This window comes from Pleurodeles waltl, chromosome 6 (genome assembly GCF_031143425.1).
Source record: "Pleurodeles waltl isolate 20211129_DDA chromosome 6, aPleWal1.hap1.20221129, whole genome shotgun sequence".
Lineage (NCBI taxonomy): Eukaryota > Metazoa > Chordata > Amphibia > Caudata > Salamandridae > Pleurodeles > Pleurodeles waltl.
Genome location: NC_090445.1, coordinates 391563247 through 391635335, shown reverse-complemented (window position 1 = coordinate 391635335; position 72089 = coordinate 391563247). Strand labels below are relative to the sequence as shown.

At 47.8% G+C, this 72089-nt stretch overlaps 1 protein-coding gene across 1 annotated transcript; it reads right to left on the bottom strand.

Moving 5' to 3' along the window:
• Nucleotides 1-50480: 50480 nt before the first annotated feature.
• On the bottom strand, nucleotides 50481-51404 carry LOC138301581 (taste receptor type 2 member 40-like). Its single transcript, XM_069242098.1, has one exon. It carries the CDS (start codon nucleotides 51402-51404, stop codon nucleotides 50481-50483), a length of 924 nt encoding a protein of 307 aa, XP_069098199.1.
• Between the last annotated feature and the right edge of the window lie 20685 nt (nucleotides 51405-72089).

Here is a 72089-nt window from a genome sequence, read left to right as displayed (position 1 = left end):
CTATCCGAAGACTAGGCAATCTGCCATGCATTTCTCGAAGTGGGATCCACCCTTTGTGAATGCCGAAAATGTCCGGAAATGGACACTATGGTTTTCGGGAGCTCCTGATGGGTGGCAAAAGAAATACAGCAGCCCATAGGGATCTCCTGGAACCCGAATACCCTGGGTACCTAGGTACCATATACTAGGGAATTATAAGGGTGTTCAAGTGTGCCAATAAGAATTTGAGAAAATAGTCACTAGCCTGCAGTGACAATTTTAAAAGCAGAGAGAGCATAAACACTGAGGTTCTGGTTAGCAGAGCCTCAGTGATACAGTTAGGTACCACACAGGAAACACATACAGGCCACAATTATGTGCACTGGGGTCCTGGCTAGCAGGATCCCAGTGACACAGGCAAAAACAAACTGACATATAAGTAAAAATGGGGGTAACATGCCAGGCAAGATGGTACTTTCCAACCCAACCCCCCCACCCCCAAACGAGGGACAATAAGGCCTACCTTGTCCAGATGAGTCTTCATTGTCTAAGTGGAATTATCTGAAGAGTCCATCTGCATTGGAGTGGGTACTCCCAGGTCAATGTTCCACTGTATAGTCCATTCCCTGTAGGAGACAGATAACCTCAATAATTTAGGGTTTTCACCTTTCATTTGTTTCAACCAAAGGAGAGGTTTGTGGTCTGTCTGAACAATAAAGTGACTACCAAACAGGTATGGTCTCAACTTTTTCAGTGCCCAGACCACAGCAAAGGCCTCCCTCTCTATGGCAGACCAACACTTTTCTCTAGTCAACCTCCTGCTGATGAAAGCAACAGGGTGATCCTGGCCCTCAGTATAAAGCTGTGTTAGCACTGCACCAACCCCCAATTCAGAAGCATCTGTCTGGACTGTGAACTTTTTGGAGCAGCAAGGGCTTTTTAGGACAGGTGCAGAGCACATGGCCTGTTTGAGCTCATCAAAAGCTTTTTGACAGCTAGCTCTCCACAGTACCTTTTTAGGCATCTTCTTACTAGTGAGGTAATTATGAGGAGCTGCAATGGAGCCATACTTCTTAATGAACCTCCTATAGTACCCTGTGAGGCCTAAGAAGGCTCTCACCTGGGTTTGAGTTGTAGGCGGAGCCCATTCCATAATGGTCTGGATCTTCCCCTGCAGTGGTGCAATCTGTTCCCCACCAACCAGGTGGCCCAGATAAACTACTTTCCCCTGCCCTATCTGGCACTTTGAGGCCTTGATAGTGAGGTCTGCCTTTTGCAGGGCCTCCAAAACATTCCACAGATGGACCAGGTGATTATCCCAGGTGGAGCTAAAGACAGCTATATCATTGAGATGTGCGGCACTAAATGCTTCCAACCCTTGCAGGATTGTGTTCACCAACCTTTGAAAAGTGGCAGGTGCATTCTTCAGACCAAAGGGCATCACAGTGAATTGATAGTGCCCTCCAATGGTTGAAAATGCAGTCTTGGGTTTAGCATCTTCTGATAATTTAATCTTCCAAAACCCTGCAGTTAAATCAAAAGTGCTTAGATACTTGGCAGAAGCCAGTGTATCTATGAGCTCATCTGCCCTGGGTATAGGGTGAGCATCTGTCTTGGTTACGGGGATGAGCCCTCTATAGTCAACACAAAACCTCATCTCTCTTTTATCATCCTTACTGTGAGGTTTTGGAACAAACACCACTGGGCTAGCCCATGGGCTTTCTGAAGGCTCAATCACTCCCAAATCTAACGTTTTCTGAACGTCTTGTTTAATGCATCCCCTGACCTGGTCAGGCTGCCTATAAATCGTACTTTTGACAGGTAAACTGTCTCCAGTATTGATTGTATGCGCACTGTAGTCGTACCTGGTATTAGTGAGAAGAGTTCAGAAAACTGACATAAGAGATTTCTACACTTGTGCTTATGCTCAGCAGTAAGGCAATTTGCAAGTACTACCCCCTCCACTAAGCCATCTGCTTCAGTGGTGGAGAAGAGATCAGGGAGTGGGTCACTCTCATCTTCCTGTCCCTCATCAGTTGCCATGAGCAGGGTGAGATCAGCCCTGTCATAGTAGGGTTTTAGGCGGTTGACATGGAGCATGATAAGGGGACTCCTGGCAGTGCCCAGGTCTACCAAGTAGGTAACCTCACCCTTTTTCTCAAAAATTAGATGGGGTCCACTCCATTTGTCCTGGAGTGCTCTTGGGGCCACAAGCTACAATACCCACACCTTCTGTCCTGGGTGGTACTGGGTCGGGACAGCCTTCTGGTCATGCCATTGCTTTTGCAGCTCCTGGCTGGCCTGAAAGTTTTTACTGGCCTTTTTCATGTACTCAGCCATTCATGATCTTAGGCCAAGTATATAGTCCACAATGTCCTGTTTAGGAGCTTTTAAAGGTTGTTCCCAACCCTCTTTAACAAGTGCAAGGTACCCAAAGAGGAGTTTAAAGGGGCTAAAGCCCACTCCTTTTTGGGGTACCTCCCTGTAAGCAAAAAGGAGGCAACGTAACAGGACATCCCATCTCCTTCTGAGTTTTTCAGGAAGTCCCATTATCATACCTTTGAGAGTTTTATTAAACCTTTCAACCAGACCATTTGTTTGTGGATGATAAGGAGTAGTGTACTTGTATGTTACACCACACTCCTTCCACATTGCTTTGAGGTAGGCCGACATGACGTTACTACCTCTGTCTGACACCACTTCCTTAGGGAATCCCACTGTGGAAAAGATTCCCAGGAGGGCCTTTGCCACTGCAGGAGCTGTAGTGGTCCTTAAGGGGATTGCTTCAGGGTACCTAGTGGCATGGTCCACTACCACCAGGATAAACCTATTGCCTGAAGCTGCTGGAGGGTCAAGGAGGCCAACTATATCAACTGCTACCCTTTCAAAGGGCACCCCAACCACAGGAAGTGGAATTAAGGGGGCCTTTGGAGTGCCACCAGCCTTGCCACTGGCTTGGCAGGTCACAGAAAAGCAACAAAACTCTTTGGTGTCCTCTGACACATGAGCCAATGAAAAAGGGGAACAAGTCTGTCACAAGTTTTACTTTGGCCTAGATGCCCAGCCAAAGGAATGTCATGTGCCAAGGTAAGAAGAAACTCCCTGTACTGCAAAGGGTTGACCAATCTTCTGGCAGCTCCAGGTTTAGGGTCCCTTGATTCAGTATACTTGAAGTTGTCTTCCCAATACACCTTATGGCTATCTCTGACATCCCAGCTCTGCTGTTTGACAGCTTGCTGTCTCAAACCCTCTAGTGTGGGACAAGTCTGCTGTGCCACACTCAGCTATTCCCTGGCAGGCCCCCCTGCACCCAAAAGCACAGCAGTGTCTGCTGCCAGCTCCTCTGGTGTAGGTTCTGCACAGGGAGAGGATTCCTCTTCCTCAAAAGGTGAGTCTTCTGGTGAAGGAGGGATTGTGGGTAAAGATTTACCCTTCTTACCCCTAGTGTTTGGGAGCACTTGGTCCATTGTTCCAGGATCCAAGTTTCCCTGTCCTTTTTGCTATTTTGGCCTGAGCCCTTGTTGAAGCAAAAATATGCCCAGGAATGCCCAGCATTGGTGCATGAGCCTCCAACTCCACTTCAGCCCAAGCTGATGTCTCCAAATCCTTGCCTAGTAAGCTGTGGGTAATTCAGTGGCTACCACAACTTTCTTTGTACCAGTAACCCCCACACCAGCTGGGATTCACAGCAGCCATTGGGTGGCTAAGTGTGTAATTGTGAGCATCAATCACTCAGTCCTGCTGACCAAGTAGGTGTTGACAGGGTGAACCAGTTTCTCTATAACCATAGTTACACTGGCTCCTGTGTCCCTGTAGGCCCCCACCTCAACACCATTAATTAGGGGTAGTTGCTTGTACTTACCCATTTTAAGGGGACAAGCAACCAAGGTGGCAAAGTCAATGCCACCATCAGAGACTAAAACAGCCTCTGTGGTCTCCCTAACAAGACCAACCCCAACTACACTGTCAATAGTGAGCCCAGGTACACCCTTGGATTGGCTATTTGTAGTAGACTTCCCACCACCACTGCTATTACTAGGGGCACTAGAGGTTGTAGTTGGGGTTGTGGTAGTGGGAGCCTTGGTGATTTTCTTTGGACAAGTGGCATCACTTGTCCAATGGCCTTTTACTTTACATAAATAACACCATGGCTTTTTCTGATTGCGTGAAGACGATTTGGACCCACCACCCCAGAGGATTTTTGAGGGCCTAATGAAGACTCAGAATGTTTTTTATTTTTGTTCCCACCCTTGTCAGAAGACTTACCATCCTTCTTCTTGCAATCCTAGTCACCCCCTCTGTGAACATTTCTGTTCTCGCTTGTTCTGACCCATTTGTCTGCCTTCTTTCCCATTTCTTGGGGAGAGGTCAGATCTGAGTCTACCAAGTACTGGTGCAACAAATCAGACACACAATTGTTCAAAATATACTCTCTCAGGATTAGATTATACAGGCTTTCATAGTCAGTCAGCGTACTGCCATATAACCAACCCACCAAGGCCTTCACTGAACAGTCTACAAAGTCTGTCCAATCTTGAGAGGACTCTTTTGTGGTGTCTCTGAACTTAATCCTGTATTGTTCAGTGGTTAAGCCAAATCCATCCAAGATTACATCTTTCAAAACTTTCTAATTATTAGCATCACTTTCTGTGACAGTAAGGAGCCTATCCCTACCCTTACCAGTGCAAAATAGCCACAAGATAGTAGCCCACTGCCTTTGAGGCACCAACTGTACCATTCAGGCCCTCTCAAGTACAGCAAACCACTTGTTAATGTTATCCCCCTCCTTGTAAGGGGGGACTATCTTATGCAGGATTCTGGAATCTTGCTCTCTAACAGGATTAATATAAAAAAAACTCTGCTGCTGCTACCATGGGGAACTAACCCCAACCTCTGCCTTTCCCTTTCCCAATCCAGGGATTCCCTTTCTAAGGCTAGCTGCTGCTGTTTAAGCTTCAGCCTGGCCTCTTCCAACACCAGCTTTCTGGGTTCCCTTTCCATTAAGTTATCCTCAGGGTGGGAGGTTTAGGAATTGTGAGATACAGAGGAAATGTGAGAATTGGTAGAGAGAGACCTTTCCCTAACTGGCTGGACTCTAGTAACCTTGCCTTTAGGAGTGAAAGGTGCCCTACTAGTGTGTGACCCCCTCCCACTACCGGTGTCACTAGATCGCCTGTTAGCTGACAGGTCCTTGGAAAACCCTCCCAGCATCCTCAGGGGACTCCTCCGAGCCTTGTGGGTACCCCCCTCCTCTACCTCCTGATCCTGGGATGGGCCAGACTGGTTTTGGTCACTTTTAGGACAAGGCTAAGGAGAAGCTCTTTAGTAGGATTCTTACCAATTGCTAAACCTCTTTCAATGCAAAGAACCCTCAAACATTTACAGTTTAGATTCCCATATGTTGCCTGGACAACTGTAGGAGTAAGCTCTACTGCAGACATGACAGAAACAGTTTAGGACAGAGTTAGAAAACGTTTTGAAACTTTTTAAAGAAGGGAAAAAACTCTTTTAAACTTTTGAAAACTTTTCAGAAACTTTTTAGAAAGTTTTAAGGAAGGAAAGTTAAACTGTTTAGGTTATTGTGTATATTCTGAAGTATCTGATATATGTTTTTCTTATGAAAAGCACCAATGACAAAGTGGTAAAGCAGTTACAAGTACTTATCCCACCGCTGCACCACCAATGTAGGTGAATTATCTGGCTTATAGTGGGTACCTGATGGTACTTACACCTTGTGCCAGATCCAGTTATCCCTAATTAGTAGATTAGCAGTGTTCTAGCAGCTTAGGCTGATAGAAGTAGCTATAGCAGAGCAGCTTAGGCTGAACTAGGAGACATGCAAAGCTCCTACTGTACCAATCATATCATATAGCACTATATCAGAAAAAACACAATACTCAGAGTAACTAAAAGAAAGGTACTTTATTTTAGTGACAATAAAGTATCTCAGAGGATATACTCCCTTAGGAGGTAAGTAAAATACACAAAATACACACACAAACCAAAATCAGGTAAGTAAAACACTTAGAAAAGTAGTGCAAAAACTGTAGAACACAATAAAATGCAATAGGAGACAATAGGCCTAGGGGCAACACAAACTATATACTCCAAAAGTAGAATGCGAACCACGAATGGACCACAGGCCTAGTGTAGTGTGTAGAAGGTCGCTGGGAGTGTAAGAAAATACTAAGGTTGTCCAAGATACCCCACCCAAGACCCTGAACAGTAGAAGTAACGTTACCCTACTACCCCAGAAAGACAGTAAAGTCGAGATAGGGGATTCTGCAAAGACAACAACTGACTGCAAAGCACTGAAATCAATCAATCAATCAAGAAATTTGTAAAGCGCGCTACTCACCCGGAGGGTCTCAAGGCGCTGGGGGAGGGGGAACCGCTACTGCTCGAACAGCCAGGTCTTGAGTTGCTTCCTGAAGGAGAGGTGGTCTTGGGTCAGACGGAGGTGGATGGGGAGGGAGTTCCAAGCCTTGGCTGGCAGGTAGGAGAAGGATCTTCCTCCCATGGTGGCTTTTCTAATGCGTGGCACGGCGGCGAGGGCGTGGCTGGTCGATCGTAGCTGGCGGGTGGGAGTGTAGAAGGTCAGGCGGTTGTTGAGGTACCTGAGGCCCAGGTCGTGGAGGGCCTTGTGTGCGTGGGTGAGGAGACGGAACGTGATTCTCTTGCTGACGGGGAGCCAGTGCAGGTCTCTCAGGTGTCCGGAGATGTGGCTGTGTCGGGGGATGTCAAGGATGAGGCGTGCGGAGGCGTTCTGGATGCGTTGGAGTCTTTTCTCTAGTTTGGCCGTATTTCCGGTGTAGAGGGTGTTACCGTAGTCCAGTCGGCTGGTGACGAGTGCCTGGGTGACCGTCTTCCTGGTTTCGGTGGGGATCCATCGGAAGATCTTTCGGAGCATGCGTAGGATGTTGAAGCATGATGATGAGACGGCGTTGACTTGTCTGGTCATCGAGAGGGAGGAGTCCAGGATGAAGCCCAGGTTGCGTGCGTGGTCCGTTGGTTTGGGTGCGCTGCCCAGGGCAGGGGGCCACCAGGAGTCGTCCCAGGCAGAGGGTGATGATCCAAGGATGAGGACTTCCGTCTTGTCTAAGTTCAGTTTCAGGCGGCTGTTCATCATCCACTCGGCTACGTCTTTTATCCCTTCGTGCAGGTTGGTTCTGGCGGTGGCTGTGTCGTTGGTGAGGGAGAGGATCAGCTGGGTGTCGTCGGCGTAGGAGATGATGTTGAGGTTGTGTTGGCGTGCGATGGCTGCGAGGGGGCACATGTAGACGTTGAAGAGGGTGGGGCTGAGTGATGATCCTTGTGGTACGCCACAGATGACTTCGGTGGCCTCGGATCTGAACGGGGGGAGGCGGACTCTCTGGGTTCTTCCGGCGAGGAACGAGATGATCCACTCTAGTGCCTTCTCTTGGATTCTGATGTTGCTGAGGCGCTGCACTAGGGTGCGGTGGCAGACAGTGTCGAACGCTGCGGAGAGGTCCAGGAGGATGAGGGCCGCTGTTTCCCCGTTGTCGAGCAGGGCTCGGATGTCGTCAGTGGCTGCGATGAGGGCGGTCTCGGTGCTGTGGTTGGCTCGGAAGCCGGACTGCGAGTGGTCGAGGGATCCATTAGTCTCGAGGAAGGCGGCTAGCTGTCTGTTGACGGTCTTCTCGATGACTTTGGCCGGAAACGGGAGGAGCGAGATGGGGCGGTAGTTCTTGAGGTCGGTGGGGTCTGCTGATGGTTTCTTCAGGAGGGCGCTGAGTTTGGCATGCTTCCAGCTCTCCGGGAAGGTGACAGTGTTGAAGGAGCAGTTGATGATGCGGGTCCGGATGCAGGAGAACTTGCAGGATTGGCAGGGGAAGGGTCCGTGGGTGCGTCTTGGGGCGGCTCGGCAGCACCCGGGGATCCGGCTGGTGTTGAGTGCGAGGAGGGTGGCGGCGTCGTAGGTCCGGCGGGTAGGCTGGCAGCGGCGGGGGCCAGGGGGTCTGGCGCTGGGCACGGTCCAGGCGCGGACGGGCGCAGACGGGCTTGCCTTTGGCGTGTCTTCGGCGTGCCAGCGGCGCGGCCGCTGCGCGGCCTCCATATGAGGGGAAGAGGGAGGGAAGAGCAACTGGGAGGTGGGAGCGGGCCAGCCAATGGGGTGCAAGGGGGCGGAGCTACCGGGACGCGGCGGCGGGAAAACGGGCGGCGAGGGGGTGACGAGGCGAGACGAGGGAACAGAAAGTAAAAGGGAGCACAGTCAGCGCAACAAAAGTAAGGGAGAACAAATCAGGGCAACAATACCAGGACACAGGCACTCGGGGTACAGAATAAAAAAAGCGGACACAGGCACTCGGGGCACAAAATCAGAGAGGACACTGGCGCTCGGTCACAGAAGGCAGGCACAGGCAGTCAGGGCACGGCAGCGAGGGCGGTCACACTGGGGGCTGCGTGGCGGTGAGGGGAGCAACCTGCCTGGGAACCAGGGTCAGAGGTCGCTCTCTCTACCGCTGCGCGGCCTCCATATGAGGGGAAGAGGGAGGGAGGAGCAGCTGGGAGGTGGGAGCGGGCGGCCAATGGGGTGCAAGGGGGCGGAGCTACCGGGACGCGGCGGCGGGAAAACGGGCGGCGAGGGGGTGACGAGGCGAGACGAGGGAACAGAAAGTAAAAGGGAGCACAGTCAGGGCAAGAAAAGTAAGGGAGAACAAATCAGGGCAACAATACCAGGGACACAGGCACTCAGGGTACAGAATAAAAAAAGAGGACACAGGCACTCGGGGCACAAAATCAGAGAGGACACTGGCGCTCGGTCACAGAAGGCAGGTACAGGCAGTCAGGGCACGGCAGCGAGAGCGGTCACACTGGGGGCTGCGTGGCGGTGAGGGGAGCGACCTGCTTGGGAAGATGGATTCCTGGACCTGAGGACCTGCAAAGGAAGGGGACCAAGTCCAAGAGTCACGCAAGTGTCCGGGGGGGGGGCAGGAGCCAACTAAATCCCAGATGAAGGTGCAAAAGGGCTGCCTCTGGGTGGAAGAAGACAAAGATTATGCAACAACAGAAGGTGCAGGAACTTCTCCTTTGGTCAGAAGATCTCCCACGGCGTGCTGGAGGATGCAGAGTTGTTTCCACGCAGAAAGACCACAAACAAGCCTTGCTAGCTGCAAGAGTTGTGGTTGAAGGTTTTGGGAGCTGTCAGGGCCCAGGAAGGACCAGGAGGTTGCCCCTAGGAGGAAGAGACAGATGGAGTGCTCAGCAATAGAGAGAGCCCATGCAGAAGCAGGCAGCACCCGCAGAAGCACTTGAACAGGCGTTCAAGAAATCTGAGCACAGCGGTCATCTCAACACAACAAAGAGGGTCCCACGAAGCCGGAGGTCAACTCAGCGAGTTGGGCAATGTAGGATGGAGTGCTGGGGACCTGGGCTGTGCTGTGCATGAAGGAAGTTTTGCAATAGTACACAGAAGACCTAGCAGCTGCAGATCATGCAGTACACAGGATTACTGTCTGCCGTGGGGAGGCAAGGACTTAACTCCACGAAATTTGGACAGAACTGTTGGGATCACTTGGATCCAGCTCCTGTATTCCAGGGACCATGCTTGTCAAGATGAGAGGGGACCCAGAGGACCAGTGATGCAGAAGTTTGGTGCCTGCGTTAGCAGGGGTAAGATTCCGTCGACCCACAGGAGATTTCTTCTTGGCTTCCAGTGCAGGGTGAAGGCAGACAGCCTTCAGAGTATGCACCACCAATAAACAGTTGAGAAAGCCAGCAGGATTAGGCGCTACAATGTTGCTGGTAGTCTTCTTGTTACTTTGTTGTGGTTTTGCAGGCGTCCTGGAGCAGTAAGTGGTCGATCCTTGGCAGAAGTTGAAGAGAGAAGTAAATAGGAACTCTGGTGAGCTCTTGCATTCGTTATCTGCAGATAATCCCACAGGAGAGACCCTAAATAGCCCTCAGAGGAGGAGTGGCTACCTAACCAGGTAAGAGTCTATCAGGAGGGGTTTCTGACATCACCTGCTGGTACTGGCTACTCAGAGGTTTCCATTGTGCCCTCACACCTCTGCATTCAAGATGGCAGAGGTCTGGGACACACTGGAGGAGCTCTGGGCACTACCCCTGGGGTGGTGATGGACAGGGAAGTGGTCACTCCCCTTTCCCTTGTCCAGTTTCGTGCCAGAGCAGGGGCTGGGGGCTCCCTGAACTGGTGTAGATTGGCTTATGCAAGGAGGGCACCATCTGTGCCCTTCAAAGCATCACCTGAGGCTGGGGAAGGCAATTCCTCCCCAGCTGTTAACACCCATTTCCAAAGGGAGAGGGTGTAACACCCTCTCTCAGAGGAAATCCTTTGTTATGCCTTAGTGGGACTGGGCTGCCCAGACCCCAGGCATGGCAGAACCCTGTCTGAGGGTTGGCAGCAGCGGTAGCTGCAGAGAAAACCCCAGAGAGCTAGTTTGGCAGTACCCGGGGTCCATGCTGGAGCCCTGGGGATGCATGGGATTGTCACCCCAATGCCAGATTTGGCTTGGGGGGACAATTCCATGATCTTAGACAGGTTCCATGGCCATGTTCGAAGTTACCATTGTGAAGCTACACAAAGGTATTAACCTATATATAGTTCACATGTGTAATGGTGTCCCCACACTCACAAAGTCTAGGGAAATTGCCCTGAACAATGTGGGGGCACCTTGGCTAGTGACAGGGTACCCTCACACTTAGTAACTTTGCACCTATCCTTCACCAAGTGAGGGCTAGACATATAGGTGACTTATAAGTTACTTAAGTGCAGTGGAAAATGGCTGTGAAATAACGTGGACGTTACTTCACTCAGGCTGCAGTGGCAGTCCTGTGTAAGAATTGTCTGAGCTGCCTATGGGTGGCAAAAGAAGTGCTGCAGCCCATAGGGATCTCCTGGAACCCCAATACACTGGGTACCTAGGTACCATATACTAGAGAATTATAAGGGTGTTCCAGTTTGCCAATAAGAATTGGAGAAAATAGTCACTAGCCTGCAGTGACAATTTTAAAAGCAGAGAGAGCATAAACACTGAGGTTCTGGTGAGCAGAGCCTCAGTGATACAGTTAGGCACCACACAGGAAACACATACAGGCCACAATTATGAGCACTGGCGTCCTGGCTAGCAGGATCCCAGTGACACAGGCAAAAACAAACTGACATATAAGTAAAAATTGTGGTAACATGCCAGGCAAGATGGTACTTTCCTACACCTGGAAAGTAGGAGTAAAGTACTACTATTTCCCCAGAAACACACTAAAGTCGTGATAGAGGAGTTTGCAAAGACCACAACAGACTGCAAATCGCTGAAGACGTATTCCTGGACCTGAGGACATGCAAAGGAAAGGGACCAAGTCCAAGAGTCACGAAGGTGTCCAGGGTGGGCAGGAGCCCACTAAACCCCTGATGAAGGTGCAAAATGGCTGCCTCCAGATGGAGGAAGCTGAAGATTCTGCAACAACAAAAGGAACTAGGAACATTCCCTTTTTGCAGAAGATATACAATGGAGTGCTGGAGGATGCAGAGTTGTTTCCTTGGCAAAATACCACAAACAACCTTTACTAGCTGCAAGAGTCGTGATTGAAGTAAAAGGGTGCTGCCTGGGCCCAGGAAGGACCAGGATGTTGCCACTTGGGAGAGGAGCCAGAGAGGGCCCTCAGCAAAGTAGAGAGCCCACGCACATGAAGGCAGCTCCTGCAGAAGTACTTGAACATGGGTTCAAGAAGTCTGAACACAGAGGTCATCTCAACACTGCAAAAGAGAATCCCACCACACTGGAGATCAACTCTGGGAGCTGAGCATCACAGGACAGAGTCCTGGGGACCTAGGCCTGTCTGTTCAAGCAGGATTTTGTGGAAATGTGCACAGAAGCCCTTGTATCTGCAGTTCACGAGGTGCACAGGACTACTGTCTGGAGAGGGGAGGCAAGGACTTACCTCCTCCAAATTTAGACAGTTGGACCACTGGACAGTCTGGGTCACTTGGGCCTACCACCTGTGTTCCAGGGGCCACGCTCGTTAGGATGAGATGTGTCCCAGCATACCAGTGACGCTGAAGTTTAGTGCCTGCTAAAGCAGGGGAAAGATTCCGTCGACCCACAGGAGATTTCTTCATGGCTTCCAGTGCAGGATGAAGGCAGGCAGTCCTCAAAGCATGCACCATCAGGAAACAGTTGAGAAAGCCGGCAGGATTAGGCGCTACAATGTTGTTGGTAGCCTTCTTGCTACTTTGTTGCAGTTTTGCAGGTGTCCTGGAGCAGTCAGCGGTCGATCCTTGGCAGAAGTCGAAGAGAGAGGTGCAGCAGAACTCTAGTGAATTCTTGCAAGTCGTTACCTGAGGAAAAGCCCACAGGAGAGACCCTAAATAGCCCTCAGAAGAGGATTGGCCATCTAGTCAGGTAAGCACCTATCAGGAGGGGTCTCTGACATCACCTGCTGGCACTGGCCACTCAGAAACCTCAAGCATGCTCTCACACCTCTGGATCCAAGATGGCAGAGGTCTGGGACACACTGGAGGAGCTCTGGGTACCCCTCCTGGGGTGGTGATGGACAGGGGAGTGGTCACTCCCCTTTCCTTTATCCAGTTTTGCACCAGAGGAGGAAGTGGGGGTTCCCTGAACTGGTGTAGACTGGCTTATGCAAGGAGGGCACCATCTGTGCCCTTCAAAGCATTTCCAGAGGCTGGGCGAGGCTTCCCCCTCCCCAGCGTTTAACACCTATTTCAAAAGGGAGAGGGTGTAACACCCTCTTTCAGAGGAAATTCTTTGTTCTGCCTTCCTGGGCCTGGGCTGCCCAGACCCCAGGAGGGCAGAACCCTGTCGGTGGTGTGGCTGAAGCAGTAGCTGCATAGAAAATCCCAGAGAGCTGCTTTGGCAGTACCCGGGGTCCATGGTGGAGCCCGGGGGATGCATGGAATTGGCACCCCAATACCAGATTTGGAATGGGTGGACAATTCCATGATCTTAGACATGTTACATGGCCATATTCGGAGTTACCATCGTGAAGCTACAGATAGGTATTGACCGTGTAATGGTCACTGACAAAGTCCAGGGAATTGGCCCTGAAGTATGTGGGGGCGCCTTTGCTAGTGCGTGGGTGCCTTCCCGCTTAGTACCTTTGCAGCTAGTCTTCAGAAAGTGAAGGTTAGACATATAGCTGACTTATAAGTTACGTAAATGCAGTGATAATGGCTGTGAAATTACATGTGAGTTATTTCACTCAGGCTGCAGTGGCAGTCCTGTGTGAAGGTTTGTCTGAGCTCCCCATGGGTGGCAAAAGAAATGCTGCGGCCCATAGGGATCTTCTGGAACCCCAATACCCTGGGTACCTAAGTACCATATAGTATGGATTTTTAAGGGTCTTCCAGAGTGCCAATTGAAATTGGTAAAAGTGGTCAGTAGCCTATAGTGACAAATTTAAAGGCAGAAAGAGCATAAGCACTGAGGTTCTGGATAGCAGAGCCTTAGTGACACAGTTAGGGCTAGATGTAGGATAGCTTTAGCGACTCGCAAACGGCGAAAAACGCCGTTTGTGAGTCGCTAAAGCCCATCTGGTATGTAGAAATGCATTTTGCGAGTCGGAACCGACTCCCAAAATGCATTTCCGAGTCGCAAATAGGAAGGGATGTTCCCTTCCTATTTGCGAGTCGTACTGGTATGCAATTCCATTTGCGACCGCAAAAGCAGTCGCAAATGGACTCGCAGTTACCATCCACTTGAAGTGGATGGTAACCCAGTCGCGAAGGGGTCCCCATGGGACCCCTTCCACTTTGGGTCTGGCCTAAAAAATAATTCTTCAGAGCAGGCAGTGGTCCAATGGACCACTACCTGCCCTGCAAAATACCGAAACAAAAGGTTTCGGTTTATTTTTCAAAGTGCAGCTCGTTTTTCTTTAAGGAAAACGGGTTGCACTTTGAAAAAAAAAACTGCTTTATTTAAAAGCAGTCACGGACATGGAGGTCTGCTGTTCCCAGCAGGCCTCCATCCCCGTGAGTGCCCTGAATCGCTATGGGGTCGCAAATTGCGACCCACCTCATTAATATTAATGAGGTGGGTCTTTGCGACCCCATAGCGACTCGCAGAAGGTGTCTGAGACACCTTTCTGCATCCCAAATTGCGACTTGCAATTTGCGAGTCGCAGGGACTCGCAATTTGCAAGTTGCAATTTGGGACTTTGCTACATCTGGCCTTTAGTCACTACACAGGTATACGCATTCAGGCCACAAACTATGAGCACTGGGGTCCTGGCAAGCAGCATCCCAGTGAGACAGGCAAAAACAAACTCACATACATGTAAAAATGGCGGTAACATGCCAGGCAATATGGTACTTTCCTACAGTATAAGGTGTAAGTACCCAAGGCACCCACTATAAACCAGGCCATCCTCCTACAAGGGACCCTATACTATACTAGAAAAAGTTACTCCTGTAACATACAAAATAGAAATACCCACAGGGTCAGGTCGAGAGCAGATATATCAATCTTTTGAAATTATGGCATGAACAAGAAGTACAGAGCAGTAATTTATTTATTTCCACCAGTTCCGAGACGGAAATACCCCTATATCCCACTGTTATGAGACACAGCAGTGACGCTCTCATGCCCCAGTTGCTACCTCTCTCTCACCCGGTCAGTATTCTCAGTTACAAAACATCATCCGTTCTAACCCCGATATTTTTTATAAGACCCCAGGGAGAACCCATTTCATAAAACATCACATTTGTACCATAGGTAACCGCGTGTCCAGACAAAGACCATATCGGATACCGGAAGCCAGAAAACAGATGGTGGAGAAGGAAGTGATGGAGATGCTACAGGCAGGGGTTACTGAACCCTCATCTAGTCCCTGGTGTTCATCCATAGTCTTAGGGCCAGATGTATGAAACTTTTTTGCACTCGCAAACGGTGCGAATCGCAAAATTTGGCCGTTTGCGAGTGCAAAAACGTGGTCTGCGATGAATGAAAAGCATTCTCAGACCAAAAATAAGAAATCGCAAAAATTGCTATTTTTTGTGTTGTGACCTGGTTTTGTGAGTCGCATTTTGCGATTCAGTATTTCCAGTAGGAAACTGCGAGGCGCAAATTGCGAGTCGCAAAATCCAAGTCGCAAAGAGATGCATCTAAAAATCACGAATTGCAATTTTTCGCAGAATGGCATTTTGCACATGCAAAATACCACTAAGTGAAAGCAGGTGGTAACCAGGTGCAACCTATTTAAAGAGGCCCAGAATGCCTCAGACTCTTTTCCACAATGGCCGCACTCTACGTCATGGCGAGGAGGATCTTGGCAGGTTTGAGTAGAGGGAGGAGGAGACAGGAGTGCATTTTCAGAGTGCGCATTACACTTTTTGACCTGACAGAGGAGGAAATATATGAGAGGTATGGGTTAAACTCAGCTATGATGCTTGATCTGATAGCTGAGCTACAACCCATACTGCTGCGCAGAACACTAAGGACCCACAGCATACCCACCCATGTGCAGGTATTATGCTCCCTCCACCTAATCGCCTCAGGGAGCTATCAAGGGGTCATAGCAGCAGCTGGAGGGGTCTCACAGAGTACCCTCTCCAGATTTTTCAATGCATTTATCAACGCCATGCTGAGCAAACTACACCAGTACATCAGATTCCCCCACAACCCACAGGAAATACAGCAGACAAAAATTGAATTTTACCAGATAGGACAGTTCCCCCACGTCCTAGGTGCCATAGATGGGACACATGTGGCACTCTGTCCACCATCAGCCACAGAGTATGTGTACCGCAACCGGAAATACCAACATTCAATGAATATACAGGTGATATGCAATGCTTCCTCCATCATAACGGATCTCATGGCCATGTACCCAGGGAGCACACATGATTCGTACATCTTTCGCCATAGCGGCATACACACAAGACTGCTAGCTGGGGAGTTTGGAGAAGGATATCTACTAGGTATAGTCCCTCTATACAATGGCGCATTGATGGCGTGCTGATGACAGATGGCTCACTTACTGATCATACCCTCTGTCCCTTCCAGGAGACAGTGCCTACGCAGTGCGTACCTACATGATGACACCCTACCTCAATCCTGCAACACCTGCTGAACGGAGATACAATGCAGCACACAGGGCGACCCCCAACGTGGTGGAGCGCACATTTGGACTGCTGAAGAATCACTTCCGGTGCCTCCACAAAAGTGGAGGGGCACTACAGTACAGTCCAGAGACCACATGTAGAATAGTGGCTACTTGTGCAATCTTGCACAATATAGCTACCACCAGGGGCATACCTGTAGAAATATTTGATATTGAATCTGATGAGGATGATGATCCCATACCATCCCCACAGCCAGCAGACAGGACCAGTGCAGCAGAGGGAAGGCAAAGGCGTGCTGACATCACACACAACCATTTCAGACGTAAGTATGAATGACACAAATCCACTGACAACTGTACCTGTAGTGAAATAAATGTATTACCTTAAGTCAGGTAATGTTCGTTCGACGAATTGCAAAAACATTTTACAAGAAAAACTAGAAACAATGAAGGACCTGAGTAATGCACTATTAAGGAGCAACTTTTGACCCTGTTTGCAGTTAGGCCGCTCCCTGCTCCGCCTTCCGCGCCACCTCCTCTCCCGTTACCTTTTTGCCTTTTTTCCCTGCCGTTGCATCCCCTGCGCCCCCTCCCACCTCCCCCCTCCTTCTCACCTCTTCGTTAGGCTTTTTCCCCGCCGCTGCGTCCTCTGCGGCCCCTCCCACATCCCCCTCCTTCTCACCTCTTCGTTAGGCTTTTTCCCCGCCGCTGCGTCACCTGCGGCCCCTCCCACCTCCCCCCTCCTTCTCACCTCTTCGTTAGGCTTTTTCCCAGCTGCTGCATCCCCTGTGGCCCCTCCCGCCTCCCCCCTCCTTCTCACCTCTTCGTTAGGCTTTTTCCCCGCCACTGCATCCCCTGCGGCCCCTGCCGCCTCCCCCTACCTTCTCACCTCTTCGTTAGGCTTTTTCCCCACCGCTGCGTCCCCTGTGGCCCCGCCCCCCATCCCTCTCATTGGACAGGCCCTCCCACCTCCCAGCTGCCACTCCCACACTCCCCTCCTCTTATGGCAGCCGCGGCCGTGCGGCTAGCGCGCCAAAGGCACGCCAAAGGCAAGCCCGTCTGCGCCCGTCCACGCCTGGACCGCACCCGGCGCCAGAACCCCTGGCCCTCTCAGACACACCTACTCCCCCCTCACCCTCTACTCTCTCAACCCAGGCCCCCGCCCCACATGGACCACATCTAGCCCCACACACACTCATGGCCCCTTCACCTGCCACACTTGCCACTTCTCCAGCTCGTCATCCCTCACACCACACACCAACCATAGCGATCTCACCTTCAACAAACACAACACCCCCAACACAAGACTCACCCACCCTGCCCCCACCAACCAACCCGCAGCACACCAGCCCACAACCAGAACACACCCCGCAACAACACCCTCACGCACCACACCAATGCCACCTACCACAACCACCTGAACTGCCTGCTCCTCAACATCTGCTCCCTTCACAAACATGCAGTAGAACTCTGGGACCTCATCACATCACACTCACCTTACATCGCCTTCATCACGGAAACCTGGACCAACCCCTCCTCAGAACCTGACATAGCCATAGCCACCCCCAAAGGATACAAACTCCAACACAAAGACCGCCTCAACAGGCCAGGCGGTGGCATCGCCATCCTACACAGAGACACCATCAAAGTCACCACCAGCTCTCAAGACTCTATCGGCAACACTGAACACATGCACTTCCTCATCCACATTAACAACAACTCCACCCTCAAAGGTACACTAATCTACAGACCACCCGGACCACGCCCCGCCTTCTACGACACCATTGGCGACAGCATCAGCCCATACGCCCTCACCTCCACACACTACATCATCCTCAGTGATTTCAACTTTCACTTAGAAAACCCACAAGACCACAACACTACCTCCCTCATAGACAACCTCAACAACCTCAGACTTAAACAACTGGTCACCTCACCCACCCACTCAGCAGGACACACGCTGGATGCAATCTTCACCTCAAGCCAACACATAGCCTACACTCACACTACCGAACTCCTCTTGACTGACCACCACTGCATCCACTTCTCCTTCACCAAACCCCCCACACACTACCATCTACACACCACACCCTACCGCATGTGGGACAAGATCCCCACAGAACGACTAAACTCCCAACTGGCCCATAATTCCCCGCACACCAACGACCCCAATGCAGAAGCACACAACCTCTCCAAATGGATCACTATCTGCGCAAAAACACTAGCCCCCCTCAGAAAACACATCACCACCCGCAACATCAAGAATGCCCCATGGTTCACCCCTGAACTCCAAGACTCCAAGAGCAAATGCCACCAAGCTGAGAAAATATGGAGTCTAGAACCTTCTTCAACCAACTTCTCCACCCTGAAAAACCACCATTCGCACCCATCACCAAATCATACGCACCGCCAAAAGAGATCAGTACAAGACACGCCTTGACAACAACTCTCAAAACAGCAAACAACTCTTCACCAGTATCAATGAACTTGCCAAACCCAAAGCCAGCAACATAGACCCCACACACACACACAGCCCCTATGTGACGCCCTTTCCAACCACTTCCACCACAAAATCCTGGACATCCACAACAGCTTCATACCACACACACCCACCATACATACCCCTCACTCACCCAACTCGACCCCCACTCAAGACCCCCCCCACCACACTATCCACATGGACCCCCACCACACATGAAGAAACCGAAAAAAACATGAACTCCATCCACTCCGGTTCCCCTCTGACCCCTGTCCACACCGCATCTACAACAAAGCTAGCCCTACCATCGCCCCCATACTCTACAACATAATCAACTCCTCTTTCGACTCAGCCACCTACCCAGACCCCTGGAAGCACGTGGAAATTACCGCTCTCCTAAAAAATAAAAAAAGCCGACCCAGAGATCCTCTCCAACTACCGCCCCATCTCCCTCCTCCCTTTCCCCGCCAAGGTTGCAGAGAAATTAGTCAACACCCGCCTATCCCACTTCCTCGAAGCAACCTACACGCTTGACCCCTCACAATCTGGGTTGCGCAAGAACCACAGCACAGAAACCGCCCTCATCGCATGCACTGATGAAATCAGGACCAAAGTCGACAAAGGCGAGACCGTCGCACTCATCCTCCTAGACCTGTCCGCAGCTTTTGACACCGTCTGCCACCACACACTCCGCACATGCCTCCACAACATAGGAATCCACCACAAAGCCTTAGACTGGCTCACCTCCTTCCTCACCGACCGGACGCAGAGAGTCCGACTTCCGCCGTTCCACTCCAACACTACCAAGATCACCTGCGGAGTCCCCCAAGGGTCCTCCCTCAGCTCCACACTCTTCAACATCTACATGATCCCCCTAGCCAACATCCTCCGAGCACACGGAATCACTATCCTCTCCTATGCAGATGACACCCAACTCATCCTCTCCCTCACCCGCAACCCCACCACCGCCAAAACCAACCTACACGCCACTCTCCTAGACACTGCCAACAGGATGACCACTAACCACCTCAAGCTCAACTCAAACAAAACCGAGATCATCATCTTCGTCCCCAACAAAAGCACATGGGACGACTCCTGGTGGCCTACCGCCCTAGGCCCTGCACCCACCCCTGCAACCCACGCACGCAACCTCGGCATCATCCTCGACCCCTCCCTCTCCATGACACAGAAAATCAATGCTCTAACCTCCTCCTGCTACCACACACTCTGCACTCTAAAAAAATCCTTCAAATGGATCCCCCCAGAAACCAGAAAGACAGTCACCCAAGCACTCATCAGCAGCAGACTGGACTACGGTAACCCCCTCTACGCCGGCACCACACTCAAACTCAAACGCAAACTCCAAAGAATCCAGAAAACTGCTGCGCCTCGTCCTTGGCCTCCCCCGCCACGAAAGAATCTCACCACACCTCAAATCCCTTCACTGGCTCCCCATAGACAAGAGAATCACATTCAAGATCCTCATCCACGCACGCAAATCCCTCCACAACACCAGCCCAACCTACCTCAATGAAAGAGTAAACTTCCACACTCCCACACGCAACCTCCGATCAGCTGACCTCGCCCTAGCCACAGTCCCCCGCATCCAGCGCACCACCATAGGAGGCAGGTCTTTCTCCTACCTCACCCCCAAAACCTGGAACTCCCTCCCCACCGACCTTCGCAAAACCAAAGAACTACTGGTCTTCAGAAAGAACCTCAAGACATGGCTGTTCGACCAGTGTCCCTCCCTGCCCCCCCGTTCTTCCCCTTCTCCCCAGCACCTTGAGACCCTCATGGCTGAGTAGCGCACTCTACATATTTCTGTGATTGATTGATTGATTGACGTCATAGTGAAAACATAACTCCACTGGCAGCTACAGTAATTTCTTGCGGCCACGCACACCACTTGGGTGCCCAGTTACCTCACTGGCACCTCTATTGTCCGCCTCAGCGCAGTGCTGTGCCTGGCACTGCGCAGGTCTGGTGTCCAATGCTGGTACAGCTACACTGCTGAGGCTGGAACTGTCCTCTGTGTCCCCCAGTGCAAGCTCACTAGGTGTGGCTGACCTCTGTCCCATTATGTTATCGATCACATTGGTGATCTGTACCAGACTGTTCGCAACATCCCTGCTGCTGTGTGCTGCCTCCACTTGTGCAGCCACTGCACGACGTGCAATCAGTGACGTTGCATTTGCCACCCTGTTCACAGAATGACAGAAGCCGCAAAACATGTTCATAAATCTGCGCTTCTGTCTGCGGTGGCTCACCCTCTCATGGCGCAGCTCCTGGCATAGTTCATGCACAGCACATGTGAGCTCTCTCGTGATGCCTGCACCTGTCCCTCATGCAGCATGTTAGAATTGAGGGACTCAAGCTGGCGATGCAGGCCCCCCATGTTGGTGTTATGTTGCCGCAAATTATTTTGTAATCCAAGGATCCTTTTATTTTGTAGGTGCTGCTGCTGCAACATAGCAGCTTCCAGCCCACCAAAGAAGGAGGGACCCTCACCTGCCTCATGGTGCTGTGCACCGGCATTTGTCACCATCCTGCGGGGTGCTGTTGTTTGCTGACAACTGGCTTCCTGCATCTGGCTGTGCCTGCCTGTTGCTGATGGGGAATTTGGCCCTTCCTGCTGCTCATCTGAGTCTTGGCTGAGTTCTGGCAGTGGCAGTGCCCTGGGCCTGTGTCGGACAGGCGTAATGGTGAGAGACCCACTTGTGTTGGAATCAGAGGCTGGATGGGTGTCAGTCTCGCCTACACTTGCTGATGCTGTGGCTGCTGGGCCTGGCCCACCTGCAACAACAATATGCAGCATGTCAGTTATGTTTGTTACAATTACGGTCACGCAATGGTAATAAAAGTACAGGTACTTCCCTTCACTGTGTTGTAGGGGTTGTGTTCCTCTGGGTGTCGCTCTACTTAAATACATTGTATGTACTACTTTCAGCTATGGGTTGTGGACTGCCACTCCCATAAAGCATTGTTGTGCTGCTTCTAAGATGTGGACTGGACTACTTCTCACAATGTTTAACATTACTTGCTAATTCCTAAGGGGCTTTTGTGCGTACACATATGGGGTTACAATTCAATATTGCACTTACCTTGGCTGGTACTTGGTGCGCCGGAGGTGTCTATCTCTGTGACCCCTGTCACAGCTTCAGGGAGGAGTATCGACTCCACTAGGTCCTCTACTGGGGTGGATGGTGCCTCTGTGGGTGGACCGCCTCCTGTGCCCCTGGCCTCCTGCAGTCTTCTTGCCACCCTCTCCTTCGCACGGGACCACAGGTCATACCACCTCTTTTTTATCTCGTCGACCGAGCGCTGTGCCACTCCAATTGCGCAGATTTTGGATTGGATCTCTGCCCAGAGTCTTCTTTTCTCACTCTCTGGCACCTGGAGTGAGCTTTTTTCAAAAAGGCAGTCATGGCTCCTTACCACCTCCTCTGTCAGCACCTCATGCTCTTGCTTGCTGAATTTGAGCTTCTTCTTTCTCTCTCCCTTCTCCTTTCCTTGGGCTGAGGTGTCCATCCTTGCTCAGGTGTGCTGCCTCCTTCAGAGTGCTGTTCTGTGTGGCTGGGCTGCTCTCTCTCTGGATGTTGGTTTGGGTGTGACACCTGAAACTGCCTGGGATGACTCACTTCCTGCTTGTGATGTCATCAGGCTCCTCCAGGTGTGCTTTCTCGAAATTTCTCGAAATTTGTGATTTTTTACTGAATCAGTAAAAAATTTCAATTTGCGAAAATACAAATTGCGATTCGGTAAATGGGCCTCGTAAACCACAGATAGCGATTCCTAAGAAATCGCTAATTCCGAATCGCAATTTTGTTACATGGCCAATTGCGACTCTGAAATAGCGATTACTTAAAAATCGCTATTTGTGATTCGCAAGGCCATTTTGTCATACATATGGCCCCTAGTCCCAAAACCAGATGGTTCTATCCGGTTTTGTATTGATTTCAGACAGTTAAATGCGGTCTCACACTTCGATACATTTCCCAATGCCGAGAATTGATGACCTTCTAGAACATTTGAGGAAGATAAAGTATATGACTACGTTACACTTAACAAAGGGTTATTGACAGATTCCCCTTGAGGAGGGTGATAAAGAAAAAACAGCTTTTGCAACACTGTCAGGTTTATATCAGTTTACAGTCCTTTAGTTTGACCCACATGGTGCACCCGCCACCTTCCAGCGATTGATTGATATGGTGTTTCGACCTTTTCAAGAGTATGCGGATGCATACTTAGACGACATCATTATTTACAGTGAGACATGGGAAGACCATACTTTCCATATCTCAACCATTTTAAAAGCACTCAGACAGGCAGGCCTTACAGCAAATCCAGAAAAATGCAAACTAGGGCAGGATAATATTAACTACCTAGGATATGTGATAGGGCATGGAATTCTTAAGCCACAAATGGAAAAAGTATATGCTAGCACACAAATTCCTATTCCACGATGCAAAAAGGAAGTTAGAGCTTTCCTAGGGATGGTAGGGTATTACAGACAGTTCATCCCTCATTTTCTGGATATTGCAGCTCCTCTTACTGCCTTACTTGAAAAGAACAGACCTAACCAGATCACCCACCTCACAGAAGTAGAGAAAGAACATTTTCCACGCCTAAAACTCCTCTTAACAAGGGAACGGGTGTTACGTTGCCTGATTTTCACAAAGCCTTCCAGGTTCAAACCAATCAAGGGATAGGAGCGGTTTTGTCTCAAAGAGTCGAGGAGGGACTCTATAATCCCATTGTATACCTTAGCAGAAAACTATTACCTCACGAAAGACATTATACCACCATTGAAAAGGAATGTCTTGCTATAAAATGGGCTATTGAATCCCTGAGCTATTACTTGTCGGGTCACCCCCTTACTTTGCTCATGGATCATGCTCCCCTGATCTGGCTGGCGCAACACAAAGACGCAAATGCATGGGTCTTCTGATGGTTGTTAACCCTACAATCCTTTTCCTTCCAGGTGCAACATTGCCCTGGCCACCTTCTTTCAAATGCTGATTATCTCTCTAGATATCCGTCCCACCAGTGGCTCCAACAGTGGATGTGAGCGTTCGGTGAACCCAGATGCTGATAGGAAGCACCCCGGGGGCACACTCGAGAGTGTCCACACTGACCCTGAAGTGAGGGGTGCAGCTACAACGGCTGTCCGGAGGAAGAACTCAGAAGCAGAGAGGGTTTTTAAACCTGTGCGGGACGAGCAAGAGGAGGAAGGGTTTTCTCCTGGAGGAGAAGATGTGGCCGTGACGCAGAACAGGACGACCAGACCGGAACCGAAGCCTGGAAGATGACAAAGTCCAGAAGAGGCATCGAGCAACCCCGGAGCACAGCAGGAGGAAGGTGACTGGGAGGAGAGAAGGAGCGAACAGACCGGCCATGCTCTGGGAAGAGCGTGGCCCAGTCAGGTATGGAGATAAAACGAAGCAGGAAAAGGGGAAGATGGGAATTTGTTTATTTCTTAAAACAGTAAAAGGGGGAAGTGGGGAATTGGGTTAGTTCAACCTGGGGCACATCCACAACTAAGGTTTTGTTTTTGTTTTCGTTGTGACAACCACTAATTCATGGGGCACTAGGAGTGGTTAAAATAAGAGCGAATTGGACAGATATAGAAGTATTAAAGGAGAACAAAGAAAAAGAAAGTACAGAACTATAGAAGAAAATACAGGAAAAGCAGGAACCAGACAGACAAGATATTAAAAGAAAAAGACAAAAGGTTACCAAAAAGCTTTGGACCGAGGAAAGAAAGAAAGGAAGACGGAAAGATAAGAATAGAGAAAAGTCAGGGAAAATATTACACCTTAAGAAAAGATAGAACAGAGAGTAAAAGACAACTCCAATAAAAGGACAGAAGAAAGAAAGAAAAGAAAAGGGGTAGAAATGACAGAGGGAGGAAAAAAGAAAAGAGAGTAACACCAATAATACCTACCTCCTAAACCAATCCTTCTATGTTCTTCTTTCCTCCTATGTGCCTCCTGAATCTCCACCTGGAAAAGAAGATGGAACAGAATAAAGAAACTGAAGAGCATACGGGAGGAAACAAAAAAGAGAGAGAGAGAAAGAGAAAAGAAGAAAGGGAAAAGAGACACTTGTATAACAAAAGACTAACATAAACATATAATAAAAATCATAAACTATTATAACGCCTACCTGCCTCCATTTTCTGACCCTGTCACAGATGGCTTGCTCTATTTCAGTCCTGCAGAGCTCTCCTTCTAAGAGAGAATGGCCTTCAGCTGAAAAGCACGGCAGAGCAGTGTTGTTTAGGAAGGCTCCTATATGGGCGGCGTCAGACATTGGTTCCGGGGTATACAGATATTGATAGAAAGTTGTGAATTCATTTACAATGTCCTGCGGTCGAGTGAGTATCTCACCATTCGCGGATGTAATGGCCGGGATAGCTAGAGCAGCCTCCTTTTGTCTGCCCAGCCTTCTCCCCATGTCCGTGGTGTATTCCCTGCAAATGTTGTAGCGCGTATTCGGCCTGGGACTGTCAACACCAGAGCAGTACGCGCTCTATTGGCGACAAAAATGCAAAAACCTAGCACTCTCAAAACAACGTAATTTATGCATTGTGCTGATATGTTGTGGTTTAACCTTTTGCATTGCAGAGTTCAATCCTGAAAACTTATTTTTATTATGCTTACAAATACTGTTCCTTTACAATGTATTGCTGTAGGTTTTCAGAGTGTGTTAGGGTGTGGCCCCTTTCCAGGGCCTTCCAGAGACTTTCCCTGAAACATGCCTGGGCGTGGTTCTGGGCTGGGCCAAGACTCTATAAAAGAGAGCCAGCCCAACTCCCAGTGCTCACTATTCAGAGGTCCCGGTGCAGAGCAGCAGCTTCTTCCTGAGCTCCTGTCCCGGCGGCCTATTTGGATCTTCCAGTCTTCTGCCCTTCATCCTTCATTGGTGGTCATTGTTCCAGGCGGTAAGACAGTGGTTGGACTGTTCCGACACTGTTATTGAGAATTTTCATATTCTTGGTTTAATTCTTAAATGAGTAACAGATTACTTGTGCGCTACCATTTCTTGACATTTATATGGTAGTTTACAAATAGGCAAGACGTGCGATTTGTTTCATGAAGGTTTGACTTTGTTATTCATTGCGTGCTACCATTTCTTGACATTGGCATGGTAGCTTAGGAATCGTCAAGACGCGCAATGCGTTTTATGGTGTTTAAACATTGTTGTCCATTGCACGCTACTATTTCTTGACATTTACATGACGTTTTACGAATTGGCAAGATGCGCAACTCATTTCATGAAGATTTAACTTTGTTGTTCATTGCGCGCTACCATTTCTTGATATTTACATGGTGGCTTAAGAATCGGCAAAAGAAGCGCGATTCATTTCATTGTACTTTGATCTTGTTATTTATTGTGAGCTGGTATTTCTTGACATTTACATTGTGTTTTACGAATCGGCAAGACGTGTAATTCGATTAATGATGATTTTGATATTCATTGCGTGCCACCATTTCTTGGTATTTTACATGGTGACACTCGAATCGGCAAGACACACAATTCTCTCCTCAAGTTTATTTCATGTTGTTTATTGTATGCCACTATTTTAAGATATTTATTATGTAATATTCGAGTTGACAAGTTATGTGATTTGTTTCCTGAATCCATATAGTGTTATTCATGGTGCACAATCCTTTTATGGTGTTTACTATATATATATATATATATATATATATATGTATATATATATATATATATATATCTGCAATATGCGCAATTTGTGTTGAAACATTTTAAGAGTACACAGAAGGCCAGAGTTTCTAGATGCAATATTGCATGGTCCTAGTATACATTCTCAAAACAGTATTTATATGACTGGTTTAAAATTTAGTCAGAATGTTTTTTTCTGATTCTCATGTAAAGGAAAGTACTTGAATAAGAAAGTTTTCATTTAATTCATCTTGATTCCCTTACAGGTATCTGGCCATCTTGAAACTTAGTCATTTTAAACATAGATTGTTCATGTTTTCAGAGTGACTAGGCTTAGGTGCTTACCTTTCTCAGTAGCCAATCCTCCTCTGTGGGCCATTTAGGGTCTATCCTGTGGGCATCTCACCAGATAACAAATGCAAGAGCTCACCAGAGTTCCTCTGCATTTCCCTCTTCGACCGCTGACTACTCCAGGACGCCTGCAAAACCGCAACAAAGTAGCAAGAAGACTACCAGCAACATTGTAGAGCCTCATCCTGCTGGCTTTCTCAACTGTGTCCTGGTGGTGCATGCTCTGAGGGCTGTCTGCCTTCACCCTGCACTGGTAGCCAAGAAGAAATTTCCCGTGGGTCGACGGAATCTTCCCCCTGCTAACGCAGGCACCAAACTTCTGTATCACCTGTCCTCTGGGTCCCCTCTCATCCTGACGAGCGTGGTCCCTGGAACAAAGGAGCTGGGTCCAAGTGTCTTCGACAGTCCAGTGGCCCTTCTGTCCAAATTTGGTGGAGGTAAGTCCTTGCCTCCCCACGCCAGACAGTAATCCTGTGTACTGCATGAACTGCAGCTGTTCGGGCTTATGTGCACTTTTGCAAGACTTCCTTCATGCACAGCCTAGCCCAGGTCCCTAGCACTCCGTCCTGCATTGCCCAACTCGCTGAGTTGGACTCTGACATTGTTGGACTCTCCTTTGTGGCTCTGAGTCAACCGTAATCCTCAGATCTTCTAAGTGCCTGTTCAGGTGCTTCTGCAGGTGCTGCCTGCTTCTGCGTGGGCTTTCTGTGTTGCTGAGTGCCCCCTCTTTCTCCTCCTCAAAGGTGCAACATCCAGGTCCTTCCTGGGCCCTGGCAGCACCCAAAACCTTCAACCACAACTCTTCCAGCTAGCAAGGCTTTTTTGCGGTCGTTCTGTGTGGAAATAACTCTGCACCCTCCAGCACGCTGTCGGACATCTTCTGACCAAAGGAGAAGTTCCTGGCACCTTCTGTTGTTGCAGAATCTTTGGCTTCTTCCACCCGGAGGCAGCCCTTTTGTACCTTCATCCGGGGTTTAGTGGGCTCCTGCCCCCCCTGGACACTTACGTGACTCTTGGACTTGGTCCCCTTCCTTTACAGGTCCTCAGGTCCAGGAATCCGTCTTCAGCGCTTTGCAGTCAGTTGTTGTTCTTGCAGAATCTCCTATCTCGACTTTATTGTCTTTCTGGGGTAGTAGGGTAACTTTACTCCTCCTTTTCAGGGTCTTGGGGTGGGGTATCTTGGACACCCTTAGTGTTTTCTTATACTCCCAGTTACCCTCTACACACTACACTAGGCCTGGGGTCCATTCGTGGTTCGCATTTCACTTTTGGAGTATATGGTTTGTTTTGCCCCTAGGCCTATTTTCTCCTATTGCATTGTATTGTGTTCTACAGTGTTTGCACTACTTTTCTAACTGTTTACTTACCTGATTTGGTTTGTGTGTGTATATTTTGTGTACATTACTTACCTCCTAAGGGAGTATATCCTCTGAGATACTTTTGGCATATTGACACTAAAATAAAGTACCTTTATTTTTGTAACTCTGGGTATTGTGTTTTCTTATGATATAGTGCTAAGTGATATAAGTGGTATAGTAGGAGCTTTGCATGTCTCCTAGTTCAGCCTAAGCTGCTCTGCTATAGCTACCTCTATCAGCCTAAGCTGCTAGAACACTACTAATCTACTAATAAGAGATAACTGGACCTGGCACAAGGAGTAAGTACCACAAGGTACTCAATATAAGCCAGGCCAGCCTCCTACAGGGTGTAGCCACCCTCCAGGGCAGTAGCCATTGGCTACTGCCCCCAGACCTAAACACACCCCTAAATTCAGTATTTAGGGGTGACCCTGAACCCAGGAAATCAGATTCCTGCAACCTGAAGAAAGAAGAAGGACTGCTGACCTGAAGGCCCCGCAGAGACGACGGAGATGCTAACCGACCTGGCCCCAGCCCTACCGGCCTGTCTCCATACTCAAAGAGCCTGCACATTGACACATCCAGTGGGACCAGCGACCTCTGATGACTCAGAGGACTGACCTGCATGTAAAGGACCAAGAACCTCCTGAGGACAGCGGCTCTGTCCAGAAACTACTACAAAACACCAACAAGAAACCAACTTTAATGAGACTCTCACTTCCTGCCAGACGCATGAGTCTTCCACTCTGCACCCGATGCCCCTGGCTCGAGTTTGCAGAAACAAACGCTGCAGAGAGGACTCCCAGATGACTCCAGAGACATGGATACACTGAGTCGAACTCCCTGCACCCCCACAGTGACGGGTGCAGAGAGGATCCAGAGGCTCCCCCTGACTGTGACTGCCTGGTAACAAAGGAATGTGACACCTGGAACAAGCACTGCACCCGCAGCTCCCAGGACCGAGGAGAACTGCCTACCAGTGCAGGAGTGGCCAGCAGGCGGCCCTCGTCCTATCCCAGTTGGCAGCTGGCCCAAGAAGCCCCACTGTGCCCTGCCTGCATTGCCAGAGTGACCCCCCGGGTCCCTCCATTGTTTTCAATACAAAACCAGACGCCTAATTTGCACACTGCACCCGGCCACCCCTGTGCCGCTGAGGGTGTGTTTTGTTTTCTTGTGTGTGCGTCCCCCCAGTGCTCTACAAAACCCCCCTGTTCTGCTCCTCTAGGACGCAGGTACTTACCATCTAGCAGACTAGAACCAGAGCACCCCTGTTCTCCATAGGCACCTATGTGTATTGGGCCCTCCTTTGACCTCTGCACCTGACCGGCCCTGTGTTGCTGGTGCGGTGGCTTTTGGGTTGCCTTGAACCCCCAATGGTGGGCTGCCTATGCCCAGGAGACTGACTGTTTAAGTGCTTTACTGACCTCCCCCATGAACTCTAGATTTTTGTACTACGTCCACTTTTAAAATAGCTTATTGCCATTTTTACCAAAACTGTGTGTACTAATGTTTTAAATTGAAGTTCTATACTTCCCTGTGTGAAGTACCTTGCAATTTATGTACTTACCTAAAATTTGAATCTTGTGGTTCTAAAAATAAATTAAGAAAATATAGTTTTCTATATAAAAACCTATTGGCCTGGAGTGAAGTCTTTGAGGGTGTGTTCCTCATTTATTGCCTGTGTGTGCAACAAATGCTTAACGCTACCCTCTGATAACCCTCTGATAAACCCACTGCTCGACCACATTACCACAAAATAGAGCATTAGCATTATCAAATTTTGCCACTATTAACCTCTTAGGGGAACCCTTGGACTCTGTGCACACTATCTCTCACTTTGAGATAGTATTTACAGAGCCAACTTCCTACAGCGTTGATCTCAGCGTGTTTCCAGCTCTCTGGGAAGGTGGCAGACTCAAAGGAGTTGTTGATGATCTTCCGTAGTTGGGGTGTGATGACGGAGCTTGCTTTGCTGAGGATGTGGTGAGGGCAAGGTCAGATGGAGAGCAGGAGTGGACGGTGTTCATAAATCTGATGGTGTTGTTGTCGTTGACGGGGGTCCAAGAGAGCAGGAGGTTGGTCAGAGGTGAATCTGTGGTGTTGGTGGTTCCCTGGGGGTCTGGGTGATGAAGCTGTTGTGGATGTCTGCAATCTTCCGGTGGAAGTAGGAGGCTAGGGAGTCGCAGAAGTCTTGGGATGGCAGGATGTCGTTGGCATTGGAGCTGGGGTTGGAGAGCTTCATGATTTTGAAGAGCTCCTTGTGGCTGTGTGCCTTGTTGATGATTTGGTCTTTGAAGGCGGTTCTCTTGGTGGCCCGGATGAGTTAGTGGTGTCTGCGGATGTTGTTTTTGAAGGCTGTGAGGCTGACCAGAGTCTGATCTTGGCACCACTTTCTTTTGAGTCTTTGGCAGCTTTGCTTAGATTCCTTGAGGTCGGCGGTAAACCAGAAGGACTTTCTGTCGGTGCTTCTGTTGGATGGATTCTTGATTGAGGCGAGTGTATTGACACAGGTGTTGACCTATTGCCTGAACTTGCGGGCAGCTGCATCAGTGTTGGTGGTGTCGATGGGTGGGTTCTGGAAGAGGGTCACGATAAGTTGGTCTTCAGTGACCTTGTTCTAACTGCGGTGGGGAATCCGTTGTGGGTGGTGGTGTGTTGTGGGTTTCTTGAAGGAGAAGTGGATGCAGCGGGGGTCTGTCCAGTGGAGTTCGGTGATGTGGCTGAAAGAGATATGATGGCTGGCAGAAGAAATAGGGTCAAGTGCGTGTCCTGCAGAGTGGGTTGGTGTTGTGATGAGCTGTTTGAGGCCGAGGTTGGAGAGGTTGTCGAGCAGGGTGGCAGTGGTGTTGTCATTGGTGTTCTAAAGGTGGAGGTTTAAGTCTCCAAGTAGTATGTAGTCAGTGGATGAGAGCAAGCGTGCTGATGATGTCGGTAATGGAGTCGCTGAACTGCTGTCCTTGGCCGGAGGGCCTGTAGATGATGGTTCCTAGGAGGGTGGTGTTTGGGTCAGTGTGGATTTGTAAGTGCAGGTGTTCGGCGGTGCTGGTCTTTGGTGTTGGTTATCGTCATGAGGGTGTTCTTGTGGATGATGCCTATGTCTCCTCCTGGTTTGTTAGAGTGGTCCCTGCGGGTGATCTTGTAGCAGTCCAGGATGGCTATGGAGATGTCAGACAGGGGTTAATCCAGGTCTTGGTCAGGAATGCGACATCTGGGAGGCTGAGTCAAGTAGTCGAGTAGATTCCATAGCTCTACTGTGTGCTTGTGGTTTTAGCAGGTGTTGAGGAGGATACATCTGTAATGGTTCATCCTGCCTTTGTGGGTAGGTCGTTGACGTAGAGGCTGGTGAAGGTGCAGTCCCGGCAGGAGAAGGGTCTGTGGATGATCTGCAGGGAGGCTTGAAGGCAGGCGGGAGAGTGGCCGGTGTAGAGGGTGAGGAGGGTGGTGTTGTCATAGTGAACACGTGCTTGGCAGTGGTGGGGGGGACGGGAGCCAGGGGTTCTGGACATGACATGGACATGCGCAGACGGGCTTGCCTTTGGCGCACCAGCGGTGCTCCCGCTGTGTGCGTCTGCTGCATGGCCAAAGCAAGCAAAGAGCAAGCAAAAGGAGGAGAGAGGCAGAAGGTAGCCTAGTAGGAAAACAGATCTCTCCCACTAGACACCAGGGATGAGGGGCAGGCAGAAGCCTGCAGGTGGAGGAGGGTCTCAAAATCCTAGCAGGGGTCAGGAGTTCAGAGGAGCCAGGGAAAGGGCTCGGCTTGCAGGAGGGAGCCATGGGAGGCAGAGCAATGCACTGACCAGGTCAACAAGGACAGCAACCAAAAGAGCACACTGACAGCTGTCAGTGTCAGGAGCCAGGCCCCAGACCATCCACTGCTAAGTGGAGGACCTGAGGGGGGCCGTTGGGCAAGCTTCTCCTCCAGCATAGGAGCTGGCAGGGAGTTCCCCATGGACTCCTGAGGTATCTCAGGATGGGGGCAGTAGCCCCAGGGGTCTTGTACTCCTTCTCCATTTTACCTCCCACCAGTTCAGGGGTGGTACCCTAAGGCTGCACAGGGGACAAGGGTGAGTTCTCCTTCTCCTTGCCCCTACATCTGGGCTCACGTACCCTCCCCTGAAGAGTGGTACTGCTAGACAACTGAACTGTCAGGGCACACTTAGGGGTCACCCCTCTCAGTTCTCCTGCCACCAGGGGTAACTCATTCCCCAGAATGCAATCATTGGGCATCTGGGGACTAACTATGACCCGCCTCTGGGTCACCTCCCCACCCAACTCCAGGGATACCAGCGCATGGGGCAGAAGAAATCCTACCCATGGCCTAGAGTCACCCTACACATGTGGCCGATGTACTGCTCTGGAGAAACTAGTGTCTCCCCCATCATGGTGTGACTAGCCCCTATGTCCGTCAGAGCGGTGACTGGGACCCCATTCACTCCCACTTGGTGGTAGTGATGACTCCCACCCTCAGGGATCACCAGCTTACCCTCTATCTCCCAACTGAAGGAGATGAAGGGATGGTCTACGACTTGCCCCTGGGGACTACTTTCTCCTTCGGCCATTTTGGCCACCCCTGTAGAGGTCCCATCAGTGGGTGAGTTCTTTGGACAGGCAGAGTCCCCTTTCCTGTGTCCTACCTGGGAGCACTCAAAGCATCTGGTTGGGAATGGGATGCTTTGTGCCACCGCCCACCAGAACCACCAACCTGTTTCTCAGATGTGGCATGGGAACCCTCTCCTCCCCCCTTTCTCTGGGACTTGTCTGGGTCATCTTTAACCTCCCCCTCACTCTGTTGGGGGGAACCGGAACCACCCTTGGGGTCACTCCTCAGCAAGCTTTCTAGGGTCAGTCCGCTTCCTGTCAAGTACTGAGCATATGCTCTCTCAGATTCAAAATATATAACCCAGTGTAATTGTTTACTTTATTGCCCGCACCCATCCATTCAGTGCCTTACTGGAGAAATCAGAAACGTCTACCCAGTTTCGTGTGGAAAGTTTGGTGCTATCCCTGAACCTCTGATGGTATTTCTGAGGTGTCAGCCGAAACTTGGCAATTAAACTGGCTTTCATGGGTGCATATGTGTTTTGATACCTTGGATCCAATGCAAGAAGTGTGTCCCTGTAGGAAGCTGGCCTGGCTTATAGTGGGTACCTGATGGTTCTTGCACCTTGTGCCAGGTCCAGTTATGCCTTATTAGTAGATTAGTAGTGTTCTAGCAGCTTAGGCTGATAGAGGTAGCTATAGCAGAGCAGCTTAGGCGGAACTAGGAGACATGCAAAGCTCCTATGATACCCCTTATATCATATAGCACTATATCATCAGAATCACAATACTCAGGGTTACTAAAAATAAAGGTACTTTATTTTAGTGACAATGTATCAGAAATATCTCAGAGGATATACTCCCTCAGGAGGTAAGTTAAATACACAAAATATACACCCAAACCAAAATTAGGTAAGTAAACAGTTAGAAAAGTAGTGCAAACACTGTAGAATACAATAGGATGCACTAGGCCTAGGGTCAACACAAACCATATACTCTAAAAGTGGAATGCTAACCACGAATGGACCCCAGGCCTAGTATAGTGTGTAGAGGGGTGCTGGGAGTGTAAGAAAACACTAAGGGTGTCCAAGATACCCCACCCAAAGACCCTGAAAAGTAGGAGTAAAGTTACCCTACTTCCCAAGAAACACACTAAAGTCGTGATAGGAGATTCTGCAAAGGCACCAACTGACTGCAAAGCACTGAAGATGGATTCCTGGACCTGAGGACTTTTAACGGATGGGGACCAAGTCCAAGAGTCACGCAAGTGTCCAAGGGGGGCAGGAGCCCGCTAAACACCGGATGAAGGTGCAAAAGGGCTGCATTTGGGTGGAAGAAGCTGAAGATTCTGCAACAACAGAAGATGCCAGGAACTTCTTCTTTGCACAGAAGATATCTCACGGTGTGCTGGAGGATGCAGAGTTGTTTTAACACAAAAAGACTACAAACAAGCCTTGCTAGCTGCAAAGGTTGTGGTTTAATAAAATGGGTGCTGCCGGGGTCCAGGAAGGACCAGGAGGTCGCCCCTCAGAGGAGGGAGAGCAGCAGCACAGCTCAGCAGCACAGAGAGCCCACACAGAAGCAAGCAGCACCCGCAGAAGCACTAGAACAGGTTTTCAAGAAATCTGAGCACAGCGGTCATCTCAACACTACAAAGGAGGGTCCCACGAAGCCGATGGTCAACTCAGCGAGTTGAGCAAAGCAGGAGGGAGTGCTGGGGACGTGGTCTGTGCTGTGTACAAAGGATTCCTAGCAAAAGTGCACAGAAGCCCTAGCAGCAGCAGATCACACAGTACACAGGATTACTGTCTGGCATGGGGAGGCAAGGACTTCCCTCCAACAAATTTGGACAGAAGGACCACTGGATTGTCCAGGTCACATGGATCCAGCTCCTGTGGTCCAGGGACCAGCTCATCAAGATGAGAGGGGACCCAGATGACCGGTAATGCAGATGTTTGGTGCCAGCGCTAGCAGGGGGAAGATTCCGTTGACCCACAGGAGATTTCTTCTTGGCTTCCAGTGCAGGGTGAACACAGACAGACCCCAGAGCATGCACCACCAGGAAACAGTTGAGAAAGCCGGCAGGATTAGGCGCTACAATGTTGCTGGTAGTCGTCTTGCTACTTTGTTGCAGTTTTGCATGCATACTGGAACAGTCAGCGGTCGATCCTTGGCAGAAGTCAAAGAGGGGGATGCAGAGGAACTCTCGTGAGCTCTTGCATTCGTTATCTGAAGAGAAGCCCACAGGAGAGACCCTAAATAGCCCTCAGAGGAGGATTGGCCACCTAGTCAGGTAAGCACCTATCAGGAGGGGTCTCTGACGTCACCTGCTGGCACTGGCCACTCAGAGGCCTCCACTGTGTCCTCACACCTCTGCATTCAAGATGGCAGAGGTCTGGGACACACTGGAGGAGATCTAGGCACAACCCTTGGGGTGGTGATGGATAGGGGAGTGGTCACCCCCCTTTCCTTTGTCCAGTTTCACACCAGAGCAGGGGCTAGGGGATACCTGAACCGGTGTAGACTGGTTTATGCAAGGAGGGCACCATCTGTGCCCTTCAAAGCATTTCCAGAGGCTGGGGGAGGCTACTCCTCCCCAGCCCTTAACACCTATTTCCAAAGGGAGAGGGTGGAACACACTCTCTCAGAGGAAGTCCTTTGTTCTGCCTTCCTGGGACTGGGCTGCCCACTTTCTTCCATCGCAAGATCAGCGACCTCCACGACAGCTTCGGACACCAGACCCAACCAAACACCACCGAACCCGCATTCCCGGCCATCACCCTCAACAACTGGACCCACATCAACACGGAAGAAACCAAATCCATCATGAACTCTATCCACTCCGGCGCCCCTTCGGACCCCTGCCCGCACTTCATCTTTAACAAAGCCGACGACATCATCGCCCGCACCTCCAGACCGTCATCAACTCTTCTTTTTCTTCTGCTACCTTCCCCGAATGCTGGAAACACGCTGAAGTCAACGCCCTACTAAAGAAACCTACGGCTGACCCGAGCGACCTGAAAAACTTCCGCCCCATCTCTCTTCTGCCTTTCCCAGCCAAAGTAATAGAGAAGACCACTTCCTGGAAGACAACAACCTGCTCGACCCCTCACAAACCGGATTCCGAACCAACCACAGCACTGAAACCGTCCTCATCTCAGTCACAGACGACATCAGAACCCTGATGGACAACGGTAAAACAGTCGCCCTTATTCTTCTCGACCTCTCGGCTGCCTTTGACACCATCTGTCACCGCACCCTAATCACCCGCCTCCGCTCCACCGGGATCCAAGACCAGGCCCTGGACTGGATCACCTCCTTCCTCGCAAACCGCTCCCAAAGAGTTTACCTCCCTCCGTTTCGCTCAGAACCCACCGAGATCATCTGCGGCGTACCTCAAGGCTCATCACTCAGCCCGACACTCTTCAATGTCTACATGAGCCCCCTCGCCAACATCGTACGCAAGCACGACATCATCATCACCTCCTACACCGACGACACCCAACTTATACTCTCCCTCACCAAGGACCCCGCCAGCGCCAAGACCAACCTACAAGAGGGTATGAAGGACGTCGCAGATTGGATGAGGCTCAGCCGCCTAAAGCTGAACTCTGAAAAAACGGAAGTCCTCATCCTCGGCAACACCCCGTCCGCCTGGGACGACTCCTAGTGGCCCACGGCCCTCGGCACCGCACCGACCCCCACAGACCACGCCCGCAACCTCGGCTTCATCTTGGACCCTCTTCTCACCATGACCAAGCAAGTCAACGCCGTGTCCTCCGCCTGCTTCCTCACCCTCCGCAAGATCTTCCGCTGGATTCCCGCCGACACCAGAAAAACCGTGACCCACGCCCTTGTCACGAGCCGCCTGGACTATGGCAACACCCTCTACGCCGGGACCACAGCCAAACTCCTAAATCGCCTGCAATGCATTCAAAACGCCTCGGCCCGCCTCATCCTCGACGTACCCCGCAGCAGCCACATCTCCGCACACCTGAGACACCTGCATTGGCTCCCAGTCAGCAAAAGGATCACCTTCCGACTTCTCGCCCACGCACACAAAGCCCTCCACGACAAGGGACCGGAATACCTCAACAGACGCCTCAACTTCTACGTCCCCACCCGCCTCCTCCGCTCCTCTGGCCTCGCACTCGCTGCTGTCCCTCGCATCCGCCGCTCCACGGCGGGTAGGAGATCTTTCTCCTTTCAGGCGGCCAAGACCTGGAACTCCCTCCCCACCAGCCTCAGGACCACCCAGGACCACTCTGCTTTCCGGAGACTCCAAAAGACCTGGCTGTTCGAGCAGCGATAACCCCCCCTTTTCCCCTAGCGCCTTGGGACCCGCACGGGTGAGTAGTGCGCTTTATAAATGTTAATGATTTGATTTGATTTGATAGGGATCTCCTGGAACCCCAATACACTGGGTACCTAGGTACCATATATTAGAGAATTATAAGGGTGATCCAGTGTGCCAATCAGAATTGGAAAAATGGTCAATAGTCTGCAGTGACAATTTTAAAAGCAGAGAGAGCATAAGCACTGAGATTCTGGTTAGCAGAGTCTCAGTGACACAGTTAGGCACCACAGGGAACACATTTAGGCCACAAACTATGAGCACTTGGGTCCTGGCTAGCAGGATCCCAGTGACACAGGCAAAAACAAAATGACACACAAGTTAAAATGGGGGTAACATGCCAGGCAAGATGGTACTTTCCTACACAACCCACCCCCTCAAACGAGGGACAATAAGGGTAACCTTGCCCAGATAAGTCTTCATTGTCTAAGTGGAAATATCTGGAGAGTCAATCTGCATTGGAGTGGGTACTCCCAGGTCTGTGTTCCACTGTATAGTCCATTCCCTGTAGGGAGATGGACCACCTCAACAATTTAGGGTTTTCACCTTTCATTTGTTTAACTCATAATAGAGGTTTTTGGTCTGTCTGAACAATAAAGTAAGTACCAAACAGGTATGGCCTCAAGTTTTTCAGTGCCCAGACCACAGCAAAGGCCTCCCTCTCTATGGAAGACCAACGCTTTTCTCTAGGGGTCAACCTCCTGCTGTTGAAAGCAACAGGTTGATCCTGGCCCTCAGTATTAAGCTGTGATAGCACTGCCCCAATTCAGAAGCATCAGTCTGGACTATGAACTTTTTGGAGTAGCAAGGGCTTTTTAGGACAGGTGCAGAGCACATGGCCTGTTTGAGTTCATTAAAAGCTTTTTGATAGCTAGCTGTCCACAATACCTTTTTATGCATCTTCTTACTAGTGAGGTCATTAAGAGGAGCTGCAATGGAGCCATAATTCTTGATGAACCTCCTATAGTACCCTGTTCGGCCTAATAAGGCTCTCACCTGGGTTTGAGTTGTAGGGGGAGCCCATTCCATATGGTCTGGATCTTCCCCAGTAGTGGTGCAATCTGTTCCCCACCTACCAGGTGGCAGAGATAAACCACTTTCCCCTGCCCTATCTGGCACTTTGAAGCCTTGATAGTGAGGCCTGCCTTTTGCAGGGCCTCCAAAACTTTCCATAGGTGGTCTAGGTGCTCATCCCAGGTGGAGCTAAAGACAGCTATATCATCTAGATATGCTGCACTAAATGCTTCCAAACCTTGCAGGACTGTGTTCACCAATCTTTGAAAAGAGGCAGGTGCATTCATCAAACCAAAGTGTATCACAGTGAAATGATAGTGCCCTCCAATGGTGGAAAATGCAGTTTTAGGTTTAGCATCTTCTGATAATTTAATCTGCCAATACCATGCAGTTAAATCAAAAGTGCTTAGATACTTGGCAGAAGCCAGTGTATCTATTAGCTCATGTGCCCTGGGTATAAGGTGAGCACCAGTCTTGGTTACTTGATTGAGACCTCTGTAGTCAACACAAAACCTTATTTCTCTTTTACCATCTTTACTGTGAGGGTTTAGGACAAGCACCACTGGGCTAGCCCATGGGCTTTCTGAAGGCTCAATAACTCCTAAGTCCAGCATTTTCTGTGCCTCTTGTTTTATGCAATTCCTGACATGGTCAGGCTGCCTATAAATCTTACTTTTGACAGGTAAACTGTCTCCAGTATTGATTGTGTGCTCACATCAGGTAGTTGTACCTGGTATCAGTGAGCAGAGTTCAGAAAATTGACTTAGGAGATTTACACAGTTGTCCTTCTGCTCAGCAGTAAGGCAATCTGCAAGCACCACTCCCTCCACTAAGCCATCAGCTTCAGTGGTGGACAAGAGATCAGGGAGAGGGCCACTCTCTTCTTCCTGTCCCTCATCAGTTCCCATGAGCAGGGTTAAGTCAGCCCTGTCATAGTAGGGTTTTAGGCAGTTGACATGGAGCACCCTAAAGGGACTCCTGGCAGCGCCCAGATCTACCAAGTAGGTAACCTCACCCTTTTTCTCAACAATGAGATGGGGTCCACTCCATTTGTCTTGGAGTGCTCTTGGGGATACAGGCTCCAATACCTACACCTTCTGTCCTGGGTGGTACTGGGTCAGGACAGCCTTCTGGTCATGCTATTGCTTTTGGAGCTCTTGGCTGGCCTGAAGGTTTTTACTGGCCTTTTTCATGTACTCAGCCATTCTTGATCTTAGGCCAAGTACATAGTCCACAATGTCTTGCTTACGAACTTTTAAAGGTTGTTCCCAACCCTCCTTTAAAAGTGCAAGGGGACCTCTCACAGGGTGCCCAAAGAGGTGTTCAAAGAGGCTAAAGCCCACTCATTTTTGGGGTACCTCCCTGTAAGCAAAAAGGAGGCCTGGTAACAGGACATCCCAACTCCTTCTGAGTTTTTCTGTGAGTCCCATTATCATACATTTGAGAGTTTTATTAAACCTCTCAACCAGACAATTTGTTTTTGGATGATAAGGAGTAGTGAACTTGTAAGTTACACCACACTCCTTCCACTTAGCTTTGAGGTTTTGAGGTATGCAGACATGAAGTTACTACCTCTGTTTGACACCACTTCCTTAGGGAAACCCACCCTGGAAAAAATTCCCAAGGGGGCCTTTGCCACTGCAAGAGTTCTAGTGGTCCTTAAGGGAATTGCTTCAGGATACCTAGTGGCATGGTCCACTACCACAAGGATAAACCTTTTGCCTGAAGCTGTTGGAGGGTAAAGGGGGCCAACTATATCAACCCGTACCCTTTCAAAGGGCACCACAACCACATGAAGTGGAATAAAGGGGGCCTTAGGTGTGTGACCAGTCTTGCCACTGACTTGGCAAGACACACAAGAGTGACAAAACTCGTTAGTGTTCTCTGACATGTGAGTCCAGTGAAAAAATGGAACAAGTCTGTCCCAAATTTTACTCTGGCCCAAATGCCCAGGCAAAGAAATATCATGTACAAAGGTTAAAAGAACATCCCTATACTGCAAAGGGATGAACAATCTCCTGGCAGCTCCACATTTAGGGTCCCTTGACTCAGTATACAGGAGGTTGTCTTCCCAATACACCTTATGGCTATCACTGACATCCCCAGTCTGCTGTTTGACAGCTTGCTGTCTCAAACCCTCTAGTGTAGGACAGGTCTGCTATGCCACACTCAGCTCTTCCCTAGCAGGCTTCCCTGCACCCAAAAGCTTAGCAATGTCTGCTGCCAGCTCCTCTGGTGTAGGTTCTGCACAGGGAGATGATTCCTCTTCCTCAAAAGGGGAATCTTCTTGAAAGGGAGGGATAGTGGGCAAGGATTTACCCTTACTACCCCTAGCTTTTGGAAGCACTTGGTCCATTGTTCCAGTTTCCCTGTCCTTTTTGCTTTTTGGCCTGAGCCCTTATCAAAGCACAAATATGCCCAGGAATGCCCAGCATTGCTGCATGAGCCTCTATCTCTACTTCAGACCAAGCTGATATCTCCAAATCATTGCCTAGTAAGCAATCTACAGGTAATTCAGTGGCTAGCACAACTTTCTTTGGACCAGTACCCCCCTCCCCCAGTTGAGATTCACAACAGCCATGGGGTGGCTAAGTGTGTTATTGTGAGCATCAGTCACTTGGTACTGCTGACCAAGTAGGTGTTTACCAGGATGGACAAGTTTCTCAATCACCATAGTGACACTGGCACCTGTATCCCTGTAGGCCTCAACTTCTACACCATTTATTAGGGGAAGTTGTTTGTACTTACCCATATTAAGGGAACAAGCAACCAAGGTGGCAAAGTCAATACCACCATCAGAGACTAAAACAGCCTCTGTGGTCTCCCTAAAAAGACCAACCCCAACTACACTACCAATGGTGAGCCCAGCTACACCCTTAGATTGGCTATTTGCAGTAGACTTCCCACCACCACTGCTATTACTAGGGGCACTGGAGGTTGCATTTGGGGTTGTGGTAGTGGGAGCCTTGGTTATTTTCTTTGGACAAGTGGAATCACTTGCCCAATGGCATTTTACTTTACATAAATAACACCATGGCTGCTTTTGATTGTGGGAAGATGATTTGGACCCATCACCCCCATAAGAATTTTGTGGGCCTGATGAAGACTCAGAATGTTTTTTATCTTTGTCCCCACCCTAGTCAGAAGACTTACTATCCGTGGACGTTATTTCACTCAGGCTGCAGTGGCAGTTCTGTGTAAGAATTGTCTGAGCTTCCTATGGGTGGCAAAAGAAACACTGCGACCCACAGGGATCTCGTGGAAACCCAATACCCTGGGTACCTAGGTACCATATACTAGGGAATTATAAGGGTGTTCCAGTGTGCCAATCAGAGTTGGAAAAAATGGTCACTAGCCTGCAGTGACAATTTTAAAAGCAAAGAGAGCATAATCACTGAGATTCTGGTTAGCAGAGTCTCAGTGACACAGTTAGGCACCATACAGGGAACACATTTAGGCTACAAGCTATGAGCACTGGGGTCCTGGCTAGCAAGATCCCAGTGAGACAGGCAAAAACAAACTGACACACCAGTAAAAATGCCTGGAAATATGGTACTTTCCTACAGTCCCTCCCCACTACTGGTACATACCACCACAAGGCTGTCCCCCTTTGCTCTTCAGAAACCCCATGAGCCCTTAGTGCAACTTCATAAGCAGCCAACCACTTATCAATGTCATCTCCCACCACATAACTTGCCATTGCTTTTTTAGGTATGCAAACCTTCCCTTCTCCTGCAGGTCCTGAACGTGTGCTGCCACCATCACTTCTGGACTCAGACAGCCTCGCCTTGATATCCAGCTATTTGAGACTAAGTTCATGAGCCTGAAGAATCTTCTTCTCAACCAAAGCTCTCTCAACTGCAGCCTCAGTGCTCCTCTCTTCTGCCTCTCTCTGAGCTTTCCTTTCGTCTGCCTCTATGTTTAACTTTGCCATTTGCAATTGAAATTCTCTCTTCTCCCTCCTTTCCTCTGTGGTCAAGCTGTGGCTAAAGACACTGCTCCGTGGTTTACCAGGGGGCACAATTCCAGGGGTAACACCCCCCACTGCTATTGGAAAATCCTCTGAGGGGCCTCTTTCTGGCTCCTCCACCTCAATGTCCTCTTGTAAGTGGGCTTCTGCCCAGGCCCTAAGCGCTGTTTGGTATTCCTCATTTCTGGAGGCACCCAGGGTAGGGACTCCCATACCCTTGCAGAACCCCTTCAGCTGGTTAACAGTGTATGTCTCCAGCTTGGCTAGATCAAACTCTTCAGCTCCTGCTTGAGACCCAGCCAAAGACATGTTGAATGAGGATTAACTTAAACTGTCACGCAGAAACGGTAGTGTGGAAAAGATAAAAAATAAAGTTGACCTTCAACTGTGGGTAGGTAGTGTACATGTAGCTATTGCATGTCACTCCACAAATACAAGTCCTATCTTCACCGCTGATCACCAATGTTAGAAAATGGGTTGTTTGGTTGGCAGTCAGGTTACCACCTGTACAAGCAAGGACTCTCTCTCTAGTCAGGGTAAGTCACACATAATCCAAATTTTCTTGTGCCCACCCTCTGGTTGCTTGGAACTGAGCAGTCAGGCTTAACTTAGAAGGCACTGTGTAAAGTATTTGTGCAATACATCATGCAAAAACACAGTATAAACACCACAAAAATACACCACACAAGTAGAAAAATACAGAATTTTTATCTGATTAAATGCCAATCATAACCATCAAGATATGATAAGTACACATTGAGATGTCACTTAAGAAAATGATAAAAGGAGTCTTTATTTCTTAAAAAGCAACAAGTATCTCTTGCAAGCACAAAGTACCTGGTTTGCGGCTAAATAATCCGCAAGGGGCCGCAGAGGAGGAGATGCATCGAAAAATAGGAGGTGTGAGTCGGATTCTCTGGGTGCACACAGACGATGTGTCAATGTTTTTCCATGCGGCAAGGGCTTTGTGTCGGTTTTCAGAGCACAGGCTTGAATCCTCTTTGGGTTACGAGGACGATGCAGAGGAATCCTGGGCATGCAGGATGAAGTCACAGAAGCTGCGTCACTCTGGTGGGTGATGTGGGGAAATTTCTGTCACACAGCAGGTGCTGCATCAATTCTTCCTTGCAGGAAGACGGGTTGCGTCGCTCTGACTTGACATTGTGTTGATCCAGTGGGCCATGCATCGAAGTTCCGGTCGCAACGCTGGTGTTGGGTCGATCTTCACTCGGGGATCATTCCATTTCGGCATACAGTGATTTTCTCATTGCGGTGCAGGTTGTGCCTCAATTTCAGCAGGCTGTGCATCGATTTTCACCACACAGGGAGTTCTTTGCAGAGATGAAGTCTTTTTGGCACAGAGACTTCAAGAAACAGGAGGCAAGCTCTATCCAAGCCCTTGGAGAGAACATCAAGGCAGCAGGGCAACAGCAAGCCTGTAGTCCTTTACAGCAAAGCAGTCAGGTGATTCCTTTGGGCAGCCAGGCAGCTTCTCTTAGCAAGTTGCAGATTCTGGTGCAGAGTTTCCTTCCCAGTAAGTGTCTAACTTCAGAAGTGTCTCAGTTGGTAGGGCCAGGGGCCCTGTTTAAATACCCAAATGTGCATTTGAAGTGGGGGGGACTTCAAAGAGTGACTTAGAAGTGCACAAGGTCCCCTTTCAGTTCCATCCTGTCTGACGGGGTCCCTTTAGGGGGTTTGGCAGTCCATTGTGTGAGGGCAGGCCACTGTCCTTTGATATGTAAGTGTCAGTCACTCCACCCTCACAACCCAGGAAGACCCATTCAGTATGCAGATGTGTTCAGGGGTGACAGAGCATCCTGTGGATTGGAGACCATAATCTACCACTCAAACAGTATATGAGGGTAGCCCTAATGCTATAGGGAGTCATCATCGCTATCCCCATGACAACATCAAGGTTTGAGCAATGTTTCTCCAAACTGAAGAAGGTAAAATCTTTTCTGAGTAACACAGTGGTTCAGCTCAACATAATGCTTTGGCCACCCTATTATGGTATGGTAAAAAGAGTTAGGGGGTTATTCTAACTTTGGAGGAGTGTTAATCCGTCCCAAAAGTGACGGTAAAGTGACTGATCTACCACCAGCCGTATTACGAGTTCCATAGGATATAATGGACTCGTAATACGGCTGGTGGTAAATCTGTCACTTTTCCGTCACTTTTGGGACGGATTAACACCTCCTCCAAAGTTAGAATAACCCCCTTAGTAATAGAAATACCAGAATTCAACAAAATGTTCTGTTAACAGAGAAAATATGAATGTGATGTTTGATTATTGTTTCCAGAGTGCTTTGCTATGGTTTATTTTACTTTGCAATATTAGGGAGCACTGTAGTGCACTTAATCACTCCCTTTAATGTCCATATGTTTCATGATGTTCAATACACTTTCAGTAATTAATCTTTACCTTTGGCTGGATATTTTATAAGTATCACACTTCAATCATTGTTATATTGTGTATAGCTAGCTCATGTACAGTTTGTATGTACATATGTATTTATGTATGTGAATTTATGTATGTGTGCATTGATATAAGTGTAATTTTGATCTTTTCATAACTTAAATTGATTTAAAATGTTTTTGCTGTCAGTGTTTAAAAATGTCATTTATTTTCAACAGTTCTCAAAATTTTCAATGTTATTTATTTTCATTAATTATTTTACATTAACTGTTTTCTACCCTATTGACAGACATGGAGGCCTTAGAGTGACATAGAAAGTATTTGAAAGTGCAACGTTTTAATTTTGATTATCCCTGTCTTGTCGATAAATATAAAGGTTTTTGCTTCATTCTAAAAACTAAACATTGTTGAATGAATATTTCATATCTTTTAATTGGTGTATGCCAGCTTCATTTCATAATTTATTTTTATTCAACAGCTTTCAAAAATACTGATGCATCTAAGCTTTAAAGTGATGTAAAAAGTATTTAAAGTACTATGCCTACTTTTAAACAAACCTGTCTTTTTCATAACTGTATATTTTGTGCTGATGTCCAAAAAATTAAATGTTTGTTTCAACTGGCTATTTCCTTTATTTGTAGCCATTAAACATGCTATTTGATGGACTGTGCAGTCAACTTTGACCAGCTGACTCAGAAAAGAAAGTGGCTGGCATATTCTTATGTTATGTATTTTATATTGTAGTGGGAGATCCCAAGCTGTCTTGCCTGGTACCATATACCTCTTCAGACTGCCAACCCCAAAATTCTCCCAGTATGACTCAAGCTTGCTTGCTTCAATTGCACAACAACATTTGTTACCTCATTTTACACACCACCACTTTTAAATTCATTCACCTTCCACTATAAGAAAGCCACATATATTGTATGCTAGGACACCATTTCAATATGTGAAACCTGGTCCCAATCCCCTGCTTGCCAGTGCACATACCACACAGTTCTACCTTAAAAATCTGTGAAAAGCATTTAGCAGTAGCAAAGCAGTTAAAATGTTACAGGACATCATAACAGAAAAGGCAAGTGGTTTTTACTGCCACTTACAATTAGGGTTTTCCTGGCAGTGATGGGCAGTAAAAGTGTCTATATGTGCACCCATCTATATTGGGCTGGTGGACATACTGCCAGTTCTCTGATGGCCCTTTCATCAGAGAACATTGACCATGGCAGAGACATAGTAGCATCTGCTGTTGCCAAACTATGGTCCACCTGCATCGACATTCAATGGGAGTACTGTCATCTTGGTGGTAAGAATAATATGTTGCGACAATGTATGCTAACCACAAACATATAAATCAGGTCTTTTTTATGGTGCTCAAAATCCTTTGTCTCTGTTATGTTATATATTTTTCTAGCCACCATCTTATTTTGATTTCAAATGCAATAACAGAGTTGAACCTCAAGCATATCAATGACTGCTTGTGCACAAAGTAAATGGATAAATGACTAAATACTAAATAATAAATAAACAAGACTTCACTGCCGAATTTGTCACATCTCATCCTAAAATAAAGCTTTGCTACTCTCAACCAAGTCTCAGTATACTGTAAATTCACTTGTTTTAATACATTGATGAGAACCAAGGTCAGGAAGGAAGAGAGTAGTTAAATTAGCAGGGTACCTTAAGCCAGGGTTAGTTGTAAGCAGCCTAGGCAGAAATGCAATTAAAATTGTTTTGGCAGATGGGTGTTTATGTTATTTTGGCTTAATCCAAGCAAGGATGAGACAAGGGAACAATTAAACACCTGGCTAAACAAAGTCCTGGTGAAGCTAAATAGGAAGCAGCCTGTTCTCTGATGTCATAGATTTTACTGAAGAGTTCATGCTTCAACATATATTTTTCAATGAATGCCTCTCTCACTTCGAGTATGGTAGGAAGGATGATTCACATGGATTAAGATTGAGCTCTCTATTGAGATGGGTATGCACTCAAAATGATTTATGGAGTGCACCTCACAGACACATAGCTACTGGGAAAAATAGCTACTATAAAGTTAATGGCTTGATTTAGGGTTTGACGAATGGGCTACTTCGTCACAAATATTACATATATACTCTCTGCCGTATTATCATGTCCATAGGATATAATGGAATTGTAATATATTTGTTACATTGTGACAGAGTAACCCCATCTGCCAAACTCTAAATTAGGCCCCATACTCATTAAACTTTCTTGATTACATAAACTCTTCCCTCTACAACCTCCTACAACAAATGCAGGTTCTCTTACTGGAATCTGCTCCTTAAAGCTCCTGTCCCTTTTTACAAGAGAGTTCAAGTATGCAACTTTATTCATCATTCTCACCTGTCTAGCTACTTATTATTATGATTATTATTATTATTATTATTATAAGTAGTAGTAGTAGTAGTAGTATTAGTAGTATTATTATTATTGTTATTATTATTATTGACCTGTCCACATTCCAACTTTCATTGAATAACACAAACATTAAACTCAATATCCTAACTATTACCTGTTTTGGGGGAAAACAAGAACATGTCAAAAGGTTTTATTATTTGCAAAACAATGTTTTGTATGTTCCATTAAACAAACATGTTATAGGTGCACCAATTTATAACATTACTAGTGTAAATACAGTATTGAAAAAGCCATTGAATTTACAATGCATGCACATTACAGGGTTTGCAGATTTACATTTGGCAGGTGTACCATATAACAGACAAATAATTCATAGAAATATTTATGTTGTACTGTTTTACTACATTTTCAATTCTTTGAATAGAGGATTTGTATTTATGAGAACACTTGCAGAGGTTATTAGCCACCCTTTCTGCACAGTTAGCTACACTGCCTTAGCAAGCAATTGTGTGTGCACATTGTTTTTAGATGAAGTTTGTGCTTATTAATGATATACCAAGCTAATCAGTGGCATGACATTAATGTAATATACCCTATTATTTATCTATCTGTTTTTTTTGTGACCACCAACAAGTGGAGTTAGCTGGGTACATGCTTTTAAACACAGAAACTCTGCCTCAATCTAATGTCTTGATATCCTGTTTTAACTATGAACTTGATGGTGTCCTGCCTTGATTAATTCCACTGCATCCCATAACATCCTAGATATGCAAGAAATCGCCAATATCCTTGAGAAAAAAAAGTATATGGCTGAAACTGTGACACTGAATTGAGATGTTACACTGCAGGAGAGCTGATTATGTTACACCCCAGTGATGCTGTACATTGTGCCACCAACATTTGTATCGATTATTCTATGCACAACTGACTTCATCCTCAACTTTTGTACAACTGTTGGTTAACATCCGTATTGTTTCAGTAAAACATGCATTTACCTGGTCACAATTAAGACATTTTGTGAGAAAACTGGGCTGATTACAGAAGACCCATTACGTTTTGTCCCCGTTTTTCACTTTTTTGCTGTTTTTTTCCTGACTCTGATGGTGCCCTTTTTACTGCTAACCAGTTCCTGTACCTGTGCTCTAATTAAAATGAGTATGAATATTAGGCTAATTATAATTTGCAGTATCAACCTACCTATAAGTCCCTAGTATATGGAAGAGCATGTATGTTTAGGGAACCCAGCATAGGTGGTTCGTACCCAGGGTCATTTTAAGGGCAGGCCTGCCTTGCTAGCTGATTTTAAATTGAAGGTACATGTAAATGTGACTTTCGAATTACAGGTACTTGCAATGACTTAAACTACCTTATTTTTACACATAAGTCAACCCTAAGGTGTGCCCTAGTTGTTCCCAGGGTTGGGGTTGGGTGCAGTGTAACTATAAGCAGGGACATTATAAAATATGTTTTATAGGTCCTGGTGAGGAAAAATAGCCAAATTTGTGTTTCCCTCATTGTAGTGAATTGGCTCCATAGGCTAAAATGGGGAGACTTTATTTGAATTAATAAAGTCTTCAAATGAGTTAGATGGTCTCAAAATGATTGTTATAATAAATGCAAAAACTTGCCATTGTTGTAATTAATATAACTAGTTCAGGGAAAGAGTTTTAGAACTATTCCTAAAAGTTACCAGTTTCAGCTCTGTAGTGCCCAGCCCCTGGCAACCTGGCTAGGCTGGCTTGATGAGCTGTGAAGTGGCCTGGGCTGAACACAAAGGAAGTGCATGGGGGAGGAGAGCTGCCTCAGCAGATGGTAACACAGAATGGGGGGTGAGCAACCAAACTGGTCTTCAAAAGAGGGAAGAACATTTGGATCACCTCCCCCCTTTCCTGCAGACAACCAGGTGCCTTATTGATCAGATTAGGAGAGGGCAGGAGAGGGGTGTGTTAAGGATTTGTAGCCACACCAGTGGGTGGGTTCAGCCAGACCTAACATACAAAATTCAATTTCTGCCATTTTGGATATTTAAGGAATGCTACTCCCTTGCATTGATCTTTGCCACAATTCCCAGGAAGTGGTCATCGAAGAGGGTGGTGTCCTGTCTGTGATTGGACAGCTGCCCCCCTGCTTTCCACCCCAGGTGCAAGGATAAATATGGCAGAGCTGCACACACACCTCAGATCCCTACAAGGAACAACATCAGAAGAAGAAGGACTGCCCTGCTGGACCCCTGACCTGCACTGGACACTGCAGTCTGAAGGACTGCACCAGTTGCACACTTGGCCTTCACCAATTAAAGGACTTTGCCTGTCTTCATTAGGTTCAAGAAGGGACTTCCTACCTGCTACGGGTGATAAATAGCTAACCAGGGTCCCCTGCATAAAATCCTGAAGGAACCGACCACTGCCCAGTGGTCATTTTAGAGTTGCATTCTGGGAGTTGGAGTCCTAGCCCTCAAGGAGCAACTCAGTGCTTCTGGAACCTTGGGGTGAGCTGTGGACTTCTAAAGGATCTTCTAAGACCTTCTGGAATAAGATCAAGAAGTTTGGAGAAGTTTCGAGAACTTTTGAAAAAAGCTCCATAAAGGGTTGACCCAACGTTGTGAATTAAGCCGGCTTACCTCAATCATGACCCGGCCTGACCTGCAGGTTCATCCCGCTGAAAAGTTCTAGAGCCCCAGACTTCCAAGATTCCACTGGGGGCTCCCGGAAAGGCAATCCAATAACGTTGACTCAAATTCAGCTTGCTGTGGAGAGTTGTTCGACATTGGAGAGAAAACAAAACGTTGACCAGGACTTGCTGTCCAGTGTATCTGAGGAGGGCTCCAGGGACATCGGATCAAGATTCAGCTTTGGCCCAGACAAAGATTTCTGTCCTGAAAAATCATCTAAATACGAAGGTAGAATTCTTCACTGAGGTCTTCTGCTATGCGTATCCAAAGAGGGCTCCAGTGAGGTCGAATGGATTGGTGACTTCGTGCCGCTGAAGAAAATCTTCAAGTAAAAGACTAAGTCCAAAGGTAAACTTTTGAATGAGGCCACTTGCTTGCTGTAGCCGAGCAGGGCTCCATTGCAGTTGGCCTCAAACTTTGACTTTGCCCCGGTCTAGTGAGTCCAGATTGGCACTTTTCATTTCTATGTGCTAGAAAACAATAATTCTTTAAAAATTCATATCTCCGCTTCCCTGTAGACATTTTTAATTATTTTGGTGTCATTTTAAAGATAGCATTATAATGCATTTTTATAAATTGGTGTTGGATTTTTATTGTGTTTTGCTTATTTACTGATTTTTAAATGCTTCACACACCTGTCTCCCAAGTTAAGCCTTGTTGTTCCTTGCCTCAATGCCAAGCTACAAAGGGTTCAGTGGGGATTAATTTATTGAGACCTGACTGGACCTAGTAGGGTTAGTGGCCTATTGCTAAGTGTAGGTACTTACCTGCCATTACCAATAATCCAATTACCAACACATTTTAAAATTGAGGGCTCATTAGGTTACATATTAAAATCTGGTGTAAATCGTATGTGCAAACACTTGCCATGCATTGGACAATCTTCCCATTGTTACCTTTGATTCACTCTTTTAGGAGACATCAAGAAGAACACACATTAATTATGTTTACACAATTTAGCACCAATAATAACTGCTTTTCCATGCATGTTGAGGTTGGTGTTAGGAGTATATACAATTAGTACTGAACTCATAATGTTTTAATGGTAAAAGTATATTCAATACTTAGCACGTTTTTAGTGCTGCATCATTGTGTAAATAAGGCACCCACAGAAACACAGTGAGCCTAAGGGACAACACAAAATTGAATTCACAGCAGGTTTTACAATCTTGGAAACTGAAGGTTGAAAATGGATAAAACAATTGATGAAATCACAGTGATCTTAGCCCCACTTACAGCATGCAAATTGAGAGAGAATCTTGAGAGATGTGCTCCTCAGTTTGGGGCTACCAAGGATCAGGATGACTGATTGTATTGGAGAGTAAAGGTAAATCACAATCAAGCACACAGTAAACCATGGACTTGTTGGAGGGAACATGTCTATGAACATCAGTATCTCTGAGATGTAAAATGTAATGTAAAGAAACAGCAGCAATGTCACAGTCTTTGCTGCCCGCAGTCCAGCTTCACCACGTGTGGTGCTCGAAGAAGTGGAACTGAGCATCTGTTTGGCATGAGCAACAAGAGATTTTATGATTAGTACATTTGAGATGCCTACTAGTAGTAGTGGCACTGTGCATCCAATGATATTACTTATCAATAGATAGTACAGATTCAGTTTGGGTATTTCTCCCACCAGAGTGATATTTACTGTGAGGTCAGTAGATGTGTTTTTTTTTAATTCATAGTCAACACTCCAGGCTGCAGGAACACTTATGGCCAAGGAGATCAACACAGACCACATGAGCAGCCAAGGCACAAAATGGGAGAAGTTCTTCTTCACCTTGATGAGTAAGGGCTGGGTAAAAATGAGAATCTGAATGCAGTAAAAGACACAGAGACAGACCGTGAACCAGAAGCTGGAGAATATGGGAAAGAAGATGAGAACGTTAAAGTAAGAGTAGATCTCAGCTGTGAAATATTTTCCACTCCAGAGAAAGGTGCAGAAGTCATTTATCGTCATTGTGAAGAGGAACAGGATATTGGAGATCCCCAGTGTGCAGACTATGAGGTCACAGGCATTCTGCCGAACTCCTTGGTCCCTAATGTAGAGGTTCACTGCCACGATGAATGCGTTGGTAATGATTCCAGCCAATGTGCTAATTCCGAGGATCGACACTGACAGGACAGCTAATACAGGTAGCATCCTATCTGTAGACTACTGCTGTTGATTGCTCACCAATGTGAGTACTGCACTGTATCTTTTCAATTATAGAGTAGAGATGAAGTCATCATTAACTTTACCATGACTCCAAGTGTTTGCTAATATAGAACGTGCAAGGCACAGCTTTGCACAACATGAAAAATAGCCACTAGAACCATTAAATTACATAGTAAACTCATATGAAGTAAGACAAGGAAAATCTGTCACAGTGAATTTTACATACAATTTAATTATGTAATTGTGATATAGAAGGCTATTGCTATCATAACTATTATTAGATGTGATCACTTCATATGGAATAAATGTGCCTATGTAGCACTCTTTTTCGACCTTTCACAGAGGTTGCCAATTAACTTCCCAAGAAAGAGCAATTATACAGACAACATTTTAGAGTGTTTCTGGCTCTGCCAAGGACTTTGGACATAAGATTAAGTCTTGGAATTACTGCTTCTAGTTCTGCCTCAAGAACATGATCAGATTAGATGTATGATGGTCTCCTCGTTTTTTTAAAGAACTAACCCGGATCTTTTCCATATGATGACGATAATATGAGCCCAAAGACACCTCCTGCAAGTCAGACAAAATTGTAATTTGCATTGGTAACATGAAAGAAAAGGATAATACATAATACAGTCCCCTCTTTGAAAAATGAAGTGTTTTTAATACATTATGCATATCTAAAGCTACAAATTGAAAGCTAAAACAGTATGTACTATCAAAGAATGTTCCTAGAAAGGTGGAAAAAGTTTATTTTACCCTAGTACCACTGACGAGGTGTGTGTCCACCCATTCCATCCACCCTCAACATCAATGACTATATTTTTAACGCTTTTGACATCTGACTAAGGTTTCCCAAGTCATATTTATAGACCCTTTCAATTACAGTTTTGTTTTCTTCAAATAGGAACTACAAAACCGCAGATTCTTAAAGGTTCATTGAGATATCAACTAAATCCTCATTGTTATTCTTCAATTCAGAATGTATAGTCCAATGTGTGTTGAGACCCGAGTTAGAGCTAAGGTCTGGAAAAAGCAACTGTGAAATACACATATGTGAAAATTACAACCCAGTACATAGGTCAAATAAAGCCTATTATACCCCATTGACAGTATCAGTAAGATGGAACATGAATGTGATTTTTTATGAATGCCTGTCTCCACCAGCATAAAACCTTACACCAAGCCCTTCAATGCCTAATGCACCTACCATTACAATTCAAATGTACATCAGTGGCAGACATTCCACTCTTAGGATAGAGAATGGACTCCAGATTCAGAGTAACATCATTGAGGGATTAAAGCATATCTAACGTTGGCTGATGACGAACTTCTTCTGACAAAAATATTGAAAAGTAAGAGTTTGATTGTGGGTGCCATGATCAATTTTACCATAAAAGTTTCCATCCTCTGGTAGTGGGAGCAGCATCTACAATTTGATGAAAGTTGAAGCTCCTGGGACTGTTCTTCAGTTCCGATCTTGTCTTGACTAGATAGATAAAGAATGTTGCCAAATGTACTAAATACCAACTATGAAGCCATTTCACATAAAGTGAGCACTGTAAGTGCAAAGTAAAGACATTATTCTGCCACAGTTTGGAGCTGAAAGGTGTTTAAAAAAATTAAACAGCTAGAGTAGTACTATTTCTTGACCTTAGACAGTGGTAAATGACTGCTCGTCACAGGAGATATTGATGCATATACTGATTTTGGCTGGACATGAAACAATATTTGTTGACATGTCTAAAGTATACAACAGAACATAGCACAATAATATAAATAGCAACAAAGCTGTGTGAAATTGAGTTCTTGGGTGACTGGGGTGTTAACCCTCGTCAAACATCAGCCCCAGTCCCTTACAGGTTGAACCACCAAAAGTCACTAAATTAACCTGTGCTTAGCCCTTTGTTAGCTGGGGACTAAAGCAGAGAGGCTCAACTTGGAGGCAAGGAGTAAAGTATTCCTACAGCACTCAAACAGCATTAAAGCGAACATATAGCAGAAGAAAAATCCCACACCAGTTTAGAAAAATAGAGCTCATTTATTTAAATAATTTACACAAAATATGACAAAAATCGAATCAGTAGAACTGGCTCTATGGGGGTCATTCTGACCCTGGCGGTCATTGACCGCCAGGGTCAACGACCGCGGGAGCACCGCCAACAGGCTGGCGGTGCTCCCAAGGGCATTCTGACCGCGGCGGTATGGCTGCGGTCAGAAAGGGAAAACCGGCGGTGGCCCGCCGGTTTTCCGCTGCCCTGAGGAATCCTGTGCCGCCATGGGGATTCCGACCCCCTCACTGCCATCCAAACCGCCAGGAACAGGATGGCGGTGAGGGGTGTCGTGGGGCCCCTGGGGGCCCCTGCAGTGCCCATGCCAATGGCATGGGCACTGCAGGGGCCCCCGTAAGAGGGCCCCACTAAGATTTTCAGTGTCTGCCTTGCAGACACTGAAAATCGCGACGGGTGCAACTGCACCCGTCGCACCCTTCCCACTCCGCCGGCTCCATTCGGAGCCGGCTTCCTCGTGGGAAGGGGTTTCCCGCTGGGCTGGCGGGCGGCCTTCTTTCCCGCCAGCCCAGCGGGAAACACAGAATAACCGCGGCGGTCTTCTGACCGCGTAGCGGTATTCTGTTGGGGGAACTTTGGCGGGCGGCCTCCGCCGCCCGTCAAAGTTGGAATCACCCCCTATGTGTTTTTAAGTTTTAAGTAAAAACTTGCACCTAAAAGATCAAATCATAAACTGAGTACATTGAGGTGCTCGAGACATGGCTAAAGTAAAAAATATGTCTCACCTCAATGGTGTGTAAGCCAGATACAAACAGTGGATTAGGCCCAGTCTGGGCTTACCTTCAGACTTAGACAGAATTTCAAGAAAAGAGATCTGAGTAGGTAAAGTTAAAAGGGGCAAGGCTGCAACTGCACCTGGTGTCTGAGAAGAGAGCATCATCATCGAGGAGCCGCCGGATGAAGTCACTGTGACGATTTCTATGGCCAGACTTAGGGCCTCATTATGTGTGTGGCAGTCCGAGGACCGCTACACTCTTGCTGATGGTTGGACCACCACACTCTAGTCAGTCCGTCAGCCCAATTGCAACTTTGGTGGGTGGATCCACCTAAAGAACTCCATCCATGCCAGGATCATAGATCCCAACAGCGTGACAGTGGTTGGGCTTGTACCCAGCCATAGTGGCACCGAACTCAGCATAGCCTGGCTGATTACAACCTCATTTTCCACCAGCCTTTTCATGGCAGAGACCCCACCATGAAAAGGCTGGTGGAAAGACAGTGCCAGGGGGCCCTTCAGCCTGGCAGGAATGCATATTACAATGTCCCCGCGAGTCAGCCTGGTGAGGACATTGTAATATACTCAGGGGGGACGTTACCGCCATGACAGTGACGCCCTTCCTGTGAGTTTGGCGGTCCTGTGGTGGGGCCTCCAAGCTCATAATGAGCCTCCTAGTCACTTTTTTGGAAGTCAAATATCTCAAGCAGGAAGATGCTGGAGACTGGCACATAGTGGGAGCTGCAGCAAAGTCAGGCCGATCAGCAATTCACCTTGGCAGGATAGTCAAGGAGGTTGGTCTTCCTTTTCTCTCAGTTCTCAGAGTGGTTTTTAGGCAAAACATTCCTAAGTCTTGAGTTTTAGATCTTGGCTCTCTGGGCAATGTTAACACCACCACCAAGAGTCCAGGACTGGAGTGACACCACTTGGAGGGCTAGGACTCACTCAGGCTGGAACCTGGTGTGGGTTCAGGATGGTTGGAGACTTTTCTGTACCTGAGACTCTCATCAGGAGGGTAGCAAAATAGCACCTGGAGTCACTCTGGTAGTCCTGGGTTTAATTGAAGAAAAAGGGTTCAAGCAGCAGAGCAAGATTCTGAGAGATTCTGAGAGTTCAAGGCAGTCTCCAGGCAGCAAACCAGTCATTCCACATGCAGCAAAGCAGTCTTCCGGAGTACACAGCAGATCACAGAAAAATGCAGCCCTCTGAGTGCCCTTCTGCATGCTCAGAAAGTGAACTGAAGAGTGGATCTGAGGGTCCTATTTTTCTACCTGGGACCCTCTTTGACGTAGGAGAAGTTTCTAGAAAATTCCCTTTGGAGTGTTTGAAGTTGTCTGATTCCCCTTCCCTGACTTCAAGCTGGCTGCATGAACAATGCAACTATGACAAGCCATTTCTGTGAAAGCAGAGCACAGCCAGTTCAGTTGAGAGTGGGGCTGTGCCCAGCTCCACCCCTCCATCCTGCCAGATGATGGCCTATCCAAGCATACATAATTCTTTGATTGTTTTTGTTGTCTGGGAGGGATAAACAAAGTTGAACTGCCAACTACAGCCAGTCATGTGACCTGGGACAGGCTGCAGGCACCAAACAGCCAGGGTAGGAAAATGTCAACTTTCTAAAAGTGTCATTTTTCAAAGCTGTAACTTGAAATCTGACTGTACCCTTTAATTACAATTTTTATACCACACAATTTAGATACCACACATGAATGTTGACCTGTTCGCAATCCAAAGTTAGTGTTATTAAATGTAATAAGGTAAGCCAATATTATCCTATAGGTTAGCTAGGCCTCACAGCAGTAAAAATGAATTCAGGGATTTTTTACTACCAGGACATATAAAACTTAAAAGTGCATGGCCAACCTTCTAATTAGAATGCACTGTGTGCTATGGGCTACCTATGTGCCTACATTGGGTTGCATATGCAATAAAAGGTAAGTGTAAGGCTTGCAAGGAGATTTCATTGCCAAGTTGAATGGCAGTTTGGAACTGTATTCAGGCTTCAATGGCAGGCCTGGTACATGCTTTAAGGGGCTACTTAAAATGGGGGAACAATACATGCTGGAACCCCACTGATAGCATTTCATTTGCAGGACCTGGCTATAGGGTGTTCCACTCTACAAGGGACTTACAGGTAAATTATATATGCCAATCAGGTGTAAGCCAATATTACCATGTTTAGGTAGTGAGCCCAAACATGTTAGCACTGGTTAACAGTGGTAAAGTGACTTGTAAGGCCAACAAAACGGAATGCCAGCAAAAAATAGAGAGCAAAGTCAAAACATTTGGGGGAAGACAACTCTAAGTCTGATGGGTCTAACAAGAGTTCAAAATCCTAAATATTCAAAACATAACATACATAATGCAACCCCACAGCTAAATTACAACACATCCAAACAACAGTGCAATAATATAGCACAAGAAAACAGCAGCACAAGAAACAATGGAGTGCATTGCCACCACAAAAAATGCTACACATGAAATATACACCAACTGTTTTGTCACATATTACCAGCTAGTATGGTAGTAAAAGGTTTTTGCACCACTTACTCGCTTAAATTATCACCAAGAGCATGAAATATTGTCACCCAAAATGTTTTGTGTTGCAATCCTCCAAACCACTATCTGAGTTATGCTCTCTATAGCCTAGCAAATTCTCTCCTTAATTGCTGTGAGATCAGCTGTCAAGCTGAGACCAGCTAGTAATGCTCCAAAGTGAAATATGAAAATTCCAAAGATTCTCAAACCAACAAGCCAGATTCTGCCCATCCTTGCACACCTACGGAAATCGAAAAAGTAAATAGCACAATTGCAATATCAAGTACATTCAAATACAAAATACAGGAGAGAGAGGTAAACCTAATGTTAGGGAATCAAAAAGGGAAAAAACAACAAATGTGAGGGTGGAGTAAAAGGGTACAAATATGTATTAAATGGAAAGCTGCAGAACACATTGCCGGACTTGGACTACTGGTTAGAATGGCCTTAAACAGTGTTTCTACTCATGTAACCCCATAACTGCAACAGGAACAAAAATTTATTTTTCCACTGTTACATTCTCAACACCCTCTAGATCCAGCTAGGCCTACTCCTGATCACTGGTCATTAAATTATGGCAACTTTGAAACAACCTGTGCACCCAATACAAAAATCAATGGAGCACAAAACAGGAGTACCTGTATAGTCTAACTCCCCATAAAACCTCAGGTTCAGAAACTTCAAAACAAATGGGCAGCTTTAGTTCAGGTAACACTTACAAGGAGAGAAATTGATCTGGGTATAAGCCACCTGAATAAGGAACACATAGAAAGTTAGGTACCATAGAGCTGTGACGGAATCTACACAGAGATATATTTGTCCTTCTCATAATGGATAAAACAATATATAAATTAGGCAATTTGTAATTTGAATATTTTTGTAATTGTGCTTGGGATTGGTGATGTATACTTGCAACCAGTGAGATACCACATACTCTTAATCCTAGATGGGTAAAGTGTGGAATCCTTGCAGTCACAGAGACAGCTCAGTAATATCAAAGGTAAGGTGCAGGTTACGTCCACAAAAAAGGACCGTGGATCCTCAGCAGTAATGGAAAGTTGACCTCCCCTACCTTCTTGACTCTCCAGCATATCTTTTTTTAGTTGAAAAGGCCTATCTCACAACTGTTGCAATGAAGGATGAAATGGTGTATACAATGATACAATTGTCACCGCAGAAATAAACATGGGATGCCCAGTTAGAACTGACACTATAAAAACAACTCTTCAATAACACCGTCATATGTATAGATGCATGTTCAGCAAAAGAAACAACCAAATAGAGAAAATCACATGAAATATTTCAAAATTAAATTAACCCAAATTAAATTGAGTTGGACTAATGTACACTCTAACTACATGCAAAATATGTACCCTTTCACCCCTGTAAATTGATTCTGAACATTATAATGTTCTTAAAAGAAAAACAAAGACTGAGGATCGTCATCCTCATGCCAAAAGGGTAACTTCTAAATTGATGTTTCGGATTGATTGTGCTGATAGGAGAATTACAAAACACAATAGAAAACAAGCCATTTCCAAGGGAATGTTTCAGGATTCTGGGATCTCAGTGTTTGCAATTACAAGAAAAACTTACGATTTTAAGATTTAACAGAAAGTAAAGGAATTGAAATCTTGGGAATCAGGGTACACAGTTCTCAGGGTGGTTTGGTGACTTCAAGTGATTTATTTATAAAAGAATAAGGGCCTGATTTAGAGTGTGGTGGATGGGATTACTTGGCTACAAACATAATGGATATCCCGTCTGCTGCATTAATGTTCTATTATATCCAATGGGAATCATAATAGGGCAGACCTGATATCAGTCATGTTTGTGATGGAGTAACCTATCTGCCGAACTCTAAATCAGGCCTTAGGCGCTGAGGCTCAAAGTTTTGCTCAGAAGCCCATTCCCTTTGCACAGAAGGCCACACCCAGTGCTAGTGAATGCAGGCATGCTGAACTATGTAATCTTTAATGCACCTCATACCTCTTTTATCCACCACCATATACTCCCTGGCCCTTTATCTCATTCTCACATGTTGTTTTCCATCCTTGCTACTCCCCTTTGTCACTGTTTTCCATCTATCTCTTCCTCCTTCTTTCCTCTTTATGTGTTTGGCCCATGCTGCTCTGGGTCAATGTCTGATGAAGAAAAGTAAGTGCTTGTTCCCAGCAGTGAGTGCTGGTGGGCCCACCTGCAACCATTGACTCACATTAAATACTGGTGACTGTTCTTCTGGCACCCACACCTCTGACAGTGGTGATAGGCCTGCTCACAACCACAACAGATAGAGGCACGTGGGTACTGGAACATGGTAAATGGGGATTCCACAAGCAATTACTGACAAAGGGAGGGCACTCACCACGCAGATTGAATACTTAGCTCACCTAAATTTGTAGTTGGCTTTTTCTTGAGTTGCTCCACCAGCCATGATACTAATCCTAATCCATAATATTCTTGGTTTTTGAGGCTCATATCCAAGCAGCAGAAGAAGAGAAGCAGCCCTGGTTTAGAGGATACTGTCTGACCTACTGGTGAAAAAAAGTAGAACCACATTAAGCTTGTCGGTACCATTATGTCATACTGTAGATGTGCACTGAGTGCAAAGATAGTAATCAGTACTCACTATGGAAACCTAAAGAGTATTCAGGATTAGGATTAGGGACATCCCTTAGATGAAAAACGTTTTGAATAACGCACTAATGGATGAGCCTCTACTTGAAGATGGCAAATTATGATATCGGGTACTAATTAAACATCAGATATTCAAAGCCAAGAAAGTCTCTGGGAAATGTGTGCTTTACTAACACGTTGATAGAAACTGGGTTGTTGGTTGCTAGTTGAGGTGTAAACTTTAGTCAAACTGCAACCACAATCCTAGCCAGAATATAAATCAGGCAAACCCTAAATTAAGGTTTACTTTACACAAAACAGTCAACCTTAACTTAGAGGCACTGTGTAAAACAACGAAAACACCACAGAAAATGAGTCCAAAGAGTGTAGAAAAATAGAGTATGATTTAATAAATAAAACAAGACCAAAAGGACAAAATCCAATAAGTAGAACTTGAGTATGAACTTTTAAAGATTTAACTTTAAAATAGCACTAAGAAGCAAGAAGCGCCAACTAAGGCTAGCTGGTCATGCCGGATCGGGACAAAGATAAAAGGTCAGACTGACCATGATGGAGCACAGGACAGCTACAGGGACTGAGTTCGGCCTGCTGAACAAAAGTACCTTAATCCTGCCTGGGGAGCACTGTGTTGGTGCCACACAACAGTGGCGAAATGTTGGTTCCGAGATGCCACAGAGCTTTGGGGGGCAAGTTCCTGATGTGACAACATCGAGAATCCAGGCACTGGATGCACAATGTGTTGTGCAGTTGAGTTGACATATCGGTTCAAATGAGTGCAGAGGCTGCATTGCAGACTTTTGGCATCAAGGCTGTCATCGATGAGGATGAGATGACTTTGCACCATAAAAAGCATTACAAAGAAGATATGGCAGTTCTGTTCCAAACAACAGTGAGAGTGCATTGATTCTGCTCTGACAGCAGAGGATGTGTTGGTTCCACTGCAGCAAACACCTGAGGCTCACATCCAAGGGTCCAGAACTTGGGTGGCACCACTTGGCAGAACAGACTCACAGCTGGCAGATTCCATGTGCAGGAGCCAGGTAGTTTGAAATCTTTTATGTTCCTGAGATTTGGATCAGGAGGCTGGTCAGTTGGTCCTTAGAGTCGCTCTGGGTTCAAGTGATTCAGATCTAGTCCTTCTCACCCTGGCAGGGGAACAGTAGGGCAGCACAGCAAAGCAGGGATCCAGCAAAGCAGCAGCCCAGAAGAGTGGCAGTCCTTCAGCTGCATAGCAGTTCTTCTTCCTGGCAGAGGAGTCAGAGGTTGAGAGGTATATTGAGATGGTGGTGTCAGAGGTGCAGTACTTATATCCAGTTGGGCCTTTGAAATGGGGGAGACTTCAAAGAGAGGCCTATGAGGTGCGCAAAGGGCCTGTCCTTCCTGTTCTGGCTCCAGAGTAACTACAGGGGGTTATGCAGCCCTTTGTGTCGGGACTGGACATGGCCTATTCAGGTATAAGTGAGGCTGTGACCAATACCTCCATCCCATCCTCCCAGGATAGCCCATCAAGTCACACCTAAGTTCCCATCCATATTGTCAGTCCAGAGGGAATACACAAGGTGCGGCTCTCACCCACTCCAGACAAGTGATAAGAGACAGGCAGCAGGCACTAAATGGCTAAAGGCAGAAAATGCCAACATTTTAGAAGTATAATTTTCAGAATCACAGTTTATAATTTGACTTCACCACAAATTGTGATTTTAAACTGAAGTTCTAGAGACACCAAACTCCACAAGTTTATCTCTTCTAGTCAGTGACTCATACCAATAGGATGTAACAAGGTAATTCTAATGGGTTGGCAGGTCGACATGACAGTGTAAGACTGCACACACAGCTTCGCAATGGCTGGTCTGAGACATGGATAAAGTGCTAGTTAAGTGAGTGGCACATTCAGTGCTGCCGACCCACAATAAGTGTTTATTTACAAGCCCATAGCACATGCAGTGCACATTACTACAGACTTATAAGTAAATTATATTTGCCAGTTGGGTATACACCAATGTTACCATGTTTAGGGGAGAAATCACACACAATTTAGCACTACTTAGCACAAAGTCCTACAGCCAGCAAAACCCAGGTCAGAAAAGTAGAAGAGGTAGGCAAAAAGTTGAGGGGAAGACCACCCTAAGGCTGTCAGGTCTAACATGCACATATTATGTTATAATACATGTTGCTCATATAATAGCATGACTTCAAGCCTGAATGTCTGCTTAAATTTGAAGAAGTATTGCTGTACTTTGTTTCAGGGCATTGAACACACTGTGAATTTTGCAGTTTAAAGCAACTCTACTTTAGCTAGTCATATCTGTTGGGCTGATTGTATATTGCAATGTGTGAAGCACTACATGGCTCCTCTTCTCATTATGGACATGCAGTTACACGGAGCAATGTGGGTGACATTATCACATGGTTCTTGACAATGTTGCCTAATGGGCAGATGTTACCTGAGTTTGCACAAACAATGAAAGCTCACTGAATAATCATCAGTCACCTGCCATCATAACCTACTTGTGTACATTTTTGAAGTTGTGAAAGACAGGAAATCCCCCAATTGTGGAGTATAAATGAATCAATACTGTCTTCACTGGCACCACTGTAGTGGGATGCAGGAAATCTCTCAGGGTCTGGCTGCATTCTGTATGGTAGGGAACTATATATCTGGTAAGTACACAAAATCTAAGAGAATTGGATAATAAACTGGGGTGCTGGTATGGTACAAGACATAGGCACTTATTATGTCCCTGGCGGTGTTAATGTGGTGGTAGCACTGCAAACAGGCTGGCGGTATATACCACTACATGATGAGACTGACAGGTTGGCTGCAGTCGACCTGCCAATCTACCATTCATACCGCATGGCAGTATGAGCTGGCGGGCATGTGAATCCCCAGCCCGGCGGCCGACAGAGTACCACACCTGGCATTCTGAGCGATCCTACCACCAATTTTTCTGTGGCGTTAGCAACGCCACAAAAGCCATGGCAGGTACGCCCTACCAGTGACAGGGAATTTCTTCCCTGTCACCGGTAGGTGGCTCCGCCACCCCCCAACACTCACCTGACACCCCCACCCTCCTTCATCCAAACTCAGCCCTCCACCTGCCCCCCACACACATTAACCCCCCACCCCGACATTCAGATACACTCCCCCACCCCCACCCCATATAGACACTAAGCCCTCCACCCCCTCCGATTCATCCACACAACCCCCACCCCCTATACACATACACAGACACCCACACACACCACACATACACCCATTCACTTACACTCATCCATACATGAATTCATACACACACTGGCATTCACACATTCATACACACATTCTTCCAAACATGCACACACAGGCACAACATGACCCTCACCCTCCCACCCCCTCTCCTGTCAGACGATCTCTGACCCTGCATCCTTGCAGGCAGGTCGCTTCCTCCTCACCACTGCTCCGGTAAGTGCTGCCATTGTTTTGGGCTTGTTTGGGCTTGTTTGGGCTTGTCTGGGCTTGTCTGGGCTTGTTTGGGCTTCTTGGCTTCTCCTCTCCCAGAAGGCCCCACCCCCTCCCTCCTCTTCAGAGATCTTCCTGCTCCTGACTCCTGCTGCCCCACCCCCTGCACTCCCATTGGAGGTTTCCCTCCCTCCTCCCAGCTGCCACTACCTCCCACCTCCCCTCTTATGCCGGCCGCAGCGCGGAAGCGCTGCTGGCACACCGAAGGCGCGCCAAAGGCAAGGCCGTCTGTGCCCATCCACTCCAAGACCGCGCACAGCGCCAGACCCCCTGGCCAACATGCCTCCCGTGCCACCAAACACCTTTACACTGCCAACGAACTCCACGCCCTTAATCCAGGACGCTCCTCCATCTGCTTCCAGTCCACACCGATGTGCACCAAAGGACCCTTCTCCTGCAAAGCCTGCAATTTCACCTGCAACCTAACCTCCAAGCTCCAAATCAAAACAGACAACCGCCTAAGATGCATTCTACTTAACACCGCTCCATCCACAAACATGCAATTGAACTCTGGGACCTCCTGACCACATACTCGCCCAACGTCGCATTCCTCACCGAAACCTGGATTAATTCGGCCTCAGAATCAGACGTAGCCATAGCCATACCAGAAAACTACAAGATCACCAGAAGAGACTGAATCAACAGACCAGGAGGAGGAATCGCCTTAGTCCACAAAAACACCACAAGAGTCTCCACCAACGCCCACGACACCATCAACGGCCCGAGCACCTCCACTTCAAAATCCACATCAACGGCAACAACACTCTCAGAGGAACACTTGTCTACAGACCCCCTGGACCCAGACCGCAGTTCTGTGATGACATCGCCGATGCCATCAGCTCCTAAGCCCTCGCCTCAACAGACTACATCCTCCTTGGTGACCTAAACTTCCACCTAGAAAATAACAATGATATCAACACCACCAACCTAATCGACAACCTCGCCAATTTCGGCCTCAAGCAACTCATCACTACACCCACCCACTCCGCAGGCCACACACTCGACCCCATCTTCTCAGCCAGCAACCACGTCTCTTTCAGCCACACCACCGAACTCAGTTGGACAGACCACCACTGCATCCACTTCTCCTACCAAAAACCAGTCACTCACCACCACCACACACAACCCCCCCGACGCAACTGGAGCAAAATATAAACGGATCAACTGATCTACACTCTTGCCTGGGCCCCACCCCCTGGGACCCCAGACCCAAACATAGCCACCACCAACCTGCATCGCTGGATAGAAGATTGCGCCAACACCCTCGCATCGCTAAAAAAAAAACCAAACAATTCCCACAGAATCGAGGCCAGCTGGGTCACCCCATAACTACAGGAATCCAAACAGCTATGTCGCAGAATGGAGAAAACCTGGCACCTTGACCCTACCAACTCCAACCACACTGCTTTCAAGGATGCCCTACGCAAACATCACCAACTGATCCACACCACCAAAAGGACCCACTTCAAAATCCGCATCAACGCCAACGCTCACAACAGTAAAGAGCTATTCAGCATCGTCAATGAGCTCTCCACCCCCAGGACCTGCTCCAACGAACCTCTGCCATCACAGGAGTTCTGCAACTCACTGGCAACCCATGTCCATCGAAAGATAGAAGAAATCCACAATAGCTTCAAACCCCAGACCCACCAGCTGACTACAAACACCCAAGAACCCAACGCTCCAAGCAACACCTACCTCATCCACACCTGGACCCCCGTAAACATAGAGGACACTGCCACTACCATGGCCTCCATCCACTACGGATCACCATCGGAACCCTGCCTACACCATATCTTCAATAAGGCAAACATCATCATCGCCCCCCACCTCTGAAAAACCATCAACAGCTCCTTCGAGTCAGCCACCTTCCCAGAAAGATGGAAGCACACAGAAATCAACACCCTGCTAAAGAAACCAAAGGCAGACGCAGACGACCCCAAGAACTACCGGCCGATCTCCCTCCTCCCCTTCCCAGCCAAGGTCATTGACAAAATTGTAAACAGCCAACTATCCTGGTTCCTGGAAGACAGCAAGGTACTCAATGCCTCCCAATCCGGATTCAGCAGAAACCACAGCACTGAGACTGCACTCATTGCTGCCACAGACGACATTAGGACCATGCTCGATGAAGGAGAAACAGCAGCACTCATCCTCATGGACCTCTCCGCAGCTTTCGACAAGGTATGTCATCACACTCTCCGCACACGCCTACACAACGCTGGAATCCGCAACAAGGCACTCGACTGGATCTCGTCATTTCTCTCAGGCAGAACCCACAGAGTCCGCCTCCCACAGTTCCAGTCAGAAGCTTCCAGAATCATCTGTGGAGTTCACCAAGGATCTTCGCTCAGCCCCACGCTCTTCAACGTTGACATGGCCCCCCTCGCCAACATCGCACGAACCCACCACATCAACATAGTTTCCTACGCAGATGACACTCAGCTCATCCTCTCCCTCATGAAAGACCCTACAACTGCAAAGAACAACCTCCACAATGGACTTCATGCCATCGCCAGCTGGAGGAAATCAAGCCATCTCAAGTTAAACACAGACAAGACAGAAATCCTCATCTTTGGCACCAACCCCTCAACTTTGGAATGACTCCTCGTGGCCCACCTCCCTAGGAACAATGCCCTCACCCCCCACCCATGCATGCAACCTAGGCTTCATCTTGGACTCCACACTCACCATGACTCAGCAGGTCAATGCCATCTCCTCTTCCTGCTACAACACTCTCTGCATGCTCCGCAAAATCTTCAAGTGGATTCCCGTTGAAACCAGGAAAACTGTCACCCACGCCCTGGTCAGCAGCCAATTGGACTACGGAAATGCCCTATATGCAGGAATAACAACCAAACTCCTAACAAAACTGCAAAGAATCCAGAACGCATCCGTCCGCCTCATTCTGGACATCCCACGCCGAGACCACATTTCCCCCCACCTCAGAGACCTTCACTGCTTACCAGTGTCAAAGAGGATCACCTTCAAACTCCTCATCCACGCACACAAGGCCCTCCACAACACAGGCCCAGCCTACCTCAATGACAGACTCACCTTCAACACCCCCACCCGCAATCTTCGCTCCGCCAGCCTCGCCCTCGCCTCCATCCCCCCCATCCGCCGCACCACCGCCAGAGGAAGATCCTTCTCTCGACACCCTGGATGGCATTCAAAATGGTAGATTGCCCAACAGTGGGGGATCTCAGGAGGTCAATAGCCTCCTCACTGAGGGCAGCAGGGCTGACTGGGGCAGGTCCTGAGCTGCCTGGGGTGAAGGAGATGCCCACCCTCCTGGGTGAGCGGGAATGGGACACAAGCTGAAGACTGCTGGGAGGGTGGTGCTGGTAGGGGGGTGGCGGCTGTACCTGTTGATGCGGTGGGCACAGAGGTGCCCGCCACCGCAAGGGAGTTCCCATCAGAGGAGGAGTCGCTGTTGCTGGTGTATGCTTCTGTCCCCGTCGTGGAGCTCCCCTCGCCCTCCATCCCACTGGTGGCTTCAGACTCCGTTGCTTCACCCTCCAGGGCCAAGTGGGTTGCAGCTCCCTCCTGCTCCGGTGCCACTGCTCCTCCGCCAGATGATGCTATTGCACGCAAGAACAGGGAGACAAAACAAAAAGGAGGGAAAGACAGACAGACGAAACACATGTTCAGTGCATGCAACACCGCTACCGTTGGCGGACACAACACACTGGGAGAAGCCCTCTGTACTAAGCCATGCACTAACAGTTCCTATTAAATTCACATACCTATGGGGGATGAGGCCTAAGCCCAATTGCTGCACACCTAGAAGTCACAGGAGCCTGACTAGGTGTAGATGGCTATTACCAGTAGTGGGGTTGGGGTGCCACAGAGCCTGCCTAACAAGGGACCTAGCCAACCAAGTTCGCCCTGGCCTAGGGGAACCCACAGCCCACTTCGACCACCCAGACACCTCGTAAAGCACGCAGAGTGAGCTGAATTAAAGTGTACTCACCCCCTTGTGGCTGCTGTGATGCCCTCAAGCACCCATCTAACTCCGGATAGGCCACCGCCAGTATCTGGTACATCAGGGGTTTATGGTGCGATGGGCACCCCTTCCACGTTGGGAGGCCATCCCCAGTTGGGCCTCCGCTGTCTTCTTGCTCCAGTGGCGCAGGTCCTGCCATCTTTTATGGCAGTGGGTGCTCCATCTATGGTAGACCCCCAGGGTCGGGACATCCTTGGCGATGGCACGCCAAATTCCCTTCTTCTGGTGGGCGCTGACCTAGAGGAAATGTGAAGTAAAAATGGATTTTTCTGCTCACTTTTCTCCTCCATAGGGCACGTCTGCTGGGGCAGGTGAAGAGATGGTGGCATCCTCTGGTGTACAGACCCCTGGTGGACCTGTCGACAATGGAAGAGAGACACATCATTATCACATACAGACTTGATTGTGCAACAATCCTGGAACTGTGTGCCCAGTTGGTGCCAGACCTGATTTCAGCTATCTGCCATCCCACAGGAATCCCCCCTCTAGTGCAGGTTCTGTCTGTACTTCATTTCCTGGCCAGTGGGTCTTTTCAAACAACAGTGACCATGGCATCAGGGATGTCCCAGCCAATGTTCTCTAACGTGTTGTCCAGAGTGTTATCTGCCCTGCTGAAACGCATGCGCAGCTACATCGTTTTCCCTCAGGTGGAGGACTTGCCCACAGTGAAAGGTGACTTCTATGCCCTGGGACATATCCCCAACATCATTGGTGCCATTGATGGTACACATGTGGCATCGGTCCCCTCCGCAGGAATGAGCAGGTGTACAGAAAACCGGAAAAACTACCATTCCATGAATGTGCAGATGGTGTGTTTGGCAGACCAGCACATCTCCCATGTGAATGCCAAGTATCCTGGCTCTGTGCATGACGCTTACATTTTGAAGAATAGCAGCATCCCTTATGTGATGGGGCAACTCCTGAGGCACCGTTTGTGGCTAATAGGTGAGGCCAAGGTCCCAACACAGTTGTCATAGGTGTCTGGGTATGGAGTTGTCCCTAAGGGTTAGTGTCTGTCTAACAGTTGTCCCTCAACATTTGCAGGTGACTCTGGTTACCCCAACCTGTCATGGCTACTGACCCCAGTGAGGAATCCCAGGACAAGGGCAGAGGAACGCTACAATGAGGCACATGGGTGAACTAGAAGGATTATAGAACACATCTTCGGACTCCTGAAGGCCAGATTCCGGTGCCTCCATCTTACAGGTGGCTCCCTATACTACTCACAGAAGGAGGTGTGCCAGATAATCGTGGCCTGCTGTATGCTGCACAACCTGGCTTTGCGTCGCCAGGTGCCTTTTCTGCAGGAGGATGGGCCAGATGGTGGTCTTGTGGCAGCTGTGGAGCCTGTGGACAGTGAAAAAGAGGAGGCAGAAGAAGAAGATGTCAACAACCGAAACAACATCATCATGCAATACTTCCAGTGAGACATAGGTAAGAAGATGTAACTGCATCCCACATCTCATACTATCGTTGGAGCTAGCATAAGTCTGTCATATTCACTCAGTGTATGGACCCTGACTTGTTACTTTGCCTTTCCATTTCACAGATTTGGGTCCTACTTTGTGCCCTCTGCTATGTTTACTGCTGGCCTACAGCTGTGTTACATTGGTATGTGAACAAGTACATTGACATTGCTATATTCCAGAGGTTTTGCAATTACACATTAGTGAAAGCACAGACAGACTCCAGATTGTTTTGTGATTCGTGTGTTTATTTCTGTGCAAATAAGTGGAGGAGGGTGAGAAATGGGCTAGGGTGACGGTGGAGGAATGTCCATGGCAGAGTCCAGTCTATTTGTTTCACAGGTGCATTGTCCAATTGGGGCATAGGAAGTGGAGCAATGGCAGTTTAAGGTGGACAGGGTGACAAAGTGGGACAGAAGGGTGACATTCAGGGGGGTCTTATTTCCTGGCGGGGGTCTTGGCAATGTTCTCTGTCTTGTTCCTGGATCTCAGGGACCGTTTGCGGGGTGGTTCTCCTTCTGCATGGGGTGGGGTGCTGGAGGCCTGTTGTTCCTGTGGCGGTGCCTCCTGTCCTCTAGTGCCGGCGGAGGGGGAGGGCTGTTCATCGTCCAGGCTAGTGTCAGGGGACCGTTGGTGTGCCACTGTGTCCCTCCTGGTGTTGAGAAGGTCTACCAGCACCCCTGCAATGGTGACCAGGGTGGTGTTGATGGACTTCAAGTCCTCCCTGATCCCCAGGTAGTGTTCCTCCTGCAGCCGCTGGGTCTCCTGAAACTTGGCCGGTACCATGCCCATGGTCTCCTGGGAATGGTGGTAAGCTTCCATGATGTTGGAGAGTGCCTTGGGGAGAGTGGGTTCCCTGTGCCTGTCCTCCCCCTGTCGCACAGCAGTCCTCCCAGCTTCCCTGTTATCCTGTGCCTCTGTCCCCTGAACCGTGTGCCCACTGCCACTGCCCCCAGGTCCCTGCTCATCCTGTGTTAGTGGGGTTGCCTGGGTTCCTGTAGTGGTGGACACACTTCTGATTGACGTATCCTGGGGACAGAGGGATGGGCCCGCTGGGTGGGTGCTGTGGTGGTGTTTCCTGAGGGGGGAGGTTCAGTGGTGGTTTGTGACTGTGTCAGGGGAACTGACTGTCCTGAGGTTCCTGATGGGCCGGGCTGGTCATCTTGATCCAGGTGTGCAGAGCTGCTGTTATCACTGTGGGCCTCTTCTGTGGGGGGAATGGACATGTCTGGCACCTCCTGTCTGGTGACGTTGGGTATGGGTCCTGTTGGGGTGTAAATGCATAGTTATTGTATGTGTGTGTGCCATCTTGTGCAATGGGTGAGTTACCCTCTACTCCTGTGCTTGCATTGCTGCTGTGGCCCTTGTGTGATTGGTGATTTTGGGGCATGAGTGAGTCTCTCTACTGGACATGCTTTGGTGATGCGTGTCCATGCATTGATGTTACATGCAGGGCTTGATTTTGGGATGTGTGGGTTGTGTTAGTGTGTTGGGGTAATGGGTGTGAGGGTGGGAGTATGTGATGGCATGCAGGTGGGGTGGGGGGGATAAAGTAGTAAAGATTTGCCTTACCAGAGTTCAGTCCTCCTGCTACTCCTGCAAAGCCCTCAGGATGCATTATTGCCAAGACTTGCTCCTCTCATGTTGTTAGTTGTGGGAGAGGAGGTGGGGGTCCACCGCCAGTCCTCTGTACAGCAATCTGGTGTCTGGATACCAAGGAACGTACCTTCCCCCATAGGTCGTTCCACCTCTTCCTGATGTCATCCCGTGTTCTTGGATGCTGTCCCACTGCTTTGACCCTGTCGACAATTCTCCGCCATAGCTCCATCTTCCTTGCAATGGAGGTGTGCTGCACCTGTGATCCGAATAGCTGAGGCTCTACCTGGACAATTTCCTCCACCATGACCCTGAGCTCGTCCTCAGAGAACCTGGGGTGTCTTTGCAGTGCCATGATGTGGTGTGGGTGATGTATGAGGTGCTGTCTGTTGTGATGTGTGAGGGGATGTGTTGGTGTGTGTTGTTTGAGGTATGTGGATGTTGTTTAAGTGATGGTGTTGTGTGTCTGTGGATGCTGGTGTTGTGTTAGGTAGTCTCTCTCTCTGGCCTTCTTTCAGAATTTTGGTTGTAAGGGTTTGTGGGTGATGTGGATGTGTGCTTTATATTGGATTGGGTGTTTGGGTGTGGTGTGTGTATGTGTGTCAGGTGTGTGTATTTTGAATTGTCCAGTGTGGTTGTGTTTTGTAAATGTGTGTGTATTTTGAGTGCGGCGCTGTGTAGCACCAATGGATTACCCCGGTTCAAAGACCGCTGTGTTGATTTGTGGGTCGTGATACTGTGGGCGTATTCCTGTTGGCGTGACATGTTGGTTTTGGGATCGCCAGTTTATTACTGACCTTTGGTGTGGCAGACTTGTGTGGGTGTCTGTATTATGGCAGATTCCGAGCTGAGAGTCGTAATACCTGTAGCAGAATTCCGCTGCCGCAACAGTATGTTGGCGGTCTTCTGCACAGCGGAAAGCGGGATATACCGCCAGGGTTGTAATTAGGGCATTAATACTTTTGTTAATTCTTCTTCTTCTTAATTGTCATAAAGTCCTTGCCCTCTCCTAGTAATAAAATAATTGGTTCCCATAATTTTTTTGCTGTTACTTGGGTCTTCAGGCTACTGATTGGCATGTTTATTACTTCCATGATTGAGTATATCCTCCTTGCTGCTGGTCAACAGCTTTCTCTTTTTTCTTTGACTTTTCCGTGCAGCAAAGTATTTTCCATCACATTATGTGAATGAGAACTTTGGTAATCAGTTCTTTGAGATGAAGTTCTGACTTCATTTGACTAAGAAAACACTTAGGGCCTGATTCTAACTTTGGAGGACGGTGTTAAACCGTCCCAAAAGTGGCGGATATACCACCTACCGTATTACGAGTTCCATAGGATATAATGGACTCGTAATACGGTAGGTGGTATATCCGCCACTTTTGGGATGGTTTAACACCGTCCTCCAAAGTTAGAATCAGGCCCTTAATTGTTTACTTAGCTGCCATTGCATGCTGTGAGGTCTCCTCCAACACCATATGAAAAGGTATTGATGATCTTCCTGTCTCCTTCCTCATTGTCTCGCTTTTATACCTGTACAGTGTCACAGGGAAAACCGCTTATTCTGAACTTTTTTTTAGAGACACAGATGCATTTGAAAATTGTTTTCAAGTCTTTTAAAGCAAATCTGTCTAATGCTGTTTTTTGGAATTTGTCTTGACTGCTGGAATCTTTATTATTGATGCTAGATTCCTGAAGACAGAAGTTTCTCATTAACCTGCATCACTGAAGCATATTTTACAAAGACTCCTGCAGATTGTCTTGCTACTTGGAGCGCATAGGTCTCACAGGCATATGTCAGTGCTACATGTTTCTGAAACAACAGAGCTTTTAATTTGCTTAGCTTCTCGAAGTTTACATTAGAAGTAGCAATATGAGGCCAAATGTATGCTACTTTTGTCTGTTGCGTGGGGGGAAAAAGCATGTTACCGCAACAAGTAAAAAAAGATTTTTTAACCAAAGCTACTTAGGCAATTCCAGCTCACAATTCACAACAGCTCTCACTGTTTAGATGCACATAACTTCCATTTGAGAGCACCTGGAATGCTTGTCAAATCAAGGGGACAGGATCACCCTTCAGATAACAAGGCAAATTCACTCCAGAAGCATTACATGCTTCGTGCAAGGACAGCTGTTTGCAAA

What these genes read in the sequence shown, in the direction of transcription:
- LOC138301581 (XM_069242098.1), bottom strand. Translation starts at nt 51,404, where the DNA reads ATGCTACCTGTATTAGCTGTCCTGTCAGTGTCGATCCTCGGAATTAGC.